General features: G+C 34.3%; 7 protein-coding genes and 1 pseudogene across 7 annotated transcripts in view; 6 read left to right on the top strand and 2 right to left on the bottom strand.

The window, feature by feature from the left end:
- Window positions 1-8,485: 8,485 nt before the first annotated feature.
- On the bottom strand, window positions 8,486-15,760 carry LOC129871424 (uncharacterized). Its single transcript, XM_055946333.1, has 4 exons — window positions 15,629-15,760; window positions 13,610-13,741; window positions 12,012-12,098; window positions 8,486-9,126 (listed from the first exon to the last, which is right to left on the bottom strand). The coding sequence occupies exons 2-3, from the start codon at window positions 13,721-13,723 to the stop codon at window positions 12,039-12,041; spliced, it is 174 nt and encodes a 57-aa protein (XP_055802308.1). The 5' UTR covers window positions 13,724-13,741; window positions 15,629-15,760; the 3' UTR covers window positions 8,486-9,126; window positions 12,012-12,038.
- A 1,916-nt stretch (window positions 15,761-17,676) lies between these two features.
- LOC129870448 (histone H2B-like) lies at window positions 17,677-18,295 on the top strand. Its single transcript, XM_055945250.1, has one exon. It carries the CDS (start codon window positions 17,759-17,761, stop codon window positions 18,176-18,178), a length of 420 nt encoding a protein of 139 aa, XP_055801225.1. The 5' UTR covers window positions 17,677-17,758; the 3' UTR covers window positions 18,179-18,295.
- An 806-nt stretch (window positions 18,296-19,101) lies between these two features.
- Window positions 19,102-21,865, top strand: LOC129871055 (uncharacterized). Its single transcript, XM_055945918.1, has 3 exons — window positions 19,102-19,110; window positions 20,206-20,467; window positions 21,597-21,865. The coding sequence occupies exons 1-3, from the start codon at window positions 19,102-19,104 to the stop codon at window positions 21,863-21,865; spliced, it is 540 nt and encodes a 179-aa protein (XP_055801893.1).
- Window positions 21,866-22,968: 1,103 nt separating this feature from the next.
- LOC129871328 (uncharacterized) lies at window positions 22,969-23,949 on the bottom strand. The gene is made up of 2 exons (XM_055946226.1): window positions 23,661-23,949; window positions 22,969-23,574 (listed from the first exon to the last, which is right to left on the bottom strand). Exons 1-2 carry the CDS (start codon window positions 23,901-23,903, stop codon window positions 23,014-23,016), a joined length of 804 nt encoding a protein of 267 aa, XP_055802201.1. The 5' UTR covers window positions 23,904-23,949; the 3' UTR covers window positions 22,969-23,013.
- A 3,609-nt stretch (window positions 23,950-27,558) lies between these two features.
- On the top strand, window positions 27,559-29,586 carry LOC129871279 (uncharacterized; annotated as a pseudogene).
- Window positions 29,587-44,825: 15,239 nt separating this feature from the next.
- Window positions 44,826-47,435, top strand: LOC129871687 (uncharacterized). The gene is made up of 3 exons (XM_055946646.1): window positions 44,826-45,206; window positions 46,250-46,539; window positions 47,046-47,435. The coding sequence occupies exons 1-2, from the start codon at window positions 44,936-44,938 to the stop codon at window positions 46,537-46,539; spliced, it is 561 nt and encodes a 186-aa protein (XP_055802621.1). The 5' UTR covers window positions 44,826-44,935; the 3' UTR covers window positions 47,046-47,435.
- Window positions 47,436-55,944: 8,509 nt separating this feature from the next.
- On the top strand, window positions 55,945-58,554 carry LOC129871691 (uncharacterized). The gene is made up of 3 exons (XM_055946650.1): window positions 55,945-56,325; window positions 57,369-57,658; window positions 58,165-58,554. The coding sequence occupies exons 1-2, from the start codon at window positions 56,055-56,057 to the stop codon at window positions 57,656-57,658; spliced, it is 561 nt and encodes a 186-aa protein (XP_055802625.1). The 5' UTR covers window positions 55,945-56,054; the 3' UTR covers window positions 58,165-58,554.
- A 10,969-nt stretch (window positions 58,555-69,523) lies between these two features.
- Window positions 69,524-72,089, top strand: part of LOC129870385 (uncharacterized) — a 3,299-nt gene continuing 733 nt past the window's right edge. Inside the window, exon 1 of the mRNA XM_055945158.1 lies at window positions 69,524-69,912. Coding sequence (XP_055801133.1) covers window positions 69,642-69,912 — 271 coding nt within the window. The 5' untranslated portion in view covers window positions 69,524-69,641. The remainder of the gene's footprint in view (window positions 69,913-72,089) is intronic.

A 72,089-nucleotide genomic window follows, 5' to 3' on the forward strand; every position in this document is an offset into this window, starting at 1 on the left:
GACCATAGCGGGTTCGAAAAGCCGTCTTCGGGATGTCACATTCTCTCACTTTCAACTGGTGATAGCCTGATCTGAGGTCTATCTTAGAGAAACATGTGGCACCCTGAAGTTGGTCAAATAAATCATCTATTCTGGGGAGAGGGTACTTGTTTTTAATGGTGACCTTGTTTAGTTGTCGGTAATCAATGCACATTCTAAGGGACCCATCTTTCTTTCGCACGAATAGGACAGGAGCGCCCCAAGGTGAGACACTTGGCCTAATAAACCCCTTATCTAGGAGGTCTTTCAGTTGTTCTTTCAACTCTTTCAACTCAGCAGGAGCCATCCTATAAGGAGGAATGGAGATAGGTTGTGTATCAGGAAGGACATCAATACCAAAGTCTATCTCTCTATCAGGAGGGATTCCGGGTAGATCCTCAGGAAAGACTTCAGGAAACTCATTCACAATGGGAACTGACTCAAGAGATGGAGTCTGATCATTAATATTTTTAACTCGGACTATGTGATATATACATCCCTTAGAGATTAATTTTCTAGCCTTAAGGTAGGAAATAAATTTACCCCTAGGCACTACAGAATTCCCCTTCCACTCTAAGATAGGCTCGTTTGGAAATTGAAACTTGACAATTCGGGTCCTACAATCAACTGAAGCATAACAAGAATAAAGCCAGTCCATACCAAGAATCACATCAAAATCAACCATGTCCAACTCAACTAAGTCAGCCACGGTATCCCTATGATAGATTGACACAGTACAATTTCTATAGACCCTCTCAGCTAAGATAGAATCACCAACAGGAGTAGACACACTGAAAGGTTCAAGAAGACACTCAGGAAGGATCTCAAATTTACTAGCCAAGTAAGGAGTCACAAAAGATAATGTAGCACCAGGATCAAGTAATGCATACACATCAAAAGAAAGGACTCGGAGCATACCAGTAACAACGTCGGGTGCATTTTCTTGGTCTTGGCGACTACCCATAGCATACAGACGGTTGGTTCCCCCACCTGCACTTGAAGCTGCACCTCTATGATTACCTCTATTCTGTGGAGCTGCAGAAGAAAACTGAGCTCTACTACTTCCATCTCCCTGCCTCTTTGAAGGACACTCATTCTGGAAGTGACCTGTCTTTCCACATCCATAGCAAGCATTGGTGCCCACACGACACTCTCCCAAATGGAGCCTCCCACATCTAGCACATGGTGGTTTTCCTCTAGAGCCTTGAGCCATACTTAATTGGGACTGAGAACCTTGAGATCGAAAGTTTTGGTGACTTAGCGATCTCTGATCATACCTGGTATTAGGTGTAAAAGCATTTGTTGGGGAAGGTGCATAATTGGAAGACCTTTTCTGAAAGAAAGACTTGTTACCCTTCCCTTGCTTCTGCTCATTCTCATGCCCAGTAGACTTAGCCTTCTTGCTTAGGTGTTCCTCTCGGTCCTTTTTCTTGTCATCCTCAACCTGCTGAGCATACACCATCAATCTAGAAAACTCCATGTCAGAAATCATTAGCATTGCCTTACATTCTTTCTTTACATGTTTGCCTAGGCCAGAGACAAACTTCCTCATCTTAGACCTCATATGAGGAATCATTTCTGGGGCATATTTGGACAATTGAATAAACTTCAAACTATACTCTTTCACAGTCATACTCTCTTGCTTGAGGTTCACAAACTCCTCAATTTTTGCTTCACGTAGCTCTTGGGGAAAGAAGTTATCAAGAAATGCTCTTTCAAACTCATCCCAAAGAGCAGGCTCTGCATCCTCACCTCTACTTTCTTCCCACTGATTATACCAGACATTTGCCACATCCTTGAGTTGATAAGACACCAATTCAACCCCCTCAATCTCTGTAGCATGCATCGCTTTTAGTATTTTCCACATCTCATCAATGAAATTTTGGGGGTCTTCATCAACGTTGGAGCCCGTGAAGACCGGCGGATTCATTCTCAGAAAATCTCTGATCCTCGTGGCAGCAGACGGCTCTTGATAACTAGAGTTAGGAGTTGGTGAACTCTGGCTACTATTTCGAGCAGCCACCAACTGGGTGAGCATAGCAATTGCTCCTCGAAAATCTTCCTCAGAAGTAGGAGTGGTCTGAACAGTAGGTACTTGGGGTACCTCAGTAAACCTTGCAGGTCGGCCCCTAGCTCTCCGTGGAGGCATCACTGATTGTGGAACCTCAGTGCTGGCAGCGTTCCTCTGACTAGATGAACGTTTAGGAGGCATGTCTGAAACGTGTAAACGCACGAATTATAAAGGAAGCTTTTATAGAGTTAAACTCTATTGCACGAACTCAGATTATGAAAGAAGTGAAATAATTCCTAATGTCCTATAGCCTCCTGATTATAAGTGTGGTGCACGACACACCTATAAGCAAGACTCTACTAGACACGGCTTCATAGACACCCTAGGACTCTTGAACTCTGTGCTCTGATACCAAGTTTGTCACGCCCCGAGAGGGTACCCTAGGCGTGGCCGGCACTCAGAAACCATCTCTGGCCTCTGAGAGAACCACTTGGTCTCATCACTTATTTATTCATCAGCGGAAGACTTAATAAGAATACTTATATGGGCTCTCCATTAACAACATCTAATGAAAGAAGAAATGTTTTTTTTTTAGAAGAAGTAGTTTCAAAGGAGAACTACTCCAATTACATCATTAAACTCTGTCTATGAAGCCTCTAATACTCTTAGATGGTGCCAATGACATATCCATGGCTACCTTAAAAGAAACATAATACTCAACAATACTTAAAGGATAAAGAGTTCCTCCGAATATAAGAAGGACTCACCAAATAGCTGAAAAATAATGATCTTCAACGAAGCGCCTGTTGAGGATCTCTAACACCTGTATCTGCATCATAAAACGATGCAGGTCGAATGACGTCAGTACGTGGAATGTACGAGTATGTAAAATGGCAGGAAGGTAAGGACAAATATCAAGAAACTTCTCTCAAAAAAAACTTAGCTCAGAACTCAACATCATCTCAACATCAATATGTAATGCAAGTTTAAAATATAATAATAAAAATAATAGTAACAAGCAATGCTTACTCAGTTGGGAGTTTCTCTAACCGACGACCATCACTTATGAGCTAGCGATGATACAACGAAGCGATGTCGTTGCCACATCCATCCAATACCTTGCCAGGGTAAAGGACATCACCATCTTGGATCCACTCATCAAAGTCCTCTTTTTGGGACTTAAGAGGCATAGCCTCCATCCTACGCTGGCTACGTAGTTCTGGGGTTTGAGTCAATTAAACTCTTACCCAACTCGGTGCTCAATACTACTCCCAAAATATGTGCTCATATTAAACTCATCATCTAGTCTCATTGGACTTTAATTTAAATCATCAAACTCATCTCATTTCATGTTCATCAATCATTATACTTCCAAAAATATTATTTACATCTCATCAAAATATCTTACTCAAAATATCATTTGCTCAAATTCATTCAAACTCAACTCTTTTGCTCTTTCAAAATTCAATAAAATACATATATAGTATTAATTCATATAACTTTTTTTTTATCAATGAAAATAATAAAAAGCCAACATCTTTACTCAAAACATGTATAAAAATATTCATGAACATTAAATCAATTAGGATTCATGGGAAAGTAGCCATGAACAATAATTCCAATAATATGAGGGATAACAATAATAATAATATTAATGCATAAATATATCCAACTCAATAGAAGAAGAATTATTTCATTTAGAATTCAAGATTTGGATAAAATTCAACTATAATTCAATTATAATGAATTTAAATATTGAGCGCATGGACGAACTCAATCCAATGCTATGAAAGCCTTACATACCTTAAATCGGAAGCTTTACTTCGAATTGGAACACTCTTGGACCCCTAGCCTTTTCTTCTCGCCGGTTTATTTTGTGTACTACCCGGAGTATAAGAATCACTAGAGTAGTATTTTTATACTACTAAAACTAAAATTATATTTGAGAAGGAGTAAAGAAGTATATAGAGAGAAGAGTTGCTTAAGAAAGCTTGGTGAATAAAATGAGGAAATAAGGTGGGTATTTATAGGTGTGGAGGAGGGACCTAACAATAAATAAACATAATCATAAAGGATGATCTTGAAAATTCAATGGAGAATTTTGATGTCATGGATGATGTCAAATGGTTCTAGATCTTTCTATGGTAGGTGAGATGAAATCTCTTTTAACGGAATATCTGTTTTCGAAGCTACGTTTGAATAAGATAAATTCCTTATTAGGATTTGGTGTCCTCATAAGTATTGTAGATATAGAAGTCTAGTTTCAGTTAGTTCAAGAATCATCCAATTTGGAGCATTCTACATCGAGATATGAATTTTATTCTACAAACACTCCATTCCGTCACAGCACTATGTCTTGCAAAGATCAATTTATTTGATCTACTTAAAATCCGAATCTTAAGATATGTTCTTCATGAAAGTTGTAGGTAATGATGTTGTGGTTATTCAGAAATTTGAATCACCTAATTTGGACCATCCTATGAAAAGTTATGCCCAAATTACTTTAGGCATGAGAGAACATAATCAAAATACTTTTAGAACATGATCAAAATACTTTAGAACATGATCAAATTTCTTTAGAACATGATCAAAATACTTTAGAACATGATCAAAATCTTTTCATGCCTTCATATAAGGACTTTTGATAAATCAACAATTTAATGCATTTAAAAGCCAATATAAGTTAATATAAGATAGGTAATTAAATTTTATATATTTAATAATCTATGCATTTGGAATTATGATATGAAAAATCCATAAAGTTTCATGCTTGAATTAAATAGAAAACTTTGATAATTTATTTGGACTTCATGAAAGAAAGGATCCATGAATCAATAATATTTATGGGGTGTTACATGCTTATTATCAACTCGCAACATGGCTTTTGCGAGATTGTTAGCTCAAATTATAAGGTTAAGAGCACAATTTCCAGATTATGCAATAAAGACAATTCGTCTTGATAATGCTGGTGAATTCACATCTCAATCATTTAATGATTATTGTATGTCGATTGGAATAAAAGTTGAGCATCCGATCGCTCATGTACATACACAAAATGGTCTAGCAGAATCATTGATTAAACGCCTCCAATGGATAGCTAGACCATTGCTAATGAGGACAAAACTTCCTATTTCAGTATGGGGGCATGCTATTTTGCATGCAGCAGCACTTGTGCGCGTAAGGCCAACAAATTATCATGAATTTTCCCCATTACAGTTGGCGTTTGGAAGGGAGCCAAATATATCCCATCTTAGAATATTTGAGTGTGCGGTATATGTCCCAATTGCTCCACCGCACCGCACAAAGATGGGTCCCCAAAGAAAGTTGGGAATATATGTTGGGTATGAATCTCCTTCTATTATAAAATATCTGGAACCTATGACTGGAGATTTATTTACGGCAAGATTCGCTGATTGTCATTTTGATGAATCAGTATACCCAACATTAGGGGGAGAACATAAGCAGTTGAAAAATGAGATAGATTGGAATTCATTGTCACTATCTCATTTAGATCCTCGAACAAATCAATGTGAGCAAGAGGTTCAAAAGATGATTTATTTGCAGAATATTGCAAATCAACTGCCGGATGCATTTACTAACCTTCCACGGGTTACTAAATCGCATATCCCAGCTGCTAATGCTCAAGTTCGAGTTGATGTCCCGGTAGGACAACTTATTCAGGCAAATGAGTCTAGACCACGCTTAAAACGTGGAAGACCATTTGGTTTCAAAGATAAAAATCCTCGAAAAAGGAAAGGAATAAATGATCAAGATGATCATAATTTGGAGGCGAGTGCTCAAGAAGAGCCCAGAGACACAACAAATGGTGATACCATCGAGGAGGTCCAAGTACCTGAAAATAATGAGAATGAAGAAATCTCAATAAGTTATGTCTCGACAGGAAAACGGTGGAACCGAAATGATATTGTGGTCGATAATATTTTTGCTTAAAATGTTGCCATTGAAATAATGCAACAAGATAAGGATCTTGAACCAAAATCTGTCGATGAATGCAGACAGAGAAATGATTGGCCAAGATGGAAGGATGCAATTCAAGCAGAGTTAACTTCACTTGAAAAACGTGAAGTTTTCGGATCAATAGTTCGAACACCTGAAGGTGTCAAGCCAGTAGGACACAAATGGGTTTTTGTGCGTAAACGAAATGAAAAGGGTGAAGTTGTAAGATATAAAGCACGACTTGTAGCCCAAGGTTTTTCGCAAAGACCTGGCATTGACTATATGGAAACATATTCCCCTGTGGTGGATGCAATTACTTTCAGGTATCTAATGAATTTGGCAGTTCATGAAAAGCTTCAAATGCACTTAATGAACGTGGTCACTGCCTATTTATATGGCTCATTGGATCACGATATTTTTATAAAAATTCCCGAAGGATTCAAAGTGCCTGAAGCATACAAGGATTCTCGAGAAAATTGTTCAATAAAGCTTCAGAAATCCTTGTACGGGTTGAAACAATCAGGGCGAATGTGGTACAATCGTCTTAGCGAATATTTGCTAAAAGAAGGATATAAAAATGATCCAATTTGCCTTTGTGTCTTTATGAGAAGGTCTGAATCTGAATTTGTCATAATAGCAGTATATGTTGATGATTTGAATATTATTGGAACTCCGGAAGAACTTTCAAAGGCAGTAAAATGCCTGAAAAAGGAGTTTGAAATGAAAGACCTTGGAAAGACAAAATTTTGTCTTGGTCTACAAATTGAACATTTTACAAATGGGATATTTGTCCATCAGTCAACATATACTGAAAATATTTTAAAGAGATTTTATATGGATAAAGCACACCCATTGAGTACTCCAATGGTTGTGAGATCTCTTGATATTAATACAGATCCGTTTTGGCCTTATGAAAATGATGAAGAACTTATTGGTGCTGAAATACCATACCTTAGTGCAATTGGTGCATTAATGTATCTTGCCAACAATTCTAGACCAGATATAGCTTTCTCAGTAAATTTGTTAGCAAGATTTAGTTCTTCACCAACACGCAGACACTGGAATGGAATTAAGCATATATTCAGATACCTTCGAGGTACCATTGATATGGGATTGTTTTACTCAAATGATTCCATATCACAATTGATCGGTTATGCAGATGCGGGATATTTATCTGATCCCCATAAAGGTCGATCGCAAATAGGCTATTTATTTACATGTGGTGGTACAGCTATATCATGACGTTCAACAAAGCAAACTATGGTTGCCACTTCCTCAAATCATGCAGAGATAATAGCCATTCATGAAGCAAGTCGAGAATGTGTTTGGTTAAGATCAATAACTGAACAAATTCAAGAAACATATGGTCTTTCTTTGACAAAAGACGCTCCAACAATATTGTATGAAGACAATGCTGCATGTATAGCTCAACTGAAGGGAGGATACATCAAAGGAGATAGAACAAAACATATTTCACCAAAATTCTTTTTCACTCATGATCTTCAAAAGAAGGGTGAAATAGATGTCCAACAAATTCGTTCAAGTGATAATTTGGCGGATATGTTCACCAAAGCATTGCCAACTTCAACCTTTGAGAAAATGAGATACAAAATTGGAATGCGTCGTCTTCGAGATATTAAGTGATATTTTCATCAGGGGGAGCAAAATACGCGCTGTACTCTTTTTCCCTTAGTCAAGGTTTTTTCCCACTGGGTTTTCCTGATAAAGTTTTTAATGAGGCAGCATTCAAGGCGTATTATCAGATATGTTTACTCTTTTTCCTTCATTAGGCTTTTTCCCACTGGGTTTTTCCTAATAAGGTTTTAACGAGGCACATTTCTCGTGGACATCCAAGGGGGAGTATTATCAACCAAGTAAAATGGTTGTCCACTTAAAATGGTGGATAGTCCATTTACTTTTTAAGTGGGTAAATTGCCCACTAATATTTTCATCCACTTGTAAATATGGCTATAAATATAGCCTTAAACTTCAATGTAAAAACACACAAACACATAAAAGAAAGAATTACTATTACTCTCTCTATATTACTACTTTCTCTATTAATACTTTCTATATACATATTCTCTTGTTCTTCTTCCTTTATAAAATTGTCAAGTTAGTTAATTTATAACATGACAATCTAAATTAAGAAAAGGGGATAGAGAGTAAGAGAATAATCTGCTCTTTTGCTTTTGTTTTCGCATGCTCTCGTTACTAAGTAAGATGGCCATTTATAGGCACAAATTGTAGTGGTGGATCCCATGGACATATAAGATTATTTTACGACAGTCAATTATTTTTTTCACAAATAAAACGAACTTCTTTATAGAATTATTTTCTTCTGTGCAATTGTAAACCAAATGATAAGTGAGATCATTTTCTCACAAGGTGTTTGTAATTAAATTCAAACCCATATAGAAGTAACAAATTACGAAAACAATAAATGTTATCTCCTTAATTTAAACGTTAAAAAAATTGAAAATCATAAAAGGAATGAAGTTTATAAGGCAATGTGTTTCCTTGACCACAAGGGAAGAAAAGGGAACAGAAAAGAACTATTTCCACATCTATACATTATAAAAATATAATAAAACTTCATAAAATTCAACTCCAACTACACACTGAGGTGTTTGTTGGTTCAATCTGAATCCACTTATAAAAACTGAAAACTACAAAAATTTATTAAATCTATAAACCAAATCAAATCAAACATACAATTTATTAAATCTATAAACCAAACCTAGAACCGACTTGTATAATAACTTTAAATGTATAGACCTGTTTGCTGAATTTATTATATCATATAGTAGGACGTACAGTCGCTTGGCTCACATATGCAAGACTTGAAACATTACCTAGTTATAGTAGAGGCATTGTTTGTGATGCAAACAACATAACAGCAAATTCCATGTGCAGAAAAATGCATTATAAAACGCAGGCAAACACACCTACGATACTAGTGTGTGAAACTTCCTTGCGTATTATACACCTCCTAAAGCCATAACCAACACAAACCTTTACACTTTTCCCCATTATACCATCCGAGGCAATGTAAAAGGAACGTCATCAGATTTGAAACCATACTCTTCAATGATCAACTTCCAGACCAACCAAAAATTTAAGCAGCATTACAAAGCCACCTGCAATATTGGATTCCAGCAATTCTAGTCACGCCTCCAAGAGGAATATATATAAAATTAAACACGAGGAAAATGAACACACTCAAGCAGGCAAAGGAACCAAATATCAATAAAGGTTATCCCAAAGTTCTTGATCAGAACGAACCAAAAGAAAAATTCAGTAAGTTGAATGATCTTTTAGCTAAAAAGTCATCAAATGAGTTCTGCTCATGAAGAGCCAGCGCCACTATTGCATTAGATCACTAATTCATTAACAAATATAGGACATTCCAGAAAATGTCAACCCTCTCTCTGCTGACTTATCCAGGAAGCTGATAGGAGTACTCAGTACTCGACATAAAGGACGTGTGCCCTTCATAGCTTTATTAATTCACTAGCTTTCCTGATAAACAAATATTCACATGTATTGGATGAGACCAATGTTTTGGGGATCTGACTCAGTTGCATTTCATTTGGTATAGCATTCCTCCAATACTTGCATGCATAGCAAGATTAACACTAAGCTATCCAGAAAAGTTAAATCTAAGTTGGGCTATAATTAAGGCACTGCGACATTACCATAAGTTCTAAAAGTAATGATGACACTACGTAAACGAGGATTAGCATAAATTTTAGTAGGGCCTGGAAACTAGGTAATAAGACTTGTTTGTCAAAACTCCAATTTGTTAAGAACTTTCATGCTTTGGAGTTTTTGCAACTGATTTTTTGAAATTTTGTGCCTACAGAATACATCCAATCAGGTATAGAACCCCCATGAACATCAAATTATTGTCTAAGGCTAACCACTCCACATAAAGATTTCTTGATTTTAGGCTTTTTTATGCTTCTCATCCATTATTTATCGTATTTCTTCTTCAAGGGAACTATCTTTTTAATACATTCAATCCAATAAAGTAGAAATCAAACTAATAATAATGATGACGCCTCTCATTCTACTGTTTTGGGGGCCCAAAGATTCTCTACACTCATGTATTCTGACATTCTCATCCAATCTCTAACCAAACTAAAAATTCTCGTGCCAAATGCTAGACATAATGTAAATATGCTTAATAATAACTAGAACTAATCTCGACTAGTTGGGATTACCTATAGAGATACTTTCTTTCCATTAGATTATGTTCTTAGCTGATTTTTCATGCATTCTAAGAATATGTAGTCTTTTGAGAGACTTCCATCTATGTGATTTTAGCTTACCTCGTCTTATTTTAACACTTTCAAGCACCACGGTGTCACATGGTGCATTGGGAGGTCAACATGTAAGTGTAACATGAATAAACCATGTCTCCTACTTTTTCTCTGTATTTTTTCCTCTATGTGCTACTTGTGCCCTGTCATATGTGATCATTTCTGATCTCGTCTAACACTCTGAACTTTTTCTGTTTTTGATGAATAATCTCATCTAACTTCAGGTGACCGCACATCCATCTTAACATCTGAAATTACACAATACTCTTCTTAGGGATACAATGGGTCTTTAATTTGCTTCCATATAATATTGTAGTTCTTACGATTGTTCTATAAAACTTGTCTTGCTAGGTGTCCTCTTATTATAATTTTGTGCTACGGTGCTACACATTCATTTAATATATCATTCTCCTAAAAGACTAAACCTAGATATCTCACTGTATAGTTCAAAATTTTGGTCAACTCACTCTCTAGTTTCGGCATTAACTCGGGGCATACATTCCTCAACTTCACAATATAGCTGCAACGTAATCAGGCTAAGTTAAGCCTTCTAAAGGTCCTGTATAAGGAAGAAAAGAGCTCATACAAGAATTGCAAATTTTCAACATAACTAAGCACTCATAAATAAGATAGAACATTCAATTTTTACATGAGTCGCCAACCTGCATGTAGCCATGTCTTGCCAATTGGATAAACGCTAAAGCAATTTAGTGAGGAAAAGGGGAAAAACAAAGAAGAAATTCTTTTGCTAGTTATCCATCAACTATAAAACCAAAACATTTTCCATCTTTATTCACTTTTAGCAACCATGATAGCAACTCAAACAGAAGTTGCGCATTTAGATGGCTCATCCAATCAAAGATAAACGAAAGGAAAAAAGATGTGAGAGAGAAGGGCAATCCATTTCACATCCTTTTTTTAATAAGTGGCTTTAGAACATAAAGGACTTGCCAATTCAATATTCTCTTACTAGATGCTCATCCTGATCATGCATCTCTCCAAATTTCCTTCTAAAAATTGATGTAGAATCCCATCTTTCTCAATGGTCTTCTGAATAGAAGTGGAAGACAGAGATATGGGGCCAATGACAATGCATTTTCCAGTGTTGAGAGAATCCACAAAGGAAGGAAAGACTAATCAATCTTGAGCATTTAACAGGAAAAAATTATATCTTCTCCATCCCTTTTATATCCATCTTCAACGAGAAGACACCTATTTACACTTCAGAATTTTCATGAGAAACTGTAGGCATACTACTTATACCATCTTTTTCCTGTGTAATGGTACATGACGCAGCTTTTCACTAATTGAAAACAGCCAATATATCAACCAGCAATCAACTAGCTAAGAAGTTCAAGTTTTCAATCTGAATAGCATATCTGGACAAGCTAAGGAGCTCAATAAACAAACTCAGCAATAGAGTAGTGCTTGTGCTCTGGTACTTTGAGCATTAATTCACCTGGAACCGAAGGTTCCGGGTAAGAGTTCAAGGTAAAATCAACTGACTTTGACTAGCTAACTTATGCACTAGATAATTGAGCTAACAAGTATAATTATAGACCTATTATATAAAAAGTATAACTATTTAACGATCAGAACAACATCACTACATCAAAAAGAAAAGGTTTGCAAAGATGCAACTGATACCCCTGAGGAAGCCAGCAACATAAATGATCCACTGCATAATTTGATAAACTAACCGCTGAAATATGACTTTTGCTTCTTTATCATCCAAGAGAGAGCCCAGAAAACAGTAATTCCAACTCGTCATCCTGTGAAGTGGTTCTCTGCATAAAATGTTAGATAATGAAAACATAAAAAAACCATTTCATATAGTTAACAATTTCACAAAGCCATTAGAAATTTATGATACATTTATAAACAATACAACGTCCACTAGCGAGTAGTCAAGTGACTGTAGAAATATATTTCTTCTCCCTCCTAAAAATGAACTTGCCCTTATACTAATCATGACGGTGAAACAAGGCATGAGAGACCAGCAAACATCAGAACAATTCTATCACGGATTCTCCAACAATTACCCTATAAACAAGTAGTCTGGCATTGTATTATCACCAAACAATTGGTTGACTAGACTGACCACTGATCAGCCAATGTGCCAAGACTTTCACAGGGAAGAGAGGAAAAAACAGACACAAGAAGATATACAGATTGTGTGGTATGAATTTCACCCGAACACTTTTCCTCCGATAGGAGTTGAAGGGGTTATATTTTTTTTTTGAAATTGGTAACTTTACTGAAAGGGTTATATTCTTTAACAGAGCATGTTAAAGGACAAGGAAACAGTGATATACCAATATGTTTCAAAAGATCAAGAGGATTCCTAAATCTCTAGTATATGAGGCAAATTCCTAATTGTTCAGGATTATTTTTTGGGAGCAAGTACTTTCTCGGGAGAATTACTTTTCTCTCATGCATAAACTAATACTCCTTCCGTCCAAATTTATGTGGTACCGTTTGACTGAGCACAAAATTAAAGAAAGAAAAGGAAGACTTTTGAAATTTTTTCTTCATCAAAAATTTGTGGTCTAAAACAAACCTTAGGCATTTGTGTGGCTATAAACCATTTTATTAAGGGTAAAAGGAGAATTTTTTAGTTGTTCCTAATCATAGAAAGGTGATATTCTTTTTGGGACAGACTAATAAGAAAAAGTGTGCCACATAAATTGAGACAGAGGGAGGTTTGATCTGTGGAGGCAGCAAAATTCATACTATTCTTTTGAACACACAAAATCGAGCTAGTAATTGTTAATGGTATACAACTGAAAAGACCAGAATTCATAAAGGAAAACTCTTGTTATTTCCTTGAATATACCCAAAATTAAAAGATGAGTCAAATGGCAACAATCTTTTAACTTTAGGTGACACTTATACATGGAGTACATTGAGAAAGTAAATGGCTTGCATTTTCCCCATACAGAGAAACTCAGAGCTCTAGGTATTTGCTGCTGAATATATCTATAGGATAGCAATAGAAGTCACTATTAAGTCATGCTGAAGAACATTATCAAATGCTTGAGACCCCCCAGATAAACAACAATAGGCCGTGATCAGTGAATTTAACCATGGATATTGTAGCATCGCAGAAATGAGACCTCAAGCAAGATACGACGTATGCTCGAATAAGATGTTTAAAAAGTCTCCTTTTCCCATAGCTACCTATTTGTACAACAGTAAAATACAACTATTATAAAACACAAGAAAAAGAGATCACAATGACCATATATACTAAACATGCATACGCTCCCCACCCCCATTGATTTTATGCACCATGTACCTGAATCGACAGAAGTTGCAGGATTTTGTTTAGGACGCGCATCCGATGAGTAGCATATGCACTGCTTGGTGGAAGTTTCCTCACTCTCTTCATTTCTTCATGAATTGCTCCCATTTTCCCTTCAGATCCAACCTGCCTAAGTGCATCATTAGAAAACTGGGTGCTAGGGAGGCCATCTTTGGGAGGATTTTGGACACAACTGTGATTAACTTGATAGAACTGATCCATTGAACCACCTATAGATTAAAGGACATAGTAAAGCAAGGAATAGGATAAAGCTGACCTCACAAGAGAAAAAAATTGAAAAAGGCCAAGATTGGCCCCTTTATAATGCTTAGGATGCCTATACATGTACATAAAAGAGACAGCAAACAAACTTTAACTACCCATGCTTCTGAGGTTTTGATATTACACATCAACCAGATATAACTTCAATAGTATATACATCAATTTAAGACATAGAATTGACTATAAACTTGATTTAAGTGATTTTAATTTCTAACATGATAAGATTACAAAACATGCAAGAAAAAGGAAAATGCCTACACTTAAAACAATATGCTTCTGACTTTTACAACAAGAAAAAAAACTTCTGAAACTTAGAAACTAATCAACCTCCTCTTCATTCGCGTTGGTTGCAGTCTCTATCTTTTGATATTTGGTGTAAATTGTAGAATGTCACACCTACAACTTAAATTTGTGGCCTAAAGCAATTATTGAACCCATTTTCCACTAGAGTAGAATCTTCCTTCATGTCACGGGCATTCAATAGCTTATATAAAATAAAAAAAAAGTTCAGTTTTACCCTAGTTGCGCAATATGACTTTTAGGCGAAGGGGATTAAGTTGAACTCCTTAACTACACCTAGCTAGGCAAAGGGGAATTGAACTTCTTAACACACTTAGTTATGCCCCTGACGATAGGGGCAGAGCCACATTGGTGCAAAAGGGTTCATCCGAACTCCCTTCGGCGAAAAATTACATTATATATACAAGGTTAAAATTATTGAATCCCCTTGATTTCTTCATGTGTTTACTTTTTCATATTTTGAATCCCTTAAAGAAAATCATGATTACCACCACTGCCTGACGGGAAGTACCATGACAAGTGAGTTAAACTTTCAACATAAATGCAATAATCTTTGTTGGTGAATATACCTTAAATTACATTTGAAAATAAAATTAACAAAAATGAATTAACAAATATTCAGGTTAAGGCGCAGATATCTTGCTCTTTTTAAGAAGATTCAAGCTCATTGTGGCATAATCTACGTTAATCTAGCAGTATAACTCTTGACTTGTCTCCTATAGGATACAACAGTCCAACAACATCATGACGCAAACAACTCCGGATTAGTTGAAGCGTCCAAAGTTCCACCAAAACAATACCTTCTTTCAACATAAACTTACTCTTTTTTGTATTGTGAATAAGCTGGAGACTTTATTCACTACACTAACCTCAAAGTATAAATACAATATAATATTCTCATCTTTTTCCACTATTCCCACACACAAAAAAGAACATCTTTTATATAGGTGTAGGATTTTTTCCATAAATAAATGTCAAAATGTGAATAGTCATTTGAGCAGTAGTCGAGCAATTAGTATGAGATAATAGAACAAAATGTCATTGTGGTTACCTGAGTTACAAAGAATAACACCACTTTCTCCACTTTAGGTCTACTAATTATCATGCACTTTTAAATTTAAATTTTTATTAACCTTTAAGTTCCAAATCTTTTTAGATCACTTTTATTATTTCGTTAGATTCAAGCTCCAGACAGAAAAACTCAACAAAAAAAAATGTCAATTCGTTGTGCTACATGTCTGATAATTGCGCAACCATCCATTTTTCAACTTTTCACCTTCAATACAAAAGCAAGTCATAAATTTTATCCATTCAAAAATTTGAAACATTATTAAAGAGAGAGTGCTAATCAACATGTACCAGATACATGAAATCAAAGCCTTAACTGGTAAAAGAAGTTTAAAAATATAAACTGCGGCAATTGAAACTTACAGCCGTCTCCGATTGCCTACCGGAAAACCTTTGTGTGCAGAGAACGTATCGAACAATCCACAATATTTCGGTTTTCCAGAAACCGGGATATTCTCTAGAGAGCAAAAGAAAACGATCACGGGTTAATGAAAATGTCACAATGACCCCTTAAGTATTGTATAGTCCCAAATATACCCTTATTCGATGTAACCTCGATTTTACCCATTGTTTGGATGGTCGTTACCCATGGTTAGGGTGTTCATCGATTGATTGGGATCGATTATTAATCAAGATTAAAATTAAATTAATTTAACAGAATTTTTAAAAGAATTTAATCCAATCAAATATAATATATATTTATCGATTTGATCCGGTTATTAATCATCCATGAAAATAAAGAAAATTTTCATTCAAGAGAAAAAAAGATAATAATTCACTCAAAAGGAAACGAATTGTCTTCGTATAATTCTCATATCAAAATTATAATTAGGTTTTAACTTATCGGTTATTGGCTTATAGACATGTCAAACTGTTAAAATCCATTGAGATATTGACTTATCGGTTATCGATTTATTGACTATTGATCATTATCGATTCGGTTATCGGTTTAACCATTAAGATTTGATACAAAAAATTATTGAAAAACACTTAAAAATAAGGTCACAAACCAAAATGAACTATGCATATGAGTTGATAAATTGTGTTTGCTCAAAAGCAAATGCAAAACATAGTATAATAACTAAGAATTTGAGACAATAAGAAATAAAAGTATGAAAACTAAATCCTAAGTGACGGACTTTATATACCGAATAGTAATAAATATAAATTATTAAGTTATTATCGGGTTATCGGTTAACCCGTTATTATAAATCATATATCAATTTATTAAGGATTCAATAATTTTCGATGTTTATATTAAGTTGCATCAAGTGGAAATATGTATTAGTTAATCATGATTTGAGTGAAAAATAGTTTTCTAACAAACGCACATCATGCTTTTATTGATGTGATACAAACACTAAACACCAATAAATTTTGATTATGTATTTATTACTCTTCATGTCCCATTTTAACTATTGTTTTAGCTTAAAAAAATTCAAATAATAACTATTGCAATTGAAATTCAAGACTAAAGTTGTCAATTATGTTCAACTATACCATTAGTATTTAGGTGATAGTTCTATTTTTTCTACTGCTTAATTTTTTAAAAAAACACCTAATAAATATAAATAACTTAATAAAAATATATCTTGTATTTTTTCTAAGAGTTAATGATAAAAAAATCTAAAGTATTTTAATTTTTTGAGTTTCATATATAAACTATCACCGACTATTTATCAAAACGCATCTCAATTATCAATTGTTATCCTTCCCTATAGTGATATTTCAAGTAGCAAAATGAAACAACTAACAGTTGAGTTGTGTTTTGATAAATAGTTTGCGATAATTTAAATAGTAACCTGTACACCTGATAATTTAAATATGAATTAAAAAAATTAGATACTTTAAATATATTTTTGATCATTCACTATTTTATTAATGAATTCGAAAAGAGTTATATAAAATGAGACGTAGTACGTATTATAACTTATATAAGTGAAATCATAAACGTAAAGTAATACTCATTCTAGTCCATATTAAGTGAATTGTGGGAGTATGACACACATCTTAAAAAAATATTTTAGGATATAAATTAAATGTTATTTTCTACTATTACCCTTTTAATTATTTTCAAATTAGTTTTTTAGAAAATGTAAAGTACTTAAGAAATATGGAAAAAAAATCTAATAATTTTCTTAGACTTTAAATAATTTACTTATTTTAAAATATGAAAAAAATCTTAACAAATTACTTAATATTGGCTATACGGAGTAAACATGAAAGAGTTATTATACTGGCGAAAAAGAATTACTTAGGTAGGTGATTAACTTTAATCTAATTAATCCTTCCTTCTATCTATACCGTTGATTGACTATAACATCCAACGGTTCAAACTCACGATCCGCGTCCCCCAAAAGCAACCAATGAACATCTATCCCTAAACTCCTATATAATATATCTCTTCATCCCTCTCACTTCACACAATTCAAACTCAAAAATCCCCCAAATTTCTAACTGATTTTCTCTTTAATTTCTGAAATCTTCCCTTCGATGGCACCAAAGGCAGATAAGAAGCCAGTGGCTGAGAAGGCTCCTTCCGCCGTCGCTGAGAAATCAAAGGCCGGCAAGAAGCTACCCAAGGACGGCGGTGCTGCTGCTGCCGGAGACAAGAAGAAGAAAAGGATGAAGAAGTCGATCGAGACTTACAAGATCTACATTTTCAAGGTGCTGAAGCAGGTTCATCCAGACATAGGGATTTCAAGCAAAGCTATGGGTATCATGAACAGCTTCATCAATGATATCTTCGAGAAGCTTGCTCAGGAATCTTCTAGGCTTGCTAGGTACAACAAAAAACCCACCATCACTTCCCGGGAGATTCAAACTGCTGTCCGATTGGTCCTTCCCGGTGAATTGGCTAAGCATGCTGTCTCTGAGGGTACTAAGGCGGTTACCAAATTCACTAGCTCTTAGATATTTGTTAGTTATATATTGATTTTTCTGTTGGGTTTATGATTTTAATTAGCGTTTTGGTGTTATGTAAAGAACAGAAAAATTGATTATAAAATAGATTTGATGAAATTGACGCTACCCTTGATATATATACTATGATTTAAATTACATGCATATGGCTACAGAAATATAATCAGAAGGGAGACAAAGCCGCTAAAGGTAGGATACTTACAAATTCAGATAATATAAAATTATTAATTTGAGAAATACTCTTTTAAGTACATAATTTTTTTAAATGAAACCATTAGTTGGGTTGTAATGGTTACTATCTAGTCCAAAAAATAAAATTTTGGGCATTTTTGTAATCTTCAAAAATGAATGGACTTTTCAAGTCTAAAAATATATTACAATAATAATTCAGTGAAATCCGACAACGTGGTGTTTGAGAAGGGTAAAGTGTACGCAGATTTTACTCCTATTAAGATAGTACGGCTATTTTCGAGAGACCTTCGACTCAAGTCTAAAAATATACTAGTAATTACTATTTTCATTATCTTTTGCTTTGATGATTTTTTTTAACTATCTTTGATTTTAAGAAAAAGTTTGAAAATAAGTAAAAGGGTAATATTGACAAATTATCGTTTAATTAATATCATTAACTATTTTTATTTTTAGGAGTGTGCCACACCTTAAAAATTTATTTACTTTGAAAGGGAGAAAGTTAATTAATTAATTTGTTCAATGCCTACTAAAATGTGTATACAATCATATGAATAATTGTGTCTTTAGTTTCAATATATTGAATGAATGAATTGTTACAATAACAACACATTCAACAAAATTCTACGGGTCAAGAAAATAATGTAATAATCGAAACATAATAAATAATATATAATATATCAAAAATAAAAAAAATCTATCTATATATAATAATAGAGATAAAAATGTCATGTGTCAGCGCTATAATTATTCTTGAATTTTCAGATTTTAAAAAGCAATATATATAGTTAAAAAATGATTAACAAAAAAGTAATACAATAAAAAAATTATATATAATAAGAGAGGCAAACGTGTCATGTGTCAGTGTCATAATTATTTTTGAATTTTTAATTTTTTAAAAGCAATTAAATATATATAAATAAAAACCGACTAACAAAAAAGTAATACAATAAAAAATGCCAATTGAAAAAAAAATGTACAACTTTAAAATTGAATCAAAATCAGAATACTTATCTCTATCTATCTTTGTGGGATAGAAATTTGATTTCCGATAAACTATAGAACAACAGCAAAAACAAAATTCTCACTAAAATTTTTTGGCTTAGCTAAAAATAAAGAATAAATTTTCTTCTAAAATAAAAAATATTGAAGTAAGGAAAAGAACAAGCAAATACTAATTAAGATAATTTAAAAGAGCTTATTTTGATAGATTTTAAAATATTGTCTAAATTATAGTATGCTTATTTTTTAAATTATTTTATATTTTCAAATTGTTTGTATCCAATTAAGATATTTGGAGTACATCGAAAAGTTATTTGATGAGTTTATTTATAAATTTTTTTCTTCAATTATTATTTTTTATTATTAGGTATATTTTATTTCAAAATAAGATAATAATTAGGTATTTATTGATTTTAATATAATTTAAAACGTTCAAATAAATAAAATCACAATTATAATTATAATTTAATGTCCGCACATCTACTATACTAGTATATGAATAAAGCTAATACTATGACTATAACTCCAACCTAGAAATTTAAAACTATCGAGAAGCCGATAAAATATTTATTGTTTTGTTTGTATGGTTTAAAGGCTATCTATCCACACAGCCAAATACCCAAAGTCAATAAGTAATTAGGAATATAAATAATTTAGGCATTAGTAAAAGTTTAGAAATAGTTTGGTATTGTGCCTGCCTGAGTAATACTACTAGCAATTTTCCAAGCAACGGTTCAGTTCCAGACACGATGAAGGGAAAACACAGATAGGAATCCGTAAAACTATTGAATTCTATCGAACCTGTAAACTTTGCTCCGCCCGATTAGCAAAGGAGCGGGAAAATGGGAATTTGGAGCTTGATGAATTTCGGCAAAGAAACTGTGAAGAAGATATGTGAAATTTCCTACGGTTACAGCACGGCGGCCGTCCGAAAGATTAACGACGTCGTTAGAGTTAAAGGTCTCAAAAAACTTGGTGAGTACATGGCGGATGATGAAGGACGTGCTAAGATGGTTTATTTCAGTGCAAAATTCGTCAAAAAGGCTACTCTTTATGCCTTGGAGGAAGCAGCCAATATCTTAATTCCTGGTTAGCTCCCGTCTCATTTTCAGACGCGGTCAAACATTTTTTTTCCTTCCTATTTTGAGAGAAGTAGATCGAAAATGATAAGGTTCAGATTTAAATTCTTTACATAGTTAGTGTATAGAAGTTAAAACAATGAATCATTACAAAGAGAAAATAGCATAAAATCCTTTTATTTATATTCAAAATTTCAACTACACACTTCAATTATATGGGTGTGCTATCACCCCCTTTAACTACCACACGAGTGTTCTATCACTCCCTGAACTATTTAAAATTATAATTAATTTCACCTTAAATACGAGTAAACATGAATATCAAAATTAAATATTACTAAAACTTTATTTTAATAATCTCTCTTCTCTTTTTTTTTTCTTTTCTTTTTTTTACCTCTCTTTAATTAAATATGAATCTATCCTCCCGCCCTCCCAAACCCACCCCACTATTCATCTTTTTCTTCTTGACATTCCTCTCCAAAATTTCTTCATCAATTCTAACCCTTAAACTACTTAGTTATCATTTTTCAATTAATGTTCTAAAATAAAATACAAATCAAGATCCAAGAGTAATATAATTAGATGAGCAAGTATCATTAATTTTACTAATTGGGTTCACTAATAATTTCTAAATTCTAAAGCTCAACTTGTGATTATGCACTAGAAAATATGTCTCACTCTTAAATTTCTTAATAATAAATTGGTATCTTTAAAATGGAACATAAAGAAATCATCTTTTCAGTTTATGGGTTGGATTTGGAGATGATGATACCTTTTCATAATTGAGGTTTTGTAATGGATATAAAATAAAAAAAAAGAGAAAAAAGTAGTAAAAATAATTATAAATTTATTGTATTTATTATGTGGCATTGATACGGTGTGACATGGTGTTGACGTGGCCTGTGTGTATATTACACCCCAAGATACTTAACTGGTTATGACATTTCAGGAGGTATAAAATAGATAAAAAAAATATTCAGGAGGGTGATAGGACACCCGTGTAGTTAAAGTGTGTTGTTGGGATTTTGGGTATAGATTGAGGGAGGGAGGGTTTAGGATATTTTCTCCATTAAAATTATTCAAACATAAATGTAATATAATGTTAGGTGAAAATGGAGCAGAGATTTGAGTACTGTAAGCTGTATTTTCATGTGTATACAAATGGAAGACATTTACCAAAATTTTATCTGAAACAGTTCGTGAAATCGAAATTGAATCTCGAGATAATACCACTGATAGTGTCACGACAGAGATGCTGAAGTTGAATTCTGAAAACAGAGTTGAGGTTAATTCATTTGCATATCAAACACCTGAAGATGTCCTGAGATTCTTCATGATGATGAAATTTATGAAAACGCGTTATCTCGACTCTTTGTTGGTTTCTGATCATAGAAGACGGAAGGTATAAATGAAGCAAACCTCTATTAGGAATTCATTTTGTTTTCGTTGATCGTTCGGGACGTGATTAATTTGAATTTGCACAGAAAAATCTCATTTTAATTAGAAGAAAATATTTTTTATCAAATGAGACTTTATTTTTAAATTTGAGCCCTATAAACCTCCGTTTAATGATGAAAACTATTTACATTGCATCACAATATTTGGCGATGGAATTATAGGGTGAAGGCATTATTTATGTCAAATCCATGTGACACATTTTTTTAAAATATGGGTAACGCTTATATACTCAATCTTGTCATAGTGTTTTTACGCACCACTTTTGTGCTTGGCCAGCCTTTTGAAATATGTGTATGTCGTTTATCATGTGTCATTAATATTTCAAAATAAAAGAAAATACTAAAAATTATAAAAGCCCTTGTATGTCTTCTGTATGTTGTTAAACTCGTGTCTAACCTAATTTTAAGAATTTTATTTTGTCTAAATTTTTATCCAAATAAAAAGTCCAATGCATCTTAAATATTAAGTTGGGATGATTAGACATGCTTAGACCATCTCCAATTCAACATTAAATTTTACATCAAATTCTATATTTGATGTAAAATTTGATGTGTTGGTGTACCAAATTTACACTAAATTTGGTGTGTGAATAGTGTTACACTGAATTCTATATTTGATGTAAAATTTGGTGTACCAAATTTGGTGTGTGAATAGTGTTGCACCAAAATTTTATTTTATTGTACAATACTTTTAATTAAACATTTCATTATTTTTATGTAAATAATATTGATTTTAGATTAAAAAGTTAATTTTTTTATTAATTATTTTTCTATACATGACTTTTTAAAAATTAAATTTATGTTAATTCTACTATAAATTTTAATTTGATATAATTAAAATTAGCCTTCACAAAAATTAAATATGCAAAAATATAAATTGGTGGACAAATAATACAATGTACTTTAGAATTATCGAAACAATAAACATTCAACAAACTAGTAATTGACATACATCAAAATTGAAATATAAAATACATAATAATTTTAAAGAATACAACAAAACATAATAATTTACAAAAATTACAACAACAACTTAATTATTTCTAGATCCACCAATATTATTAAAATATGGATTGTATGGAGCCAAAAATTGTTATATCTATCGTTGCGGCTGCTGAAATTGTTGATTTCTTTTTTCCATTATTCGAATTTGTTCTTGCCGAACAAATTCACAAACATTTGGGTCAGCAATATCATTCAAATTCATAAATATAATTTTATTTTCTTCTTTATATTCTTTTAATTTTAAAGCTCTATCTTTCAACTCCCTGTCTAACTTCTTCTCTGAATTTGCATTTACCAACATCTCAACAAGCCGATCATTTTGTAATCCGATACTTTTTGAAGCAAATAAAAAACCATCATCAACTTTTTTCTTCATTTTGACTTTTTTCACCCCACTAAGTCGTTGTGATAATGTAGAATTACCTGTAATATCCTCATTTAAATGTAATGAAAAAGTTGATAAATTAAGAGATAATATTATAGGTGAATCAGGAGCAGGAGTCTCAGACTCCGATGATATAAAAAAAGAGCCTTGATTTCGAACTTTTTTATCTTTAAATTTTTCAAAATCCTTCATCATTTCCCATACATGATCAAATTTAAAGCCTTTCTTATAATTTGGATCTTGTCGGAATAAACTTTTTGCTTGCTGAATCTGCATAAAAAAAATGAAGGCAAGTTATAAATAAATAAATAAATATTTACAAATAAAGAACAATTAATTATAAAATAAATACTCACATTTTCCACTTGTGTAATACAACCATTTAATTTTCTAATGGCTCTCTCAATGAGTTGAATTCGACAATGGACAGATCTTTTATTGCGATATTCCCACGAATCCTCCTTTGCATTATTATAACTTTCTTCCACCCTCCCCCAAAAATGATCTCCCTTTTGTTGTACATTTTGACAAATTTCTATATAAATTTGACATAATTGTATGTCCTCATTAATAGAATATCCAGCCGTTCTGATAGTCATTATTTTTGTATTATGGATTAGAAAGGGTGATAAAAGCAAGAAAACGTGAATTATATGGTTAAAGGTTGAATAAATGAATAAGTTGGCAGTTATCCATATGTATATATAGAGATGAATAATATGATAAAATATATTATTAAATAAAAGATAATAGGATATATTTGGTACACCAAATTTGGTGTAACACTATTCATCACACCAATTTTATTTTTTTAATATAATTTTATTATACAATATTTTTAATTAAACATTATATAAATCGTATGTTTTAATTAAAGGTTTCATTATTTTTATATAATATTTTAAAAATATTAATTTTAGATTAAAAACTTTTTTTTTATAAAACTAAGGGCATCTCCAACCAAACACCAAATTTGATGTCAGCACTATTTTTAGTGTAAATCAACTCCAACTCACTGCACCAAATTTTTACACAAAAAAATCTTTTTTTTATCTCTCTTCATTATTATATTATTATTTCTTATTTTATTTATATTTTCTTATTTCATAAATAGAAATTCTATATAAAACATTCAATATATATAATTTTCATATTATTTTTTTTATAGTAGTTTAATATAAAATTATTTTAATAATATTGGTGGATCTCGAAATAATCTATCAAATTATTAAGCTGTTGTAATTTTTGTAAATTATTATGTTTTGTTGTACTCTTTAGAATTATTATGTATTTTATATTTCAATTTTGATATATGTCAATTACTAGTTTGTTGAATGCTTATTATTTTCGATAATTCTAAAGTACATTGTATTATTTGTCCATCAATTTATATTTTTGCATATTTAATTTTTGTGAAGGTTAATTGTAGTTATATCCAATTACAATTTATAGTAGAATTAACATAATTTTTTTTATACATGACTTTTTAAAAATTAAATTTAACTTTTTAATCTAAAATTAATATTATAAAAATATTACATAAAAATAATGAAATATTTAATTAAAACATACAATTTATATAATGTTTGATTAAAAATATTGTATAATAAAATAATATTAAAATATTCAAAAAAATAAAATTGGTGTGATGATTAGTGTTACACAAAATTTGGTGTATTTACCCACCAAATTTGGTGCACCAAAACACCAAATTTGATGTTGAATTGGAGATGATCTTAAGGCAAAGTATTATTTCAGTTTTATGGGGGTGATCCCATTAGGATAAAACTCCTCCCTCCATATTTGTTTTTCTCCTAATTAGGAGGTGATCTACATGATATGCTTATAGCCTGATAATCACTGTACTCTAATTAAGAAGTTTTTTTTAAAAAAAAGATTTTGCACAGAATTGAGAGATTACTCCCAAACTTAGTCTTTTCAGTTCCCATATTATGAATATTTGTGTGGGAAGTTAAGTTTAAATCTCGTAATATTTGGATATTTTCATATCTCTGTCTCAATTTTCTCTTCAAGTTTATCGGGTTAAATTGACGTCGTTTAGCTTTCTTAATTAACAATCAAGTTGCATATTGCCCATTTGAGTTGGCTTATTTTTATGTTTTCAAATCAAAATGGCTTCTAAGCAATTTTGAATTGTTTGGATAAAATAAAAAATGGTTTTAAGTACCTGTTTTAAAGTTAAAATAACAAAAATAAGTCAAAAGTCAGAAGTTAGAATTTCTAACTTATGACTTATACGTCATATATAAGCCAAAAGTCAATCCTAACAAGCTTTTGATGCCAATCGTTTATTAAATAAGTTTGCATGTTTAACCATTTTCCACCTCGACTAGTATTAACTATTTAAATTTTAAATTTACGACTAGTTTGTCCACTTGTTTGTTTTTTTAAAAAGGGAAAACAGATGTTTAATCACCTCTAATTTAATAAAATCAGCTTTATTTGTCTTACCACATAAATTTTTACATAATAACTGAATACGACAAGGACCCAGACCTTAAAAGTTACTTAACATCTTTCTTTTGAAGTTACTTAAATTTTTATTCGATCTATTGTGATGTGGACTAATAATTGAAGTTATTATGTATATTTAGTTTAATATGGTGCCCAACACACCTTAATTCGTTAGATGACGACTTTCCTCGTTTAACATCCTAAAAAACTTACGAAAAAAATGGGGTGCGATAGAAATTGTCATATTATATTATTCTACCAGACAATCAATTTTATTATCATGCAGATCATGAATTACAGTGTTCATTGCTTCGTTGTTACTACGAACAAGTCACATGAGTAATTTCTTTACGACATTGAGGTCACGAATAAAGTGATTGTCAAGAATGTAATTTCGTGAGCTCAAAGCCTTAACACATCCAAGAGACAAGGGTATGATATATCTCGATAAGTTAAATGATGCAAAAAAAATTTGAATGTGATTTGGTCACAATGCAAACGACACTACCAATATCAACCAGGGGCGGACCTACATGCAGCCTAGGGGGTTCATCCGAACCCCCTTCGTCGAAAAATTACACCGTATGTATAGAATCAATTTGTTGGTTTATGAGTATATATTTAATAATGAACCCCTTAAACACAAGCCAAAGACTTGGTCCAGCGGTAAAGGGGTTCACGAAATTGCAAATTCTGGAGCTAAGTCTGCGGGTTCGAGCCCGGGTAGCAACATTTTGTTTTTCATATTTTAGTTTCAGCCAATTTTAATTTTTATTTGCTTAATAAATGAAACGTCCAACCCCAATATTGTAATATTAAACTATATTATATGTGTTTAATTATTTTACATTAATATTTTAGAGCACAACATAAAATGAATTACACTTTACAATAAAAAAATTTCTATTTTTATAAAATTAAGTAAAAGTTATAACTTTTTTTGAGTTTTCATATTTAAAATTTAAAAAAAAATTCTCTCATACTCATTTTAAGTCAAACATTTAATTTTTATTTGATTAAGGAATAATATGATTATAAGTAAGATTAAATAAATAGGATTGAATTTTGGAAGTATTCTCTTATCCTTCTACTACAGATTAGTGACCACAACTTAAGAAAAAATATGCCTTTAACGTACAAATCAAGAATTAAGAAAATCCTCATTATTAAACTTTCATTTAATTATTTCTCTTATTTTAATATATTTTTTTGGATAGTATAATCTTTTGTGTTCCTTATTTAGTTTCAAAAATTGAATAATGTATTTATACAACAATGACGGCGACAAAACCCATAATTAAAATTTTAAAAATACATTTTCTCATATTGATTTTAATATTATGTCAAACGCGTACTTTCTCTATTTTATTGTTAGTGTTGAGCTAAAGTTGAATTTTATCTAGTTGCTTATATTTGATCCGATCCGTTCATATATGACCCGATCCGATCTGCTTATTTGTGGATACTATTAGCGTGTTTACTTTTTTTTTGAACCCCCTCGATGAAAATCCTAGTTCCGCCACTGATATCAACATTTGAAAAACTAAATATATAAGATTGAAACGCCCTCATATATAAGATTAAATGATGTTCTCATCGGAGGGAATATAATCTGTTTTGTACTCTTTTTTTTAATTGAAGTTTTGTTCCATTGAATTTTTATGACAAGGTTTACAATAAAGCAATTACTAATGCGGATTGCTCCTTTTTTTCACTAAAATTTTTTTTATTGAATTTTTTCTAATAAGATTTTAATGAGATACCTGAAACATTAAATGAGAAGCATTGTAAATATATTATATCAATGTGGATATATATAATTACCACCATTATGTATGGTAATATTCACACCTCCATAATACTAATTAATATTTCTTAAAAAGATTTGAAAATACACAAATAATTTGAGACGGAGAGAGAGTATTGTGGCCGTATAGTAACCTAGATTCCGATCTTCTTTTACTCTTTCTAGTCTTCCGGGGATCCAAAAAAATGGAAATTTGTGGCTTCATTAGTTCCGGCAAAGAAACGGTGAAGAAGATCTGTAAATCTTCCTACGGTACCAGCACGGCCGCCGTCAGAATGATCGACGGCGTCGTTAGAGTTAACGGTATACAGAAGCTCAGTCAGTACATTGCCGATGGTGATGATCGTGCCAATATCGTTTATTTCACTGTAAAATTCGTCAAAAATGCTTCCTTTTATGCCTTTAAAGAAGCAGGCAACTTCTTCATTCCTGGTTTGCTCCATTTCTCTCTCTCTCAATTTATGTTGCATGAATTTCATTTCAAACAATTTAAAAATCTCATGTCCGAATTCATAGTCAATATAATAAATTTCACTCTCGATATTTGAAAGGTGTTGCATAAATTAAAACTATGGAGTAATCTCTTACACCTTGTTTGGATGGTATTGTTACTTAAATTTTGTTATATCATGTGTTACTTAATTCTTACCTAAACTCGCACTTTGTTGGTGAGGGTTAGATTCCCACCTTGTAATCCCCTCCCCATTTCACCTTCTCTTACCTCCCATTAAAAAAAAAAAAAAATCATCCTTATATAATGATGAAAAGTCTCACTTTGTGAATGATAGATTTGGTGTGATCACATCATTATCTTAATATTTTCTTTTTATTTTATCTTTACTTATCATCTAATAATCTTATTATAATACAATACCATACATTATGATGCAACACACAACAACCATCCATACAGCGTGTTAATGCATGTACAATCTCCCATTGGAGCAGAGGAAAGGGATAACAAGGTGGGTTAATCAAAACCTCGCCAACAAGGTACAGTTCAAATAACGAATTGACTGAACAGATAAGATTCTCCAATCCATGTATAATTCATTAGTGAAACTAGATGAATTTTTTTCTTGTTTTTTTTTTCTTCCATGCTTTTTAAACATCTAGAAGTTATATTGTCTACTTCTCTGTCAGCCTCACTTTACCTCCAAAGAAAAAAAGATCAGTCTAAAGTCACAGTATTACAATTAAATAGAACATATTTGAAAATTTTATAATCATAAGAATTCATAATGAGCTAGAATGTAGTATGTGTAAACATGATATAGCAGGTATTCAGTGGAATAATTCAGACGGCGAACAAATAGTATCAATAGTGTTTATTTGTGGATTCAATTCATTAGTACTTCACAAAAGAGATAATTTCATGCACTTGAAAATACAGTAGCAAACTCTAGAGCTCATGAATTGGAACAAATGAACAAATGTGTTGTCCATGGAACGAATTGGTGCAAATAAATCAGGGTGAAATCTTGGAGCAACGTAATAAAATGTTGCATTACAGTACTGTAAGTTGTTCTTTTTAATGCAGGTGGAAAGGCAGTCTCCGAAATTTACTCTAATACTGTTCGTGAAATCTAAAGAGAAACGAGACAAGTCGTGTGACAAGGAAAGCATTGGAAATTTGAGTAAGATAATTCATGGTACAGGTCCTCTAAGAATGCTTGTTGATGGGGCAGAGAAGATGGAAAGCAGAAGGAACCTTAAGTTGGGTTCTGAAAACAGAGTTCAAGTTGATTCATTTGCATATCGAACACCTGAAGACGTCCTGAGATTCTTCATGATGATGGAATTTATGGGCACTCGTTATCTAGGCAATTTGTTGGTTCCTCATCATCGTCAACAGTAGAAAGCCTAGTTGATTCTAGTATGTATTAGGGCATCGAGCCATCGATTTCTTATATGTTAGTATTACTGGATTGCTAGTTAAATCTTAGTTATTGTTTTGTTTCCTTTATGAGTTTTGAATATGCTTATAATTAGTTTTAAGTTACCCCTTTATTTTTGGTTCTTTTGAAATTTGTTTACTTCGTAGAGTTGAACTGTATGACTCATGTCATGAGTTTCAATATCTTGTAGTTACATTTAAGTTACCTATCAATGTAACTTATAGCTCATATATTCAAGTGGCGAAAGGAATTACTAAGGCTCGCATTTAGAGGTGGGTGTTTGGTATCTAAACCTGCCCTGCCCCACACGTATAAAATTGCCCCGCCTCATTGCTTTTTTTTTTTTTTTTACTTTTAACATATTAATAAAAAAATAGTTATTTTTTTTTCATATTTTACCCTCAGCATTAGTTATTTATTCCTCAAATCACTTTTCAAAATTTAATACTAAATATCAATTAATAGAGATAATATAGAAAATAGTCATTTTTTAAAGGCAGAATACAGTAAAACCTCACTAAATTAATATAGGTGGGATCATGAAATATTATTATTTTGTAGAGGTATTATTTAATCATAATTTATTAATTTAAAGAGTGTTTTGAGATTCAAAAGGGTTAATTTTGATATACAAAAAACGGAGACGAAATTGGAATTCATAAGAAAAAAAATGTTAATGACCCCACTTGTGAAAACATTATTTATGAACTTGAGGTTATGATTAATGATCTCGATCACCATAATGCAATGGACGTCAATAACTTATTGGATTATCCGGATAAAAATGATACATGTTTAGAGGTTAGGAGTTTAGAAGAAATTATGGATACCATCGGAAAAAAATAATGTTGATGATGAAGTTGAAGATGATACAATAACTTTGGAACCAGTTACGAGTAAGGAAACACTTATCACATCTATAACTCTTCACAATTTTATGATGCAATTCAAACGGACAACACCAAAATTTTTGGACGCAATGAGAAAAGTTAGAAATGAGCATCAACTAAATTTAAACTTTAACAAAATACAATAAAATCATATTTCACTAAATTGTCTCAGATATATTTATACTTTTATATTTTAATAAATTTATAATATTAATGGGACCATATATTTATAAAAGAGATTTTCTAAAATATATTATTTTATTATCTTATCAAAATGTGTGATTTTTTCCAATGGCTCAATTAGGATCTAGAAGAAAATATTATCTTTGAGAGATTATTAATTAACCGATTGTTAATTTAGTGAGGTTATGTATCCTTTAACTTAACTTCATTTCACATTTATGTCCTTCAATTTTGATTGTGCATAAGTAGACACTTAAACTTGTATAAAGTTGATCAAGCAAACACATGAATACTATGTGACATAATACTCATAAGACACAAATTTTTATATAGGATGTCAAGTAAAACGTGCGTGTCTATTTATTTAATTTTATACAAGTTTAAAAATTTACTTGTACATAAAAGTGGCAATGGAACCGGAACCGGTACAACTGGACCGGAATCTTTTGGAACCGAACAAGAACCAGCCTTAAATGTGGTGGATCCATCCGGAACCGGAAATTTACCAGTACCAGGCGTACCAGTAATTTTTACAGTTGTCGTCCCGGTCCGGCGGGACATGACCGGATTTCGAGTTTTCATTAAGTTTTTTTAAAAAAAGAAATTAATTAAATTAACTTAATCTTTATGATTGAAAAATTTTCAAAATATATAATTTATTTAATATTTCTTTCAAAAGTATAACTTAATAAGTTAGACTTTTTAAAAAAATATAAATTTCAAATTTTAAGTTTTTAAAGTTTAAAATTGAAACTCTTAAGTTTTAAAAATTCAAATTTAAAATTTACAAACTATTACTGACTTACTTAATTAAGTTTGAAATCAAAATTTTCAACTTTTACAATTTGAAACATTTGAAAATTTAAATACATAAAAAGGCCTGTATTTAATAGAAGACAATAATTAAAAAAATTAAGACGAATAACCTATAATTTTATTCATAAAAAATTAAGTAGTACACTTTGTATTACAATTTGCAAATATTAAAAGAGGACCTAATCTACACTGCCACCTTCTAGGAAGGATTCTGTTTGAATTAGGCCTCGAATTATCATACTAACATTTGTAGCCTTGAAAATAGTTTTGTTTTAAATCTTCTAACCTTTCTTTGGTAACATATTCCGGAAGTGATTGTAGTGTTTGATCCTCCAATGCATCCATGTTGTCTTCACTAAAATCTACCAAAATATTATCAACATAATATTCAAATTGGGCAGGTAAACTTGGACGCCTATAATTTCTTTGTTCAGCATATATCAAATCTCTAAACAGTATCGATATCTCCAAGCTGTATGATGCTAACGAATGTCTATACTCTCCCATTTGAAATCTGGCTGCACTAAAAGCTCCCTCCAACCACCCGTTGAAGTTTTGAAAATGTTTTGCCGCAATTCTTCCACCAATTCAAAAGTTGAGATTTGCCTTGTCTATTCTTAATGCTTTCCATTTCCCTAATTAAGATATTCATCAAAATCATTCTTTTCATTAGAAGTAGGACCAAGATAAATTTCTAACATACCTCGAACCACCCGTTGAAGTTTTGAAAATGTCTTGTCGCGATTCTTCCACCAATTCAAAAGTTGAGATTTGCCTTGTGCTTCCTTAATGCTTTTCATTCCCTAATTAAGATATTCATCAAAATCATTATTTTCGTTAGAAGTAGGACCAAGATAACTTTCTAACATATCATCAATATTATCTTCATATCTACACCTAGATGTTTCAGATTTTCAAGATGTACTACTTTATTTAATTTATCAGAATCATACAAGTCATATAATTTTCTAGCTTCAGTTTTTATGCTATTTTTAACCGCTGCCAAACTAGGTCAATTTTCATCTTGAATATCTAAATTTAAATAAAAAACTTTAACTAGTGATCCGCCTATTGCTTTGTATGTTGGGTTTAATAAACAAACAGTTGAATAAATTTGAGGAATAGAAAAAAATATTTTAAAAAATTTTCAATCATTGTCTTAAAGGAATCTTTAAATCTTTGATTATTTTTGAAATAAAAAATTTAGTGAAAATATTACAAATATTTGGTAAAACTAAACAAATAGTTGGATAATAAACTCCTGATATTTATTTTGTAGGTAAGAAAAAAACTTTTAAAAATTCTATAAAATCATTTACGTCATCCCTATCACTTTTTTTAAGTCTATAATCCATATTTGAATTATGAATATTTTAAACTATTTGTAAAGACTTTCTATGTTCATAAGCTACTTTACTCGGAAAAAATAAGCTACTTTACGCATTTCATATAAAAATTTTCATCTAGTAGAAACTGTTTTTGAATTTTTTTTTAGGTGGAAGATTAAATTCATGACATTGATTTTCAAAATCTTTACGTCTAGATTTTACTTGACATTTAAAAATAAAATGACATGTAGTTTCACATTTTATACAACCATTATTATATATTGTTATACCATCTCTTAAAATTAAATTATATATGTGTGCAACACATCTAATATGAAAATCATCATCATAAATAGGGCAAAGTGTTGATTTTAATATATCAAGAGCAGATGTATTATTAGAAGCATTATCTAGGGTGACAGTAATTATTTTATTAGTTATTCCATAAAATTCTGTAAGTCCTACATAGTTTGAGCTATGTAACTACCATTTTTTTGTATTTCACAACTTTTATAACTTAAAATTCTTTTTTGCATGTTCCAATTTTCATCAATCCAATAACTAGTAATTGTGAAATAATCATTACTATAAACACTATGATCCATATCAGAAGTGATAGCTATTTTACAAATATTATAATGAAATAAACAACGAAGATAATGAAAATGTTGACCTTGATAATCAAAAACACCTTTTTAATCGTATTTTTTGAAAAAACATTAAAATATGGATTAAACACTATTTTAATATAATGAATAAAATCGAAGTTTTCACCAAAACTAAAAGGCAAGCCTTTAACAACAATCATTTTAGCTAATTATTCAAGATCTCTTTCTCTACTATATGACCGATGTGTACTAAGGTCAGAAATATTAGAATGGTTTAATTGTGATTGAACCATGTTAGAGCCTCCTACTCTTACAGATGCATCAGGAATGAGAGTACCATTTTTTTATAGTGGCAGCTATTGCGTTAGATTCCAAAAATTCTCTTTTACAGCATCCCATCAAATGATTTCTTAAATGTCTTGTACCACCCCCCTTTTCCGCAGTTCTATGATTCATAATATGTTTATATTTATTACAAATTGCTTGTGTTTTATCCTCACTTTGAGTCATAAATTGGCACACAACAGATTTTTTTTACGTTCAACCTTAGACTTAGTCCTAATAGGATGTACAGGGGGAGCGGGAGCGAGAGTGGGAGTGAGGAGTTCAGTAGCGAGACTAGTAGTAGTAAGTGACTCAGTTTCATCATCACCAAAAGTATCATTATCATCATTATCTACATTATCATCATCATCTAGTGAGTATTACTATCAATATCAAAACAAGTTTCTTCGACATGCATATAATCATCCGTATTAATTCTGAATTGTAGTTGTCTAGTTTTAGATTTAGAAGAACTACCACCAAATTTATTTTTTCGATTAATGCATTTGCAACACTATCAAAAATTAGTTATGTATTTTACCCTTTTTTTCAATATTGTTATCACCGAAATTCATATTAAAATTTTAAAAGTAGGCAAATTAAATATAATATGAAAATTAAATATAAAAAAATAAATAAGTAAACTAGTAAAGACTAAAGAGATGAAAGTTGGAAGTTGGAACGAATGTACCGAACGTCTGAGTAAAAGCAGACGTAAAAGCCGAAAATTGATAGATGAAACTTGAAGCTTGAAGATGCTCCAAAATAATCCACCAAAATTTTCAAAGTAATAAAATTAACAAATTTGAGTGTAGAACACATGAGAATTGAGAGAGTAGAATAGTATAGAAAATTAATGTGAATAAATAATGAAGAGATGGGGGATTTTTATAGTTAAAAAATATGACCTAAATATAGTTTTAGTAATTCTAGGGTATTAGAAAAAATTTGGGGCAAGGGGTGTTTTAGAGGGGAGTTGGGGCTGTTATTACCTTTGGGTAGGACCTGACCCAATGGATCTATTAAAATAAAAAAATTCAAAAAAATCTTTCCTGAAATTTAGGACGTACAAACCTGATCATCCCCCAAGCCCATCCCATTTCCTATCCTAGACCCCCTACACCCCTCCCTGTTATGACAGAAAAAGATGGTTTAAAATTAATTTCAACTTTATATAGAAAAAATCAATTTTAGGAAAACAGGAGCCGCCACTTAATTTTTTTAAGAAATTAAGAAAACTTAATTTAAAAGACCCTAATAGATTTAAGTCTTAAAAATTCAAAGAAAAAGGTACGAGGTTCTTATTTCCACTTTGAGAAGGTGTTAAGCATTCAAAGTGGCCGCTAACGCGCGGTTATCCGACGATTTGATAAAATTATTTGACTAGCTTTTAAAAATATTAATTTAAAAGGAAACTAAGACTTTGAAATTATTTTTTAAAAAAAATGATCAAACTTAAACATTGAAAATAATATACATGTATATATAAAAAAGTAAAAGTTTATTAAATGACTAAGTAAATGTAGAAAATTATTTAAATAGTAAATTAACATGAATTGGTTTATCTTTAGGGGAATCTAATTAAGTTAAAACAAATTAAAATTAATATCTAAGAAAGCATAAATTACATAAGTAAATAAATTATTACCATCCGAATCAATATAATTAAACAATAAATAACAAATGAAAATATGGCCCGACACTTAGTTTCTGTATGTCTGGACTAAATTGTTGGGTCATCTGCATTTTGGGTCTTAAACCCAATTCCACTATATATCGCAGCTGTATATAAACTGTATATCAAACTGTATATACACTGTATACAGTGTTTATTCCTTGTATCTGTTGTATATCACTGTATATCAGACTGTATATACACTATATACAGTGTTTGTTCCTTGTATCTGTTGTACATAACTGTATATCAGACTGTATATACACTGTATATAGTGTATATAATATCATTTCTATATATCAAACTATATACACACTGTATATCAGTATACATGACACTGCTTTCCACCTGTATTCCACGTATACAGCCCAATATCAATATTCAAATCATGAATATTACCTTTCTTTCCATGTATCAACTTTCCAACAATTCAAACAAGATGATGGAGACTCAAAAACACAACGATATGCAACGATGGAGTCTAAAGATGGACTCGAATTGATATCATATGCACCAAAATAAAATTACAGAAGTATTTACTTATTTTAAGCTAAACCAAGAAACATATCATGATATTTTAAGTTGTCAAATTGACAAGCATCCTAAAAGTGACTAACAACATGCATATATATGGACAAAGGAAAGGAAAGAACAAATATATTAAAGTAACTAAAGAACACGGATTTAATATATACGTTATAGTAGCTCAAATTTTATAGAAATAATTAAATCAATTAGGTCATGAAAGTTCTAATTGAATAATAACTTTAAGCATACTTTTGTTATCTAAATCATGTTAAAAGAAGAAATTAAAAACATGAAAATCTATATTGTCAAAGAAAACTATTTGAAAAAATAATGAACAAAACTAAGATCTTTCATGAAATAATCCTAACACATGATAACTAATTAATTCTAACACATACTGACTATAAAAAAAATTCTATCATTAATCTAATTATTCTTACTACATGCTAACTAAAAAAAAAGACTACGAATCAACTAAATATAAAACATGAAATAATTAAATAAAATAAAGCTGAAAAAAGACTTTACATCTTTTCGAGCAGCGAGACTGAAGACGACGAGCGGAAGACGACTTCCCCACCGCCCAAAAGCTTGATGGAACTTCAATCTACAACAAACAAAAACAAAACAAAAATTAAAAATTTAAACTCGAACCTTCGTGGGTTCGATGTTATAAGAACACTGTTTTTAGCCTAAATTTTGACTTCAATCTCCTATTTTCCTTGAAGAAAAATATAGATTGAAAGCTAGAAATTTTTATAACTTTTTAGACTGGGGACAAAAGTCCAAAATCCTAGCCAAGTTAAGAAAATTTCTAACTTTGGGGTGGCTAAAAAACCTCCACCTCTTCCTCTTCTTAATAAGAATATGAGCCTTTATATAGGCTTCAAACACTTCAAATTTTCATACAATTTTTGATGTGGGAGTTTGGGACTTGTTTCTTTTTTTCTTTTTTTTTTTTTAGAAAAAACTAAAATTTTCAAAAACACAAACTATAATTAAACTAACCTAACCAACATTGTATTTAGTTAAAAATAAAATCTTTTTGAGATGATTTTCAAATAACTACATAAATAGTAATCAAATATATAGTTATATAAAAATATGTATATTATACTAAATTTTAGGAGTCACGACCCAAAATGGTCCATGAGTGGCACTCACCCTTAACCTTCTAGGTGGGAGAACCAACGATGTGAACCCCAACTTATAAAGTATAACAATAACGCGGAAGCTCAAACTTATAAAGTAAGAAATAACAATCCACAAGAGTTTACTACATAACGTTCCCCAAAATCTGAAAGTCATCATATCAAGGATATATAATTCTGAAATACTAAGTGTAGAATGTCAAACACTAAAATAAAATAAGTGACATAGTTCGTGTCCGAACACTAAGGGCATCATGTTATGACTAAGAGAATCCATCACAAGCTAGAAGGATAGCTCACCCTTAAATCCGATGAACTTGAGACGAACTAGAGCTGAGGTCGAGTTGAAGCCGATGGAAGACTCGCTGCACTCCACAAAATAAAATAAAGAAAGATACAAGTAGGGGTCAGTACAGGACAACATGTACTGAGTAGGTATCATCGGCCGACTCAAAATAGAAATTAATATACATAAAGTAATAGTGGGAAATCAACAACAACACTTAACAGGTGGCAACCAATGAACAATTACATAACCAGTCAACAACATCAAGATCACACATGAGGACTCAAGCCTCCACATCACACTCTTTTAAAAAAATGAGTTTTGGAGATTGAGTAGTATTAATTCATTTTAATTTGTTTTTCTTTAATATTACCGTACCGAAACGTGACACCCGATCTAAATATACCGTATCGGAACGTGATACCCGATCCAAATATAATTAATTTATCATTCTTCATGATTATATTCTACTACATTAACAATATTTTATCAAGCCTTCTTTATTCAAAACACTATTTTTTTTGATAGGTCAAGTTCAAGATTATGGGTTTCATGGCTTCGGAATTTCAGACCAATCACAACAACATATCAATCATCCAAATCACAACAATTAAATGCGTAGTAAGATTCACACATATTACTCAATGAATATCAATCACTATTAAGAATCTATCTATGATATAGAATAAAACCATAACCTACCTCAATCGAAGAATCGAAGCCAAGCAAGTTAATTCGCCAAGGTCTTTCCTTTCTTCAATGCCTCAAAACATTTTCAATCTATCAATTATATATATATATATATATATATATATATATATATATATATATATATATATATATGTTTAACCTAAACCCAACAACTCGCTCAACTCTATAATCAATACCTTAAGTGATTGTCTAGTACCTGTAGAGACGTTGGAAGATGGACTACTCAGACATGTATTGGTACACCAAAAGTCAATGAAAAAACTAAGAAGACACATTATTTGAAAATATATTCTACACAGTTCAATTATTATATTTAATTTAAACCTCACATTACCAAATTGTTTCTCTTTTAATTGGTTATCATTATTGTATGAATTGACCCATCAATAAGTAAAGAAATAGTTACAGAAACATGAATTTGCAACCTTACCTGAATGCGGTGTGCTCTCGACGGCGCAGGTAAATTTTCTTCTTTTCTTTTCTAAAACCCTTATGTATTGAAGTGATAAATACCTCTAACTTATTTTAATAATATGAGATAAGTTGTATAGGGTATTAAATATATTATCACTTTAGCATATTAACTAAATAGGTTATCTAAATTCATGTCTCAATTAAATAATCATAGTTATGAAAAAATCTAAAATATCCAATTAAAAATTTACGAGATGAATTTTTTATGAACTAAAAATTTTTAATACTCAAAATGACCTAATGAGTCGTTACAACAGATACCAATTTATCTACCGTTCATCCCCGAATGATCAAAAGAAGAGCGAGGGTTGAAAAGGGTACCTGACTAGACGAACAAATGTGGATATCTTTCACGCATATCAGTCTCAGTCTCTCAAGTAGACTCCTCAATAGGGTGATTCCTCCACTAGACCTTCACAGACACAATCTCCCTTGACCTCAACTTGCGGACCTCTCTATCAAGAATAGCTACAGGCTCCTCCTCGTAAGACAAATTCTCATCAAGCAAGATCGAATCCCAGCGAATAATATAGGTTCCATCCCCATGATATTTCTTTAGCATAGACACATGAAACACTGGGTGCACTCCAGAAAAACCTGGAGGTAAAGAGAATTCATAGGCCATCTCTCCAACACGCTTAAGAATTTCAAACGGCCCAATATACCTCGGTAGAATGTAGGGGGCCAATGGGTCTAGTGTTACCGCTCTTAAGGGTTGTTTACAATCACAACTACTGATCTACCATTTTCGATAGTGTTATTAGAAGTTTTGTATGCTTGGGTGTATCGCTCGCTAGGAGGGTATTCAATCATTTCATTCTTTGGGTTAGATAAATCATATTCTCCAGTAATGAATACCTAATGCCTAAATATCAGATTTGTATAGCTTAAGCTCGTGGGAAGATTTGGTAGTGAGAATGGAATCTTAACAAGATCTGTGGTAGTCTGTGCATTATGAGTGTGGTGATTGATTTAGGTTCACTTCTGGTTATAGCCGGTATTAGTCTAGAATTTTCTCGTGGTTATGTGATGAAAGATTGTCCTGATGGTTATGATGAGGTTTAGAGGGTTTCGATTAAAGGTTTGGTTCATGGGTTAATCTGTAACGTCTAAATTATCCCTAATTTATTGATTTGCCAAAGTTTGATTCGAAAGTTCAGTTTTTAGAAGTTGATCTTGATGGAATAGTCTTAATGAGGAGCTCACTTGAACGAATGAAAACTGACTTTTGAAGATTATAACTCAGGCTTTTGGTAACGTTGGTTATTCTCTCTTCTCCTTTTTTTATGTTCGAGGACGAACATAATTTTTAGTGGTGGATAATGTAATGACCCGTTAGGTCATTTTGAGAACGAGCCCTCCTTCTTTCATACGAGACCCTTCCCGTAAAATTTTAATGGGTTATTTGGACTATTCGATAACTTTGGTTAATTAATTGAGAGATAATTTTAGAGATTTAATTTAATTGATGGGCTAAAGTGTTAATTTATTTAATATCCTATACGATTTTTTTTATATTTATTAAAATAGGTTAGTAGAGTTTGTAAATTTTAATACATAATTAGTTTGAAAAAGGAAAAAAAATAAAAAAAGAGAAAAAAAATAATAGTTTATATATATATATATAATCTGATGGCTTAATGCCATCAGATGTAACAAGAAAAATAGAGCAGCGGCGGCATGAGAAGGCTGAATGTCAAAATAGAAAAGGAAAAAAATAATACGGAGGAAGAAAGAAAAGAAAGAGGGAAATAAAAATAAAGGAGAAGAGAAAAATAGGGTTTTTCATTCTAAAGCGTCAAGGTAATTATTCTCATCCTTTCCATTAAATTTTCATGTGATTATGAACATATTTTTAGGGTATATTGGTGGAGAAATAATGCTGAAATAAGAAAATATGACCTTAGGGTTCTTCATATAAAATCTTTATTTAGGGGGCCGAATAACGATCCCTTTTAGCTGAAATTTGACATGTGAGTTTATTTTATCATGAGTGAACATAATCGGAAAGAAAATTTCAGATTTGACTTCAATGACATAGAATGAGTTAGTTTCCGAATTTTGATATATTGAGATAGATAATTAAATATTAAGTATATTATATTTTATAAATTTCATTAAATTTATGATATTGGGGAAATTAGAACCTAACCCGAGGCTTAAAATTTGGAAATATGAGAGTTGACATGTTATTTGACATCAACATTAGGAACTTGATTATAGATTTGGGTAGGTTTTGGGTCTAGACTAGACATATAATGATATGATGTTGTTAGTTTCGAAATCTTATTGTGGTTATTTATTTGACTAGATTACGTTAAATTGGAGATCCAACGAAAAGAGAAGACTCAAGTTCCGGAGTGATTGCTTGATTAATTAAGGCAAGTAAATTTCTAAACCTCAGTTTAAGCTTGTAGATGCTTGTATTTCCGTGTTATGTGTACTAGAGAGTAATGAGAATTGGATTGAATTATTAACTGTATGATTGGTCTTAAAAATGGCGATAAGGGGTATAAAATGGTGATCTAATGACATGCATTGGTGAGATTGATATGTTGTGATTATGGGTTTATTTTGGACATTGAAATGACTATGTTGATGTGAAATAGGAAAAATTATTATTGTTGTCATGTTATTATCGTGAGTTATATGAACATGAATTAATTGCATTGGTTCTGACATATTGTGTTGAGATTGAAAATAATATGAAACAAAAAGGAGTCAGGTTACACGCTTCGTGGTAGGTAATAAGAAACAAAGGGGTCGGATCACACGCTCCGTGGCAAGTATTATGAAACAAAGGGATCGGGCCACATGCTCCGTGGCAGGATATATATATTGAGGGGACGGGCCACACGCCCCGTGGCAGGTTACATGGATAGAAATGTCCCTTATGGGTTCCGGACTGTAATTCAGGGGATGTATACCGATAGGACCGGCATGCATCATCTCATTGCATTGCATTGCATCGCATTTTGTTGATATTTGTGAATTCGTGTTTACCCTTTTATTGCTCTGTATATGCTGAACTTGACTTCATATGATTCATTGATGAGACTATTGATGAGTATTTGTGGACTGTATTATTGTTATTATTGTACAAGTGGAGAGTTGGGCTGGTTTTATGCAGATTGTAGTTAAGGAGGTTCGGTTGGGAGGATAGGAGTACTTGTATTTATTGAGCTTTGCTTAGTTTTAGTTATCCACTTGCTGAGTACCGTGTTGTTTGGTACTCACCCCTTGCTTCTACACTTGTGTAGGTTGTGAGTCCGGACCTGCTTGATCTCTTAGTGTTCTCTACCACGTCTGAGGCTATCATCTCGAGTGTTGAGGTAGCTGTTACATCCATCTAGCGGACACCTCTTACTCTTTTATTATGTTTTAGTCCTATTCTAGAGACAAAGACATTGTGACTGTATTCTCTTTTGTACTTCGGTAATGTATTAATGGCTTGTACACGTGACAACCAGTTTTGCGGGATTTTGAGATTATTTATTTATTTTTGACTAAGTTAAACCTTATTTTATCTCAATTACTTCCGCATTTACTTTCCGTTGGTTATTAGGTTGACTTATCTCGATGGATTGAGATGAGTGTCATCACACCCGAATTCGGGTTGTAACAGTTTTACTAGAAAAATTCAGTTGAGCCACTTCAATAATAATAAAAAAAATTCACTAACCAAGACTTTAATGTAAAATACAAATTATTTCATTATGATTTTTTTTTTATATAGTCTAGGCACCAAAAGAATTTTAAAACATAAAATGATGGATTAAACTTTTTGGGCGTATTCCATGAATATGTTTTTAATGAAATCATCAGCAAAGATTAATTTGATCCCAGCTAGGAGGCACTGACCATATTCACTTTTTATATATATATTTCTTTTGCTTTTCAGATTAGCACATAAAATTTAATAAATTAAAATATTTAACTCTTAATTTTTGACAACCAATTGTGTAAGCCAACGATGGTCAGTCAGAAGTCCTTTATATCTGATTATACCCACTGGCAAAAATGTAAGGAAAACTTACGTAAATATACAATATTAAGAAAATATTTATTATTTATAGTAATAAAAAAATAATTTCACTAAACACTTATAATATATTTATAATATAGTTTTAATATATATTGCAGAGAATTATTTATAAAATATATATAATACAAGTTTTATAGATGGATAATACATTTATCATATATTTTAATAGACTTATAATACATTATGTTAGTTTCTTACTACACAAACATAATATATATTTTAAAACACTTATAATACATTTATATTATATGCATAATTCACTTTTAATACAAGTGTAGATTTATCATAATATTGTTATATATTGTTATAAATAGTAATAAATAAAAAAATATCGCTAAAATCAGTAATTAATTTTTAAAAAGTACTCAATCAAGTAATTTTTCCAAAATCTAACCTGTTTGTCATATTCGATCACATATATAATAACTTATTTAATAATATATATGTTGTTCCTTTTTAACTATTGTATTATTTAATGTTATCGTTATTTATTCTTATATTATTGTGTTTTAATTTTTTTTGACATATTTTATTGAATTAAGGATGTATTCAAAATAATATTAGTATCTTCAAAAGATATGCGTGTATATATATATATATATAAAATTTATTTATCATATTATATCGGATATGTTATTGAAGTAATTCATCCTATTTAAATATTATAAGTATTTCTCTAAAATTTTATTTTAATATATCTACACTATGATTTGGGGGGGGGGGGGGCTTGGAGGGGGTTGGCAATCTGTTGTCTGTAGTGTATATCCTTATTAATAAACAATTTTATTTTTAAGACTTATTGTATTTGCATAAAATAAAGTATGTGGGTCCAATAACAGTTAGAAAAACTCAGAACCAAAATGAGAAGAGGAGTTTCTGAGGTCATTCTCTTTATTATAACTAGTAGTGGTAACTATTTTATACTATTGTTTTATTGCTATGAGTGGCAGTACGTAGTGGTCAACATGGATCGAGTTGGTTTGAATTTTTTATAAATAAAATTAAATTATTTGTATTGGGTTATTAAATTTATAAATCAAATCAAACCAATAAAAGTCAGATTTTTCGATATTAATTTTTCTCGAAATTTTCGGATTTTTTCGGATTTTTCGAATTTTTCATAATATCTAATAAAAAGCAAAAAGCGTTGCTTCTTAAAAAAAGTTCTAGTACAAAATATCAATATATAAGATGGAGGCAAAATACTATTTGAAGTTTTAACTTTATAATATTACTTTATAAGATGGACTTTTTTTGTATATTATTTAGATGAGCTTCTCAAGTCCAAATCTAAATATAAGAAAGAAAAAAAATATGAAAAATTTTAAAAAAATATTTTTAAATTACATTTTAATAAATATTTTTATGTATAACATAATTTAAAAATAGTATATCTATAATCGGATCGATTTGGGTTCGATTTGATTTTTTTTAGTTAAAATCAAACCAACCCTATAATAATCGGAGTTTTTTTCAAACATCAAACCAAATCAAATCAAACTACTAATTAATTTTTTTTAATTTAATTTGATTTATTAATTTAATGCAATTTATCAATTTGCCCTGTTCAGTACAGTTCACATATCTGTACCAAAGCAAAATAAGAAAAAAGTCTTTGCCCAAACATTTGACAATAATAATAGCTTTATGAAAGCAACCCTCTCCACCTACTCTCCTTTATCTGATTTTATTTTATTTTCCTCTTGAGATTTGTAAAGTTTTGTCTGTTGTAAAATTTGCTTTCCACATATCTCAGTATAGGTAAAAAAAATAAATATATATTTGTATCGCGTGGTTATAACAAAAATATATTGAATAATTATAATTTAGTAATAATTATATCTAGGGTTAAAATTAGGTGTCAAGATTATGTTTATAATATTAATATTTTTTTCAACATACATTTTCTGATGTTTATAAAAATCTTATATTTTTGATTTTTTGATTAAATTAATTAAAATATAAAAATTTTAAAAATATAAAAATTTATTTTTTTATTATTAGTTAAGAACATATGTTTATTAATTAATATATATTAAATATTTAATTTAATATCATCTATAAAAACTCTTATTTATCTAATATAAATTTTAAGTTTAAATAATTAACTTTATTTTTAAAATTTGATATAACCATAATGCAATCAAACAATACAATTTTAATTATACCATTATGACAAATAAACATGTCATCATCATCATAATTATAAAATTGATAATTACTATTTTAATAATTATATCAATTTTAATTATCAAGTGGCTTTCCAAAATAGACTGGAAGTAAAAAGTGAATTAAGGGAGTACAACAATCGATGCTATTTTCCAAGAATATAAGGAGGCAAGGACTAAAAAGCACGAGTTTTGGTTCTCCTTTGCACTTTCCAGTGCAGTGCCATTTTTATAGTCTTCTTCCGAGGTAAGCAAAGGGCAAAAATGGGAATCTGGGATTTCATAAGCTCCGGCACAGAAGTGGTGAAACGGAATACACGGGATCTAGCAACTCCGGTGAAGAAGGTATGTGAAAGATCCTATTATTACAGTGCGGCCACCGTCAGAAAGATCGACGACGAACTACAGAAGCTGGGTCAGTACAGTTACATGCCTGATGAAGAAGGCAGGGCTAAAATCGTCAATTTCAGTACAAAATTCGTCAAAAATGCTTCCTTTTATGCGGTTAAAGAAGCAGCCAACATCTTCATCCCTGGTTTGCTCTCTTCTCCTTTACGAATCCAACCCCCCTACCCCCCTAAAATCATAAATAATGCACGTGCAGTCGATATTTATACCACATTAGAGGCAGATTAATGAGATTTGAGGTATTATAACACATGCCTGGCAAATCTCGTGAGATTTGTCATGTTGTACTTATTCAACTTTATCATATTTTGTTGAAAATAAATTAAGAGTAGAAAGTCTAAATTGTTTAGGATTAGTTATTTGATATTTATTTAATTTATGTCTATGTAGAATTTATTTGTCTTAATTTATATATGAATATGTTTTCTAATTGTAGAAGACAATACGAGTTAGCCCAAATGAAATCAACAAAGTCCGTCAATTTTTTTTTTTGCAAGAGTTACTGATATTGTCAACGATATGAGGACTAATGGAGAAGCATTAGACTAAGTTAAAGTTGTTGAAAAAGTATTGCGATCCATGTGTACAAAATTTCACACCAAGAAGACGTTCCTAAAAGCCCCCATAGATCTTAGCACTTTGACACTTGATGATTTAAAAGGTGAATTAGTGACATACGAGATGCCCCTTAATCATCAGAAGACAAAAACAATTGATGAATTGTTGCAAGCAAAGATGACTCAACCTAACCGAAAAGAAAAGAAGAGATATCAAACTTGGCTGACACAAATCAAAAAGGTCAGAATTTCAGAGGTAGAGGACAAGGAAACAGGAGTAACTTTTGAGGCCGTGGTAAATGTAATTTTTCTTATCAACAGAGAAATAATAACAATTTCAGAAAGGAACAACAAAGTAATCAAAGTTTGGGACATCTTCACTTGCCCATTGAGAGTGCAAAATAATTTTTTTGTCAAATCAATATTTTGTATTTAATAGGTATACATTTTGAATATTTTAAATATTCAATAGATACTAATGCTAATTGAGGTGTGACAACTTAAGAGGCCGCCAAAATCTAAAGTGAAATTGGGGAAATGAATAAACGTGTTTTCACCTAGTGAATTATTACCACTATAATGTTGCATAAAAAAGTAGTGTTCATGTGTGCAGGTGTCTCCCAAATTTACTCTCAAACAGTTCGCGAAATGGAAATCGAGTCTAAAAAGAATCAAAACGTGTCGCCTGACAAGGAAATAGCTGGCAATTCGAGTAAGGATACCAGTAGTACTGGTACTCTGGGATTGCTCGATGGGGCTGAGATTCTGGAAAAAAGAGAACCACCGTTAGTTTCTGAAAATAAAGTTGAGGTTGATTCATTTGCACATCGAACAGCTGAAGAGGGGGGAGCTATAAGTGGTCAACCGAACATCATTCGTCAAAAAATTAGATCTTTAATATAGGTAAAATATTCTCTATTTTGTGGATATATAAATAAAGTACAACAGAGGTTGGTAATCTGATGATAAGCTTGCTCATTTAAAGTCTCTGGTTCGAAAATTATCACCGTCCTAAGAAATTATATTTAAAAATAATAACTAAAGTATACTTTCCACTATTATTCTTTTCATTATTTTTAAACTATTGTTTTTTAGAAAATGTAAAATAGTTCAACAATTTTCTTGAACTTTAAAATATTCACTTATTTTAAATTATAAAAAAAGTCTCAATAATTCACTTAATATGAACTAGAGAAAGTGTATTCAACTAATAGCTAAAATTGTTTTTCTTGACTTTTCTCCGTTAGTTTTAATTTATACCATTGATAGTTTTATAATTTATTTTTTCGTATGATTTAGTTAAATGATATGTAGTTTAATTTTAAATTTGGGTGCACTCATTCATTAGTAAAAAAAAAAATGTTTTGTGCACCCACTTCGCTTAAAAAAAAATTATTTCCTGTTTTAAGGTTTGAACGTCTTTGACGAAATTTCTAGCTCTGCCATAGACTTGAAGACGTCCTACGAGATGAAGGAATTTATTGGCACTCGTTATCTGGACGATTTACTGGTTCCTGATCATCGACAACAGAAGAAAGCATAATTGATTCTAGTATGTATATTGACATTTCATATATATTTAATGTTTGTGTTACTGGATTGTTCCTAGTGTATGTTTGTATGTAGATATCTAATTTCTTAAGTTACCTCTTTGTTGTGCTTCCTTTGAAGCAAAATTTATATAGTTATAGTCTATGCAACAACAATTTGGACTGCAGAATCACGAGTTTGAATATCTGTTAAATGACTCTACGATTGTATTCACAATTTGAATCAGAGAATCATGACGAGTTTAATTGAATATGCTTGTAATTAGAATTAGGCTTCTTTACCTTTGCTCTAGGGTAAGATTTGTATACATTCTATTTTTGTAGACTTCACTTTATGGGACTATGATGAATATGTTGTCGTCGTTCAGACATATCATTTTTTGTTACTTTCTCTCCATATGTCACAAAAGATAATGTTGTATAATATAATTTATATAAATTTTATATAATGTAATTTGTATAATTGTTTAAAATTCAATTGTTTGTGTTTGTATAAATTCGTTATTTTGAATTTATACAAAAATAACTCAATTATTCGCGAATTACACAAAGGAGACAATTTAAACTATAGCTACAACCCGTAAACATGTAAATTATAGCTAAGGAGCCTAACTAAATTTATTATAATAGTTATTTGTGAATTTTTCCGCATTTAATTTCAGTAAAATAGCCCGATAATACGGTTGAACTACATTATTTTTCCTTTAATTTTTTAATTAGGGAGAGAAATCTTAAACTCAAAGGTGGATTGGATTCATTATTTGTATTTTAGGTGTCGTTTTCGTCAAAATAGTTTTTGGAAAAAATTTGAAAACAATTTGAGAATTAGTATTTTGCCATATAATTTATTATTACTTGGCAAATAATTTGGGAATTGGTATTTGACCATATAATTTGTCATTACTTGACAAATATTCCAAGTTCCCAAGTTCTAAAAAAACTAGAACTTGAAAAATTTTAAAAATTTTAAAATTACCCCAAAATTTTATATTATATAAAAACACCCATCATTTATTGTCGGGAAGAAATTGTTAGTAAAATGTGGAAATATTTTGTAAAATAATAGTTTGTTATTACCTTTTTCGAAAAAAAAATAGTTTGAATGACAAGATTGAGAAAAGCAAATAATTTGTTTTTAATTCAATTAATGTATTGTTTTTATCATATTGTTATTTTGTTGTTGTTGATTGTTATCAATTATGTTATAAGGTTTTTTTAAAAATAAAATATGTTTATTATAAAATTAAGCTATTATTATTAATTAATTATTGTTAAAGATCATTTTAGGATAGTTTTACTAGAAAAATTTAGTTGAACCACTTCAATAATAATAATAATAAAAGATTCACTAACCAAGACTTTAATGTAAAATACGAATTATTTCATTATGAATTTTTTTTATATAGTCTAGTGTCACGGATTTAGACTTCACCCTAAGACTTCCGTGCGGCACTTGACAACTTACTCACGAATCTTTCACGATCTTGCAAGCTCAAGTAAGCCTTTATGACTAGATCGCTAAGGGAACGCTAGATTATAAGAAAGACAAGAGAGCTTTTATGAAGAAGGCTTTTGTATTACTTTGGAAGAATGCTTGTTTGCTTTATGTGTTGCTACAAATGAATGCCCCCTCTATTTATACTACTCCTAAGGGGCTCAAGTATAAATAAAAATTGATATACAAGTCCCTCCATATTTACAAAGAAGTCCCTCTCTAGAATTCTCTACATACTCTAGAGAATTCTAAGTCTTTCAAGACTTCTCTACAAGCTTCTATAAGGATCTAGAGTCTTCTACTAACCTCTCCAAGACTCTAGATTTTTCTACCTTCTTCAAGATCAAGTGGCGGGCCATAACACTCTCCCCCACCTGATGTGGCGACGACCGCGGCGCACTGCTGCTGCAAGAACTCCCGGATTTTGTCTTTGAACTGCCACAGGTCTTCATATCTCTCCCAATTGGCCTCCTCCGAAGATTGTCCCTTCCAATGGACTAAGAACATAGCAGTGGCCTGTTGTCCCTGTTTCCGCTTAGCTTGGTAGTCCACAATGGCCTCGATGTCTCGATCATGGGAGGCAGTGATTGTGAGTGGCGTCCGACTTGATTCTCCTCGGCTAGGATCATCCTTGTCCTTATGGTACGGCTTGAAGACACTGGCATGGAAGACTGGATGAACCTTAAGATGCGGTGGCAGCTCCAACCTGTAAGAGATCTTGCCAACCTTGGCAACGATCCTGAATGGGCCCTCGTACTTTCGCACCAAGTTTTGATGCATGCCTCGCAATGCCTTGAATTGCCTGGGGTTGAACTTGACCAAGACCATGTCTCCAACTTGGTAATCCGTGGGACGACGCTTGCGGTCGGCAAATTTCTTCATCTTCTTCGTTGCCTTGTCTAAATAAGACTTGGCAGTGTCGAGCTGTTCCTCAAAACCCTTGGCCATGTGATAGGCCCCCAAACTCTTGCCCTCGAACGCGGCCGATAGTGAGTGTGGAGTTTGTGGCTGTTGGCCTGTGGCTAGCTCGAATGGTGTCCGTCCTGTGGCCTCACTCCGCTGTAGGTTGTAAGAGAATTGGGCTACGTCCAGTAGTCTTGCCCAATCTTTCTGATGGGAGCTCACAAAGTGCCTCAAGTAGCACTCCAGTAAGGCATTGACTCGCTCCGTCTGGCCGTCTGTCTGCGGGTGAAAACTAGTGGAGAAATGTAATTTCGTGCCAAGAATTTCGAACAATTCTCTCCAAAAGTTCCCGGTGAAGCGTGGGTCTCTGTCGCTAATGATATGTCTTGGCAATCCCCAATACTTCACCACATTCTTGAAGAATAGTCTGGCAGCCTCCTTAGCAGTGCAACCTGCCGTGGCGGGCATGAAGCTGGCATACTTGGAAAACCTGTCCACCACGACCATAATCGTCCCGTACCCGTCGGACTTCGGTAAGCATGTGATGAAGTCCATGGTCACGCTCTCCCATGGACGCTCCGCTACAGGCAAGGGCTCCAAGAGTCCTCCTGGTTGACGCTGCTCTACTTTGTCTTGCTGGCATACAAGACAAGTCTGCATATAGCATTCAATATCGTCCCGCATATGGGGCCAGTAGTAAATCGCCTCAATCAATGCCCTCGTGCGACGCTGCCCTGGATGTCCGGCCCATAAAGTGTCATGGCTTTCCTTCATGATCCGTCGCCTGATAGTTCCGAATTTCGGCACATAGACCCTTCGTCCGGCGGTAAGCAGAAGTCCATCTTCTACCCAAAAGCGCCTTGTCTTGCCTTGCGCGGCTAACTCCATAAGTCGCTTTGCCTCTGGATCATGCTGTAGACCATCCTTGATTGCATCTTGGATGTCACAATATGCTGTGGTGATGGCCGCTAGTTCAAACTTCTTGCTAAGAGCATCGGCCACAACATTGCCTTTGCCAGGCTTGTACTCCATCTCGTAGTCAAATTCGGCCGAGAAATCTTGCCACCTAGCTTGCTTCGGGGTGAGTTTCTTCTGTGACTGGAAGTAGCTAGTGGCCATGTTGTCGGTCTTGACTAAGAACTTGGAGCCAAGTAAGTAGTGTCTCCACGTGCGTAGGCAATGGACGATGGTTGTCATCTCCTTCTCCTGCACGGTGTACCGCCGTTCTGTCTCGTTCAGCTTGCGGCTCTCGAAGGTGATAGGGTGCCTCTCTTACATCAATACTCCTCCAATGGCATAGTCAGAGGCGTCCGTATGCACTTCAAATGTCTTGGAGAAGTCAGGCAACGCTAGGACCGGCTCCTCTGTCACGGCAACCTTAAGGTCTTCAAAGGCCTCCTTGCACTCCTCGCTCCAAACCCACGGCTTATTCTTCTTCAATAGCTCAGTAAGTGGAGCGGCTTTAGCGGAGTAGGCGCTTATGAACCTGCGGTAATAGTTAGCAAGTCCAAGAAAAGATCTAAGTTCGGTTACCTTTGTGGGCGCCTCCCACTCTTTGATGGCCCGAACTTTTGCTTCGTCCATTCGTAGCTCTCCCTGGCTGATAACATGTCCCAAGAAGTGCACTTCAGGTTGGGCGAACTCGCACTTCTCCCGCTTGATGAAAAGCTCATTCTCGCGCAAGACTTGGAATACTTTCTTTAGATGTTCCACGTGCTCCTCCAAGGTGTTGCTATAGATGACTATGTCATCCAAGTAGACTACCACGAACTGATCTAGGTAGGGGTGGAAGATCTTGTTCATTAGTGTGCAAAAGGTGGCGGGTGCGTTGGTCAGGCCGAAGGGCATCACCAACCACTCATAAGCTCCATACCTCGTTACACATGTGGTCTTCGGTTCATCTCCCTCTGCTATGCGTACCTGGTAGTAGCCCTTCCTTAAATCCACCTTGGTGAAGTACTTGGCCTGTCCAAGTCTATCAAACAAGTCAACAATAAGCGGGATGGGATACTTGTTCTTCACGGTCACCTTATTGAGCGCCCGATAGTCTATGCATAGGCGCAACGAGCCATCCTTCTTCTTTTGAAATAACACCGGCGCGCCATAAGGTGCCTTGGATGGACGGATATGACCGGCCTCGAGGAGCTCCTTCAACTGCTTCCTCAGCTCCTCTAACTCGGGTAGAGCCATGCTGTATGGTGGGTATGCGGACGGCCTCGCTCCTGGCTCCAACTCGATCCTGTGGTCTACCTCGCGCCTTGGAGGTAGGTGTCTTGGCAACTCTTCGGGCATCATGTCTTTGTTTTCTTCAAGCACCTTCTCTATGCAAGGTGGCAGTGTCTCCTTAGCACCATTGCCTTCATCCAAGCTCGCAATGGTGGCTACGAACGTCGGCTCCCCCTTCTTTAGGCCCTTCACAAGCTGCATGGCCGACAAGTGGGCTTGTTCTTCCTTCTTTGGCATCTTGACTAGAGGTACCATGCAGGGTCCCTCTCGCTCCATCACCAAGAGTTGTTGGAGGTAGGGATCGATCATCGTGTGGTACCGTTGGAAGAACTCCTGTCCAAGAATGATATCAAAGATATCTAAGGGGGCGACAGTGAAGCTTGTCTTACCTTGCCACTTGCCCAATGTGATGTCTACTCCATGAGCGACTCCGCACACGGGAGTCAATGGTGCGTTGACCGTCTTCAGGCGGGTGTTGCTTGGCCCATAACTTAGCCCCAACCTTGCTGTCGCCGTCTTGGTCATGATGTTGGCTTCTGCTCCAGAATCCACCATGGCACGAGCTGGTCGTCCGTTGATGGATATGTCAACATACTAGGCAGAGTAATCCCCCGCCTTCTCGGCTTGCTTCGCGATGGCTCCACATAGCCCGATCATGCCTAGCTGAGTCGTGTCCGAGCCCTGCCCTTGGTCTACTTCCTTATCCTTTCGCTCCCGCAGTATGGCACCAAGGTTCTTCATCTTCGGACACCTGGCATAGCCGTGAGGACCTCCACATATGTAGCAGCCACTGCTCTTCGTGGTCTGCTCCTTTCTCTCGGCGTAGCCCTGTCGCCCGAACCTCCTGCCGTCGGACTTGTTGGAATCATGGCTCTTGGGTGGAGGATGTTGCTCTTTGCCTTTGCCACAATCTCCCCCACCTTTGGCATGACTACTCCTTATTTCTTTGCCCTTGCCTCTGTCATGCCTGTCATGCTTAAAGTCCGTCAAGGCTTCGACTTGGGTGATGGCCTCATCGATGGTGCTGACTTGACGGCGCTCCAACTCAGTCTTGGCCCAGCTCTGCAGCCCATCCATGAAGTGGAAGAGCATATCTTCATCTGTAAGGTTGGGGATTTGAAGCGTAAGGGTAGTGAACTCTTTCACATAGGCCCGTATGCTACCCGTATGCTTCAGCTCCCGGAACTTGCGTTTGGCCTCATAGATGACATTGTTGGGGAAGAAGGCCTTCTTGAACTCGTCCCGGAATTGCTCCCAGGTGTTGATGGTGCATAGACCCTTCCCGATTTCGGACTCCTTGCGCTTCCACCACAACATGGCCATCTCCGAGAGGTATAGCACGACCGTGTTGATCCTCGTCTCGTCGCTCTTCACTTTGTTACACTTGAAGTAATTCTCCAAGTGCCAAAGGAAGTTCTCCACCTCTTGTGCATCACGGGCACCTTTGAACATTGGTGGCTTGGGAGCCTCAATCTTGGCCTTCCGGTCCGCACTGGACGTCATGCATCTCCCAGCATCTATGTCTCCCTTGAGTGCTGCCATCTCGGCCTTCATGGTCTCCATCGTGCTTAGCGCGTCCATGAGCCGACACTCCAAGGAAGTGATTACCTCCTTCATCTCGTACTCGGCAGCCTTGCGCACCTCCAACTCCTTCCGGATGTTGTCGTTCTCCTCAAGGGTGAACTTCTCTAGAGACTTGAACTTGCCATTGACCTTGTTCAAGCGCTTGCCTAATATCTCCACTGCTTGCCGGGCAGCATCCACCCTTGCAATCCACTCCATGCCGGGTGTGACGTCCACGGGCTCCTCGCCTCGCTCATCGTCACTCATCTCAGTGGCCGAGGGTGAGTAGGATGTTAGGGCCTCGCTTGGTGTAGGCTCCAGCGGCACCTCCTCATTTCTCTTAGAGTTTTTCTTTCCCTTGCGGTGCTTCCTTCCAACATCTTGCTTGACGTTGCTGGCGGTAGTGGCGTTGATGTCTCCCTCACTTGCCATATCCCTTAGTAAAACCTCGCTCTAATACCACGTTGTCACGGATTTAGACTTCACCCTAAGACTTCCGTGCGGCACTTGACAACTTACTCACGAATCTTTCACGATCTTGCAAGCTCAAGTAAGCCTTTATGACTAGATCGCTAAGGGAACGCTAGATTATAAGAAAGACAAGAGAGCTTTTATGAAGAAGGCTTTTGTATTACTTTGGAAGAATGCTTGTTTGCTTTATGTGTTGCTACAAATGAATGCCCCCTCTATTTATACTACTCCTAAGGGGCTCAAGTATAAATAAAAATTGATATACAAGTCCCTCCATATTTACAAAGAAGTCCCTCTCTAGAATTCTCTACATACTCTAGAGAATTCTAAGTCTTTCAAGACTTCTCTACAAGCTTCTATAAGGATCTAGAGTCTTCTACTAACCTCTCCAAGACTCTAGATTTTTCTACCTTCTTCAAGATCAAGTGGCGGGGCATAACACTAGGCACCAAAAGAATTTTAAAACATAAAATGATGGATTAAACTTTTTGGGCGTATTCCATGAATATGTTTTTAATGAAATCATTATCAAAGATTAATTTGATCCCAGCTAGGAGGCACTGACCATATTCACTTTATATATATATATATATATATTTCTTTTGCTTTACAGATTAGCACATAAAATTTAATAAATTAAAATATTTAACTCTTAATTTTTGACAACCAATAGTGTAAGCCAAAACAAAGTGAGGGTTGCTCAGTTGGTTAAGCACCTTCACCCACGACCGATAGGTCTGGGTTTGAGTCACATCCTCCAAAATAAGGGATAAAAAAAATTGTGTAAGCCAACGATGGTAAGTCCTTTATATCTGATTATACCCACTGGCAAAAATCTAATCTGTTTGTCATATTTGATCACATATATAATAACTTATTTAATAATATATATGTTGTTCCTTTTTAACTATCGTATTATTTAATGTTATCGTTATTTATTATTGTATTTTAATTTTTTTTGACATATTATATTGAATTAAGGATGTATTCAAAATAATATTAGTATCTTCAAAAGATATGCGTATATATATATATTTAAAATTTTCACTTATCATATTATATCAGATATGTTATTCAAGTAATTCATCCTCTTTAAATATTATAAGTATTTCTCTAAAATTTTATTTTAATATATCTACACTATGATTTTGGTGGGGTGGGGGTGGGGGTGGGGGTGGGGGTTTGGCAATCTGTTGTGTGTAGTGTATATTCTTGTTAATAAACAATTTTATTTTTAAGACTTATTGTATTTGCATAAAATAAAGTATGTGGGTCCAATAATTCTTTATTATAACTAGTAGTGGTAACTATTTTATACTATTATTTTTATTGCTAATGAGTGGCAGTAGGGTTCACATATCTGTACCAAAGCAAAATAAGAAAAAAGCCTTTGCCCAAACATATTAGACAATAATAATAGCTTTATGAAAGCAACCCTCTCCACCTACTCTCCTTTATCTGATTTTATTTTATTTTCCTCTTGAGATTTGTAAAGTTTTGTCTGTTGTAAAATTTGCTTTCCACATATCTCAGGATAGGTAAAAATAAATAAATATATATTTGTATCGCGTGGTTATAACAAAAATATATTGAATAATTATAATTTAGTAATAATTATATCTAGGGTTAAAATTAGGTGTCAAGATTATGTTTATAATATTAATATTTTTTTCAACATACATTTTCTGATGTTTATAAAAATCTTATATTTTTGATTTTTTGATTAAATTAATTAAAATATAAAAATTTTAAAAATATAAAAATTTATTTTTTTATTATTAGTTAAGAACATATGTTTATTAATTAATATATATTAAATATTTAATTTAATATCATCTATAAAAACTCTTATTTATCTAATATAAATTTTAAGTTTAAATAATTAACTTTATTTTTAAAATTTGATATAACCATAATGCAATCAAACAATACAATTTTAATTATACCATTATGACAAATAAACATGTCATCATCATCATAATTATAAAATTGATAATTACTATTTTAATAATTATATCAATTTTAATTATCAAGTGGCTTTCCAAAATAGACTGGAAGTAAAAAGTGAATTAAGGGAGTACAACAATCGATGCTATTTTCCAAGAATATAAGGAGGCAAGGACTAAAAAGCACGAGTTTTGGTTCTCCTTTGCACTTTCCAGTGCAGTGCCATTTTTATAGTCTTCTTCCGAGGTAAGCAAAGGGCAAAAATGGGAATCTGGGATTTCATAAGCTCCGGCACAGAAGTGGTGAAACGGAATACACGGGATCTAGCAACTCCGGTGAAGAAGGTATGTGAAAGATCCTATTATTACAGTGCGGCCACCGTCAGAAAGATCGACGACGAACTACAGAAGCTGGGTCAGTACAGTTACATGCCTGATGAAGAAGGCAGGGCTAAAATCGTCAATTTCAGTACAAAATTCGTCAAAAATGCTTCCTTTTATGCGGTTAAAGAAGCAGCCAACATCTTCATCCCTGGTTTGCTCTCTTCTCCTTTACGAATCCAACCCCCCTACCCCCCTAAAATCATAAATAATGCACGTGCAGTCGATATTTATACCACATTAGAGGCAGATTAATGAGATTTGAGGTATTATAACACATGCCTGGCAAATCTCGTGAGATTTGTCATGTTGTACTTATTCAACTTTATCATATTTTGTTGAAAATAAATTAAGAGTAGAAAGTCTAAATTGTTTAGGATTAGTTATTTGATATTTATTTAATTTATGTCTATGTAGAATTTATTTGTCTTAATTTATATATGAATATGTTTTCTAATTGTAGAAGACAATACGAGTTAGCCCAAATGAAATCAACAAAGTCCGTCAATTTTTTTTTTTGCAAGAGTTACTGATATTGTCAACGATATGAGGACTAATGGAGAAGCATTAGACTAAGTTAAAGTTGTTGAAAAAGTATTGCGATCCATGTGTACAAAATTTCACACCAAGAAGACGTTCCTAAAAGCCCCCATAGATCTTAGCACTTTGACACTTGATGATTTAAAAGGTGAATTAGTGACATACGAGATGCCCCTTAATCATCAGAAGACAAAAACAATTGATGAATTGTTGCAAGCAAAGATGACTCAACCTAACCGAAAAGAAAAGAAGAGATATCAAACTTGGCTGACACAAATCAAAAAGGTCAGAATTTCAGAGGTAGAGGACAAGGAAACAGGAGTAACTTTTGAGGCCGTGGTAAATGTAATTTTTCTTATCAACAGAGAAATAATAACAATTTCAGAAAGGAACAACAAAGTAATCAAAGTTTGGGACATCTTCACTTGCCCATTGAGAGTGCAAAATAATTTTTTTGTCAAATCAATATTTTGTATTTAATAGGTATACATTTTGAATATTTTAAATATTCAATAGATACTAATGCTAATTGAGGTGTGACAACTTAAGAGGCCGCCAAAATCTAAAGTGAAATTGGGGAAATGAATAAACGTGTTTTCACCTAGTGAATTATTACCACTATAATGTTGCATAAAAAAGTAGTGTTCATGTGTGCAGGTGTCTCCCAAATTTACTCTCAAACAGTTCGCGAAATGGAAATCGAGTCTAAAAAGAATCAAAACGTGTCGCCTGACAAGGAAATAGCTGGCAATTCGAGTAAGGATACCAGTAGTACTGGTACTCTGGGATTGCTCGATGGGGCTGAGATTCTGGAAAAAAGAGAACCACCGTTAGTTTCTGAAAATAAAGTTGAGGTTGATTCATTTGCACATCGAACAGCTGAAGAGGGGGGAGCTATAAGTGGTCAACCGAACATCATTCGTCAAAAAATTAGATCTTTAATATAGGTAAAATATTCTCTATTTTGTGGATATATAAATAAAGTACAACAGAGGTTGGTAATCTGATGATAAGCTTGCTCATTTAAAGTCTCTGGTTCGAAAATTATCACCGTCCTAAGAAATTATATTTAAAAATAATAACTAAAGTATACTTTCCACTATTATTCTTTTCATTATTTTTAAACTATTGTTTTTTAGAAAATGTAAAATAGTTCAACAATTTTCTTGAACTTTAAAATATTCACTTATTTTAAATTATAAAAAAAGTCTCAATAATTCACTTAATATGAACTAGAGAAAGTGTATTCAACTAATAGCTAAAATTGTTTTTCTTGACTTTTCTCCGTTAGTTTTAATTTATACCATTGATAGTTTTATAATTTATTTTTTCGTATGATTTAGTTAAATGATATGTAGTTTAATTTTAAATTTGGGTGCACTCATTCATTAGTAAAAAAAAAAATGTTTTGTGCACCCACTTCGCTTAAAAAAAAATTATTTCCTGTTTTAAGGTTTGAACGTCTTTGACGAAATTTCTAGCTCTGCCATAGACTTGAAGACGTCCTACGAGATGAAGGAATTTATTGGCACTCGTTATCTGGACGATTTACTGGTTCCTGATCATCGACAACAGAAGAAAGCATAATTGATTCTAGTATGTATATTGACATTTCATATATATTTAATGTTTGTGTTACTGGATTGTTCCTAGTGTATGTTTGTATGTAGATATCTAATTTCTTAAGTTACCTCTTTGTTGTGCTTCCTTTGAAGCAAAATTTATATAGTTATAGTCTATGCAACAACAATTTGGACTGCAGAATCACGAGTTTGAATATCTGTTAAATGACTCTACGATTGTATTCACAATTTGAATCAGAGAATCATGACGAGTTTAATTGAATATGCTTGTAATTAGAATTAGGCTTCTTTACCTTTGCTCTAGGGTAAGATTTGTATACATTCTATTTTTGTAGACTTCACTTTATGGGACTATGATGAATATGTTGTCGTCGTTCAGACATATCATTTTTTGTTACTTTCTCTCCATATGTCACAAAAGATAATGTTGTATAATATAATTTATATAAATTTTATATAATGTAATTTGTATAATTGTTTAAAATTCAATTGTTTGTGTTTGTATAAATTCGTTATTTTGAATTTATACAAAAATAACTCAATTATTCGCGAATTACACAAAGGAGACAATTTAAACTATAGCTACAACCCGTAAACATGTAAATTATAGCTAAGGAGCCTAACTAAATTTATTATAATAGTTATTTGTGAATTTTTCCGCATTTAATTTCAGTAAAATAGCCCGATAATACGGTTGAACTACATTATTTTTCCTTTAATTTTTTAATTAGGGAGAGAAATCTTAAACTCAAAGGTGGATTGGATTCATTATTTGTATTTTAGGTGTCGTTTTCGTCAAAATAGTTTTTGGGAAAATTTTGAAAACAATTTGAGAATTAGTATTTTGCCATATAATTTATTATTACTTGGCAAATAATTTGGGAATTGGTATTTGACCATATAATTTGTCATTACTTGACAAATATTCCAAGTTCCCAAGTTCTAAAAAAAACTAGAACTTGAAAAATTTTAAAAAAATTTCAAGTACCCCAAAATTTTATATTATATAAAAACACCCATCATTTATTGTCGGGAAGAAATTGTTAGTAAAATGTGGAAATATTTTGTAAAATAATAGTTTGTTATTTACCTTTTTCGAAAAAAAAATAGTTTGAATGACAAGATTGAGAAAAACGAATAATTTGTTTTTAATTCAATTAATGTATTGTTTTTATCATATTGTTATTTTGTTGTTGTTGATTGTTATCAATTATGTTATAAGGTTTTTTTAAAAATAAAATATGTTTATTATAAAATGATAATACAAACTTGTGAGTATTTTTAATATTTTTTAGAACTTACAGGTACAAAATAATATTTTTTTGAAATAGTTAAATATTCTTGAGAAAATTTGTGGCCAAATGTTTGGTAAAACTTTATCTAAAAATTATCTGTCAAAAATATTTGGAAACTTGAAACCAAACGCTTGGGGACAAACGCTAGCTTATAGTTTCGGATTCTGAAGTTTACTACATCTTTTTATATCAGAGCTTGATATGCACAGGGGATAATTTACGAAATCAGGCTCTTTCTTCTTCAAATCTATGTAAATATTAACACCCATATCATTACGAATATATATTGGCGATGAGTTACCTTCAACTATATATTGGATTTCAATATTTTTTTTGATTCATCCACACTCAATTCAGCAGCGATTGCTGCTTTTAGATTTGAGTAAGGTACATTGTCACCGACAATGATTCCATCACTTTTGTATTGTTCATAACTAACATCGGATTGTCAAATTCTAGAATGTCTCAGTAGTATCGGGATATTCATATCGATTAATTGATGAAACGCGAAGTTTGTTTTGAATTGATGCTCTGTTGTTTTCCTTGGAGTCGATGCTCTGATTTTTGACTTCAAAATTAATGTACATAACTGTCGCCTTCTTTAACCAATTAATTTCATTAATTAGATCAGTAATTGATATAAAGAGTCAATCATACCTTATCTCAATCTACTATCCATAAATAGCTGATGTGCATTAACTATTCTATAGCTAAAGTTGATCTATCAGATACATAACTTATGTATCAGCAAAACTGAAAAAATAATTGAAATCGACTTCGGTTTGAATTGATGCTCTATTTTTTCCATTCGAGACGATACTTTTTTTTTTGGATTGAATCTTCATGAACATAACAATTGCTTTTTTTAACAAATTAATCTCATTAATTAGATCAGTGATTCAATTAAATAACCAATCATAACTTACATTAAGATACTAACCATAAATAGCTGATATGCATTAAGTATTCTACATCTAAAGTTGATGTATCAGATACATAACTTATGTATCAGCAAAACTGGAAAAAAAATTGAAATCGAATTTGGTTCGAATTTATGCTCTGTTTTTTGCTTGAATCTTCATGTACACAACCGTTATTTTTTTTAACCAAATTAATCTCATTAATTAGATCAGTAATTGATTTAAAGAACCAATCATACCTTATATTAATATACTATCCATAAATAGATGTTCTTCATTAATTATTCTACAGATAAATTGATGTATCAGATATATCACTAATGTATCAGAAAAATTGAAAAAAAAAAAGGAAATCGGGTAATTTTGGTACAATGAGGGATGTATAGTAATTAGACTTTTCCATTATGGGATTTAGGTAAAGTTTACATAAAATAATGAAAATCTGGCCCAAGTCTTAGTTTCTGTACGCCTGGACTAAGTTGTTGGGCCACCTGCATTTTTGGGGCTTTAGGCCCAAATTTCCTTGTATACAACTTATGTAGAGTGTGTATACACCAAGTATATAGCTCTGGTTATCTTGTATATCAGCTTCCTTTTCCCAGAATATCCGAGGTTGACTCGAAGTAACAAGAATATTGGGCTTCCAGCCCTTCTCAGAAATGCACGGGAAAAATGGAGTCTAGTTGAACAAATAAATTTCCAACTAGTAGCAGTTACATATGACAAACTTTGAATACCCAAAGTAAATTATTTTGGCCAAGGATTACTAATGATAAAAATATGTGTTCTTCTAAATGATGAGCAGAAGTAAGGAGAACGAATAAAATTATGACTTAAATAACACAAGGACACCCAAACTTAAAATATGTCATGGTAAAAATTTAAACTTTGCCAAGGGTGTTTCCAATAGAAAAGCAAAATATATAACCATTTCAAAATCTTAGTTTAAACTAGACTCACTTACATCTTGTTAACAACAAGAAATTTTCTACAATTTATAAAAAAATTGCTGCAGAGGACTAAGGGGTATTAATCGTGCATTTCGTATAATAAAAACAGAAGCCATGATCGAGAATCATTTTTAGAGTCATGAACATACCATTTAGGTGATTTTCCTCATCAATTTTAACAAGCAACTAAAATAAGGATAGAGATTTCAAATATATGTACCCTAACTTCAAATATATGTACCCTATGAGAACTTAAACTCTTCGACAAGGGCATATTTCAAAACACTTAAAAGAAATCAAAAAATAGGAGCAAACCAATATATTATAACGACTTCACGGGTATATTTTGATATCAATAACATGGTCGTATGGCGTGTGGAAAAAATAGTTAATAGAGACATAATAATATAGCACTCAAACGGCAGAAAGCTTGAAGTAAGCCTCGACCAAATATAAAACTGAGACTAAAACAAGAAGACACGAAGCAAGACGAAGAGAGATTAAATGAACCATAGTTTAGACGATCATAAAATTTGAACTACCAGTGGACTTAGAATGAAAACCAATAAGAAAAAGAACTGAAATGAGTTTACTTTTCTCGGAGCAGCGAACTAGAGACGAGAAAGAGCTAGCCGTGTCCGAGCTTCCGCCACCATAATTTCAACTCGAGAAGCAGAGAATAACGAACAAAATTTCCAGTTGTCGTCCTTAGTTTTCTCTAAATTTTCGCTCTTCTCAAATTTTTTCTCCTCCAATATTCTTTTTCTATCTGAATAAATACCCCGCAAACTCAAAACCAAACTAAGGACAAGAAGACATGCCCAGGAGTCATACCTCCAGTGTACTACTTGTCGGGCATGTTCGAAGAAGAAAATGTGACAGAGTGCACGACGGCATGGGCATGCACACAACTTTGAAATTCTGTTATCGTCTTTCTTTTTCTCGCAGGAGTATGTGTAAAATCGTTTAAAAATATAAATTGTTGTGTATATGTTGTAGTGAGTTAGGGGATTATAAGATATATTATAGTTAATATATTATATAGTGGGATCAGCGTGGGGAACAAAGGGAGGTGGGAGTGGAATCATCTGCTAAGGTATTAGTAGAATGGAAAGAATGGATGGTGGGGTAATGACTTTAAAGAAAGGCATGTGATGGTGTGTGCCGTCCCGCTTGGAGGTACACTGGACTTGCACATTTCTGGCCCTTCAGCGCCAGCCTATGGCCCAGCACAGCCAGTAGGGCCAACAGACACGTCAGCAGACAGAGTAGCATGGGCGCCTGGCAAGCCAGCATGGGCGCCTGACAGCCAGAATGGGCACCTGACAGCCCAGCATGGGCACAACTTGTAAAGCTGCATAGTTTACATTTGTTTAAGATTATTCCTTTGGGTTTCTCAACCCTTGTCTGTATTTATAAGTCCCTTGGACAGTTTGTAACATTTGTTCAGAAAATATATCACAGAAAATTGGCTCCTTGGCCTCCAAAAGCTCTCTCTCATTTGTTCTATCTTTGTGGCTGCTTTGTGTGGATTGTTTGTAGACTTCTTGCGGTTTGTTCTTGCCTTGTGTGCAAGATTGTGTTAGGACTTAACCTTAACTTGCCTTGAGTTGCGGTTTTTAGGTTGTCCCACGCGGCGTTGAAATAGCCCCGTGACAAGTGGTATCAGAGCAGGCTCTCAGACATGACGTTACCGTCGCAGCACACTGAAGAAGTTATTCAGGGAGGAGAGGCAAGTACTCACAAGGAAACTGCCAAAAAGCGTGATAAAAATAGGGGCAGGGAACGTTCCATGCCCCCAGTCAGTGGGAGAAGCCACGTTGCCGACGATGGTGATTGCTCAGCAACCAGCCAGCTCGACGAGAAGATAATCACCGTCGAGGCTGGCCTGACGGCACTGAACGGTCGTCTTAGTGTTGTGGAGAACAACGTCGACACCCTTGAGTCCGTCGCCCTTGACGGGCTGGACGAAGTTAAGGGTAACCTTACAGAGCAAGGTGAAGAGTTTAGAGAAGGGCTATCCACCCTAGAACTCAAGCTCACCGAAGCTCTCTCTTCCCTACACGAAGAGATTGCAGCCTTGAAGACGCGGGTAGAAGAATCCGCCCTTGCAGGGCCTGCCAACCCTGTCAACGTTCGTGAGACGCGGATAGAAGCTCCCAGGCCAAAGGAGTTTCGAGGAGACAGAAGTGCCCAGGATGTCGAAAATTTCCTGTGGCAGATGGATGCTTATTTCGAGCACATAGTTATCAACAGTGAGGCTGCCAAAATCAAAACAGCAGCCATGTACCTTAGCGACACAGCCATGCTGTGGTGGCGAAGGAAGAAAGCAGACATGGAGAAGGGGGACTGCATCATTGACACCTGGAGGCAGTTTAAGGAAGAACTCAAGCGGCAGTTCTACCCCCAAAATGTAGTTCACGAAGCTCGCAGGAGGCTGAGGGAACTGAAACAGACTTCCACCATTCGTGAATACGTGAAGGAGTTCACTAAACTCACCCTTCAAATTCCAAGTCTGTACGGAGAAGACTTGTTATTCTACTTTATGGATGGCCTCCAGAACTGGGCAAAGCAAGAGCTATTGAGGCGACAAGTCGGCGATGTGGATGAGGCCATTGTGGTGGCTGAATCCTTGGCAGATTTCAGGGCAGAGTCCTCAAAGGGGAGGGACAACAAGAGCAAAACTGTTCCTCCCAAAGCGGACAACAACTGGAACAAGGGCAAATCCGTTCCGAACAAGGAGAGCGACAACAGGAATCCCAACCGCAACCAGCATTCGCGATTCCGCAGCAACTACGAGGATCGCAGGAGAGGCGCCCCTCAACGCGAGAGCTGCTACTTATGCGGGGAAAATTCACATGCCCCCCGAAATTGTCCGTCACTAGGTAAACTTACTGCCATGATAGCTGCCGAGAAACAGTACAATCAAGGAGCGGGGCAGGCCGCCCAACAACCTGCCAACCCTGAGCAGAAGAAAGACAATGCTCTTGGGTTGTTTGGTCACATGACTTTGGCTGCGCTTGCCGCTCAGCCTTTAAAGATCAGACCACGTGAGTCATTGTTTGTTGATGCAAAGCTGAACGGACAGAACGTCCGGATAATGATAGACACTAGAGCCACTCATAATTTCATGACGAAGGAACGGGCCCGAAGCTTGGGGCTCGCATATGCGTCCAGCGACACCATGCTGAAGACTGTTAACGCCGCTTCCACTTCTGTCAATGGCATTGCCCCGAAGGTACGACTTGCTTTAGGGGCATGGGAGGGCATGATAGACTTCACTATCGCCCCAATGGATGTTTTCGATGTTGTGCTTGGGCTAGATTTCTGGTACGAGGTCAACGCGTTTATTTCGCCGCGACTCAACCAATTGCACATTAAGGATCCAGGTGGTTCGTGCGTGGTGCCCCTTATTCGGGTTTCACAAAAAGGCGTCCAATTATCCGCGATGCAGCTCATCAAGGGCTTTAAGAAGGGTGAGCCAACCTTTCTTGCTGCATTGGTCGAGACCAATGACAGCCCACTAGAGGCAGCGCCTCTTCCTCCCGCCATTGAGAAAGTCCTTGATGACAATAAGGACGTAATGCCGGAGGAGATTCCCCAACGATTGCCACCGCGAAGGGGAATTGACCATAAGATTGAGCTGATTCCTGGGGCAAAGCTGCCCGCCATGACTGCTTATCGCATGGCGCCCCCCGAATTAGCCGAGTTGAAGAAGCAGTTAGAAGAGCTGCTGGATGCAGGCCATATCAGGCCATCCAAGGCACCCTTTGGTGCGCCCGTCCTGTTCCAGAAGAAGAAGGAAGGGACGTTGAGGCTATGTATAGATTACCGGGCTTTGAACAAAGTCACGGTAAAGAACAAGTACCCGATTCCTTTGATCGCGGACCTGTTCGATCGCCTGGGCCAGGCGAAGGTTTTCACAAAGATGGACCTACGGAAGGGCTACTACCAGGTCCGGATTGCTGAAGGAGATGAGTCAAAGACGACGTGCGTCACACGTTATGGAGCTTTCGAATGGCTCGTCATGCCATTCGGACTGACAAATGCTCCAGCCACATTCTGCACATTGATGAACGAGCTGTTCCACCCATATTTGGATCAGTTCGTGGTCATCTACCTGGATGATATTGTCGTCTACAGCAACAGCATGGAGGAGCATGCTGAACATCTCCGCAAGGTATTCCAGGTACTGAGGCTCAATGAATTGTGCGTCAAACGTGAGAAGTGCAGTTTTGTACAACCCATTGTGCAGTTCTTAGGCCACACCATCAGCCACGGTGAAATCAGGATGGATGCGGACAAGGTCCAAGCCATTCTGGATTGGGAGGCCCCAACGAAGGTACCCGAACTTAGGTCCTTCCTTGGCCTCGCCAACTATTACAGGCGGTTTATTTCTGCCTATTCCGCAATTGCTGCCCCTCTCACAGACTTGTTGAAGAAAGGTCGGGAGTGGACTTGGGATGAGCAATGCGAAGCAGCCTTTGAGAAACTGAAGGTCGCCATCACTGAAGAACCCGTTTTGGCACTGCCTGATTTCTCCAAAGCCTTTGAGGTACACACTGATGCCTCTGATTTTGCCATTGGTGGTGTGTTGATGCAGGAAGGTCACCCAATTGCCTTCGAGAGCAGGAAGCTGAAAGACGCCGAAAGACGTTATTCGGCACATGAAAGGGAAATGACGGCCGTTGTCCACTGCCTAAGGACATGGCGTCACTACATATTGGGTTCCCACTTTGTCGTCAAGACGGACAACGTCGCAACGAGCTACTTCCAGACCCAAAAGAGCCTAACTGCCAAGCAGGCTCGCTGGCAAGATTTCCTGGCGGAGTTTGATTACACCTTTGAGCATAAACCAGGAAAGGCCAACGTTGTTGCGGATGCACTCAGCCGCAAGGCGATCCTGGCCCCTCTTATGAGCTCAACTGTCAGCACCATCGCTGAGCAAGTTAGGGAAGGCATGCTACAGGATCCGGTGGCAAAACAACTACTTACCTTAGCTCAGCAAGGTAAGACGAAGCGGTTTTGGGAGGAAGATGGCCTGCTTTTTACTACTGGCAGGCGACTGTACGTCCCAAGGTGGGCTAGCCTTAGGCGTACATTGATCAAAGAGGGACATGATTCTGCCTGGGCGGGCCACCCTGGGCAGAAATGGACGTTGGCATTGGTAGGGTCCTCTTATTATTGGCCTCGCATGCAGGACGACATAGAGGTCTTCGTGCGTACTTGCCTTGTCTGTCAGCAAGACAAGGTCGAGAACAAGGCTCCGGGCGGCTTACTGGAGCCGCTGCCTGTTGCAGAAAAGCCATGGGACAGCGTCACCATGGACTTTATTACCTGTTTGCCAAATTCTGAAGGATTTGGTACCATCATGGTCGTTGTGGATCGCTTCTCTAAATATGCGACCTTCACAGCCACATCGACCAACTGCAAAGCAAAGGAGGCTGCTCGTCTCTTCTTGAGAGACGTGGTGAAGAATTGGGGCGTGCCTAGGCACATCATTAGCGATCGTGATCCCCGATTCACTGGGGCGTTCTGGAAGGAGCTGTTTACACTGCTCGGGTCGGAGTTGCACTTTTCCACCAGTTTCCATCCTCAAACTGATGGGCAAACTGAGCGGATTAACGGGCTACTGGAATGCTATCTGAGGCATTACGTTAGCACCAACCAGAGGGACTGGGCGAAGCTGCTTGACACTGCCCAGTTTTCATACAACCTACAGAGGAGTGAGGCGACCGGCAGGAGTCCCTTCGAATTGGCTACTGGACAGCAGCCCAATACCCCACAATCTTTGCCCGCTGGAGTTGGCTTGAGAAATCCAGGGGCGTATCATATGGCCAAGGCTTGGGAGGAACAAGTCGACTTGGCCAGATCGTATCTTGACAAGGCAAGCAGAAAGATGAAGAAGTTCGCCGATCGTAAGCGGCGCCTTGTCAATTACCGTATCGGGGATAAAGTTATGATAAAACTCAATCCTCGCCAGTTCAAATCCTTGAGAAGCGTCAGCCAGAGCTTGATTAGACGCTACGAGGGACCCTTCGAGATTACTGCCAAGGCTGGCAAGGTCTCATACAGGGTAGACCTGCCCCATCATCTGAAGATTCACCCGGTCTTCCACGCCAGCCAACTGAAGCCATATTTTGGCGACATGGAAGATCAGGAACGGGGGCAGATCGGACGTGCGCAGATTTTCATTGCTCCGCCAACCGTGGATAAGCAGGTCGAAGCTATCATCGACCACCAACTTATCCGCGGCAAGGGGTGGAATAACTCTAATGCACAATTCCTAGTCCATTGGAAAGGAACTGATCCGGAGGAGGCAACCTGGGAAAGGTATGAGGACCTATGGCAATTCCGCGACAAGGTCCAACATTACCTACATTTGTGCGGCGCCGAGGTCGTCGCCAACTCAGGTGGGGGAGCGTGTGCCGTCCCGCTTGGAGGTACACTGGACTTGCACATTTCTGGCCCTTCAGCGCCAGCCTATGGCCCAGCACAGCCAGCAGGGCCAGCAGACACGTCAGCAGACAGAGTAGCATGGGCGCCTGGCAAGCCAGCATGGGCGTCTGACAGCCAGAATGGGCACCTGACAGCCCAGCATGGGCACAACTTGTAAAGCTGCATAGTTTACATTTGTTTAAGATTATTCCTTTGGGTTTCTCAACCCTTGTCTGTATTTATAAGTCCCTTGGACAGTTTGTAACATTTGTTCAGAAAATATATCACAGAAAATTGGCTCCTTGGCCTCCAAAAGCTCTCTCTCATTTGTTCTATCTTTGTGGCTGCTTTGTGTGGATTGTTTGTAGACTTCTTGCGGTTTGTTCTTGCCTTGTGTGCAAGATTGTGTTAGGACTTAACCTTAACTTGCCTTGAGTTGCGGTTTTTAGGTTGTCCCACGCGGCGTTGAAATAGCCCCGTGACATGGTGTATTGGCAATTGTGTTATATATTGGTGTTGGAATATTAGTAGTGTATAAGTGTTAGTCATTGGATAGGTTAGTGTAGATTATATTATAGCTAATATATAATATATTATACGTAGGCATTATATATATATATATATATATAGCTCGTTGACTAACTTAAATCGTGGAGGGTTAAAATTGGATGTCAACATATATATATATATATATATATATATATATATAAATAATTTTTGGCGATAATAAATATACATATTAATAAAAAGTGCTAGTTGCCGCTAAAATATATATTTAACAATTAAGTTATTATCATTAATTAATTATTATTAAAGATCATTTTAATATAACTAGTATTGGTAACTATTTTATACTATTATTTTTATTGCTATGAGTGGCAGTAGGGTTCACATATCTGTACCAAAGCAAAATAAGAAAAAAGCCTTTGCCCAAACATATTAGACAATAATAATAGCTTTATGAAAGCAACCCTCCACCAAATCTCCTTTATCTGATTTTATTTTATTTTCCTCTTGAGATTTATAAGGTTTTATCTGTTGTAAAATTTGCTTTCCACATATCTCAGGATAGGTATAAAAAAAATATATATATTTGTATCGCGTGGTTATAACAAAAATATATTGAATAATTATAATTTAGTAATAATTATATGGAGGGTTAAAATTATGTGTCAATATTATGTTTATAATATTAATATTTTTTTCAAACATACATTTTCTAATATTCATGAAAATCTTATACTTTTAATTTTTTCATTAAATTAATTAAAATATAATAATTTAAAAAATATAAAAATTTATTTTTTTAATATTAGTTAAGAACATATGTTTATTAATTAATATATATTAAATATTTAATTTAATATCATCCATAAAAACTTTTATTTGTCTAATATAAATTTTAAGTTTAAATAATTAACTTTATTTTTAAAATTTGATATAACCATAATGCAATCAAACAATATAATTTTAATTATACCGTTACGACAAATAAACATGTCATCATCATCATAATTATAAAATTGATAATTATTATTCTAATAATTATATCAATTTTAATTATCAAGTGGCTTTCTAAAATAGGCAGGAAGTAAAAAGTGAATTAAGGGAGTACAACAATCGATGCTATTTTCCAAGAATATAAGGAGGCAAAGACTAAAAAGCACGAGTTTTGGTTCTCCTTTGCACTTTCCAGTGCAGTGCCATTTTTCTAGTCTTCTTCCGAGGTAAGCAAAGGGCAAAAATGGGAATCTGGGATTTCATAAGCTCCGGCACAGAAACAGTGAAACGGAACACACCGGATCTAGCAACTCCGGTGACGAAGGTATGTGAAAGATCCTATTATTACAGTGCGGCCACCGTCAGAAAGATCGACGACGAACTACAGAAGCTGGGTCAGTACATTTACATGCCTGATGAAGAAGGCAGGGCTAAAATCGTCAATTTCAGTACAAAATTCGTCAAAAATGCTTCCTTTTATGCGGTTAAAGAAGCAGCCAACATCTTCATCCCTGGTTTGCTCTCTTCTCCTTTACGAATCCAACCCCCTTACCCCCCCTAAAATCATAAATAATGCACGTGCAGTCGATACTTAAACCACATTAGAGGCAGATTAATGAGATTTGAGGTATTAAAAGATCAATTTTTTCGCATAATACAATCGCGTGAGATTTGTCACGTTGGATATGTGTTATTGCCATCAGAAGACTTTGGCTGGCTAAGGAGAAAGGGTGTTTACCCCTGAGATCACTCGACCCCAACCGGTCGAACTCTTTTCTTTTTTTTTACTTAAAACTATACCCTCCCCACAATGATGGCTCTGTTGTCTTGGGGAGCGTTGAAGCTTGTAACTTCACATTATTCAAATGATCTTGAAGCGGACGAATGTCTCACCTGGCGACTCCAGACTTGAGTCCTACGGTCGTTCTACAGGAGGTTAAAGCTTTGAGAGAGATGGGAGAGATTTCTTTTTGCATATCTCGTATCCAAAACTTCTGGGAACAGCCAGAAGATAGAAAGACCAGTGCCTGGCCTGCTACTGCTTCGGACAGTTTCAGTTCTTTTGCTGTCGGTCTAGATGTTCGATCCATTAGGTTCTTTTTTTTTAGAAAAGAAACGAGAGACGAGAAACACTTTTTATGCTGGCTTGAGATGCCACTACTTGAAATACCGTGGGAGACAAAGCTTGATGATTCGGTATCGCATTCAAATATGTCCTCTTCATCACAGGCGGGTGACTGGGCCCTATCACAAAATGACCCCCCTGGCTCTGTGTTTTCACATTGAGGAAAAAAATCCATCTCTTTCCATCCTCTCCCAAAAAAGAAAGAGCAGACCCCATTGAAGACGAGAGTGAGGTACAACTATTCTACCTGGTGGGGGTGCCTATGTAACTCGTGATGGGCGTTTGATTATTCTAAGTCGAGATTGCGGTCTTCACGTTGTCGAACATGCTTGCTATCCGTGCATTAGATGTCCTAGTTGCCGCTCGATGATCGGATGCGCAATCTTCCAACTTCAAATGCTTGATCAGGATTCGAGGCATTTTTGGGGACTAGCCTGCATCAAATACTCCTATTTCTTCCCCGTCCCTGTAGTGGAGCTTGCCCCACGCCGCTAGATTGAGACTGTCACCTTCCTATTTGAGTAAGGAACTTGATTCATAATCAAGACGAAAGATCGGATGTACTTGTTCAGGTCAGACATGGGATTGCCGTAGAAGTCTCATGCCAAGCACGGGTTGCTTCTTTGTTCTATCATGATTGGGCGGACTCAAGGCTAGAAGGGCGGAATCTTTTCTACCTCTTTACACAAAAAGAGACTGAGATGACGAAGTGGATGTGCCTTGATTTCCTCCAACTCCTTACTTAATGCCGCAATGGAGTCCTCACCCCTCTTTTAGAAGAGAAAGCCCGACTTCGAAGCTCAGCTTAGCCCAGGACTTGGGAATGGAGCGAAGGAAAGGCGCCCCGGATCTCTCGATCCGGCCTCTATTCCTGATGTGAACGACCGCTTTCTTGGAACTAATTCATAGGCACTTTCCATTCACTTTTTAATGAAATATTGTTTTCTCACTCGAGAGCCCTTCCAATCTCGAGTCAACAAATCCTAGTAAGACTTACTTTGCGGATTTATCGTAAAATTGAGATTATTTCGTTTCCTTTCTTAGTAGAGAGGGGCCCGCGGGGCTTATTTATTGAAAAGGGGGGGGGGGAGGAGCAATTGCTAGAGCATGGGAGAATTCAGAGTAATGATTTCAGCAAGAGCAGCCAGAACTCAACTAGACTGTTAAATAGAAGGTTAACAACCACCATCATAGGTTCCTACCTTCCTAGCTCTACCAGGAATGGTTTGCTTCTCCTTACAGTCAAGTGGCTTTCAGCTCCTCTCCTCGTGGCTCCCTACGTTGATATTCGAGGAAGTAGCTCTCGACACGAGGGAAAAGCAGAAAAGGGGAATTCAGGCGTTGTTCTGAAGTCTAGTTAACGAAGCTTACTTATTCAATTTTACGATAGTTTAAGTGTTATTATCGAGTTGAAAATCATATTTATGTATTATAACCTCTTTTTTTGTTTTTTCAAGCACCTCTGATAAACAACGTCTATCTCTTTTCCTTCTGTTCATTTGCTCTGTTTTACAGTTAAATAGAAAATATTCAGAAAGAATTCTGGGTACGTATATGACAAGTTCT

This window comes from Solanum dulcamara, chromosome 10 (assembly GCF_947179165.1).
Source record: "Solanum dulcamara chromosome 10, daSolDulc1.2, whole genome shotgun sequence".
NCBI classification, from domain to species: domain Eukaryota; kingdom Viridiplantae; phylum Streptophyta; class Magnoliopsida; order Solanales; family Solanaceae; genus Solanum; species Solanum dulcamara.

Bases quoted from the DNA above. Each gene is read 5' to 3' on its own strand.
- LOC129871424 (XM_055946333.1), bottom strand. From the start codon at position 13,723: ATGGGAGCAATTCATGAAGAAATGAAGAGAGTGAGGAAACTTCCACCA. The intron at 12,099-13,609 runs GTACATGGTGCA...CATTTTATGCAG, and splicing joins TGCAACTTCTGTCGATTCAG to AGAACCACTTCACAGGATGA.
- LOC129870448 (XM_055945250.1), top strand. From the start codon at position 17,759: ATGGCACCAAAGGCAGATAAGAAGCCAGTGGCTGAGAAGGCTCCTTCC.
- LOC129871055 (XM_055945918.1), top strand. The intron at 20,468-21,596 runs GTTAGCTCCCGT...GAGTACTGTAAG, and splicing joins AGCCAATATCTTAATTCCTG to CTGTATTTTCATGTGTATAC.
- LOC129871328 (XM_055946226.1), bottom strand. From the start codon at position 23,903: ATGACTATCAGAACGGCTGGATATTCTATTAATGAGGACATACAATTA. The intron at 23,575-23,660 runs GTGAGTATTTAT...TTTTTTATGCAG, and splicing joins GTATTACACAAGTGGAAAAT to ATTCAGCAAGCAAAAAGTTT.
- LOC129871687 (XM_055946646.1), top strand. From the start codon at position 44,936: ATGGGAATCTGGGATTTCATAAGCTCCGGCACAGAAGTGGTGAAACGG. The intron at 45,207-46,249 runs GTTTGCTCTCTT...TCATGTGTGCAG, and splicing joins AGCCAACATCTTCATCCCTG to GTGTCTCCCAAATTTACTCT.
- LOC129871691 (XM_055946650.1), top strand. From the start codon at position 56,055: ATGGGAATCTGGGATTTCATAAGCTCCGGCACAGAAGTGGTGAAACGG. The intron at 56,326-57,368 runs GTTTGCTCTCTT...TCATGTGTGCAG, and splicing joins AGCCAACATCTTCATCCCTG to GTGTCTCCCAAATTTACTCT.